This window comes from Onychostruthus taczanowskii, unplaced genomic scaffold (genome assembly GCF_017590055.1).
Source record: "Onychostruthus taczanowskii isolate IOZ18803 unplaced genomic scaffold, ASM1759005v1 scaffold364, whole genome shotgun sequence".
Taxonomy (NCBI): domain Eukaryota; kingdom Metazoa; phylum Chordata; class Aves; order Passeriformes; family Passeridae; genus Onychostruthus; species Onychostruthus taczanowskii.
Genome location: NW_024501060.1, coordinates 1 through 64,059, shown reverse-complemented (window position 1 = coordinate 64,059; position 64,059 = coordinate 1). Strand labels below are relative to the sequence as shown.

The 64,059-nt window shown below is 44.4% G+C and overlaps 3 protein-coding genes across 3 annotated transcripts; 1 reads left to right on the top strand and 2 right to left on the bottom strand.

The window, feature by feature from the left end:
* Window positions 1-17,061: 17,061 nt before the first annotated feature.
* On the bottom strand, window positions 17,062-22,502 carry LOC121339655 (heat shock factor protein 5-like). Its single transcript, XM_041411634.1, has 4 exons — window positions 21,992-22,502; window positions 19,844-20,010; window positions 18,714-18,834; window positions 17,062-17,636 (listed from the first exon to the last, which is right to left on the bottom strand). Exons 1-4 carry the CDS (start codon window positions 22,500-22,502, stop codon window positions 17,566-17,568), a joined length of 870 nt encoding a protein of 289 aa, XP_041267568.1. The 3' UTR covers window positions 17,062-17,565.
* LOC121339657 (E3 ubiquitin-protein ligase BRE1A-like) lies at window positions 22,501-34,857 on the top strand. The gene is given in 10 exon segments (XM_041411636.1): window positions 22,501-22,682; window positions 26,928-27,046; window positions 27,871-28,055; window positions 28,198-28,272; window positions 28,581-28,716; window positions 29,561-29,847; window positions 31,148-31,297; window positions 32,221-32,301; window positions 32,303-32,445; window positions 34,619-34,857. Coding segments are annotated over 10 exon segments (1,560 nt in total). The 3' UTR covers window positions 34,821-34,857.
* A 4,158-nt stretch (window positions 34,858-39,015) lies between these two features.
* LOC121339656 (glutamate receptor ionotropic, NMDA 3A-like) lies at window positions 39,016-58,459 on the bottom strand (the record flags this gene model as incomplete). The annotated part of the gene is made up of 6 exons (XM_041411635.1): window positions 39,016-39,447; window positions 42,419-42,492; window positions 43,228-43,392; window positions 54,182-54,333; window positions 56,645-56,760; window positions 58,314-58,459. Coding segments are annotated over 6 exons (990 nt in total), but the record flags the coding sequence as incomplete, so codon positions are not given.
* Between the last annotated feature and the right edge of the window lie 5,600 nt (window positions 58,460-64,059).

The window sequence follows — 64,059 nt, the reverse complement described above, 5'->3', positions numbered from 1 at the left end:
AGTGGCAAAGCCTCATTCAGCTGCAGTAATTCCAAAATTTCAAGTGAGTCCACAGTACTACAGCATGGATGAGCAGAAATGCCTCCTGGTGACTGATCAGGGTTCCAGCTGCGTAAACAGTGGCTCTGTGTGAAAGCACAAAAGGCAAAGATCCCAGACTGGGATAAGAACAAGTTACTGGGAACTGCAACAATACTGAGAACAGAAGGGATAAGACAAAGAAACGATTTACAGGGAAAACTGTGACAACACTGACCCGGCTCTTCGGGACCACGTATTTTCTCCCACCTGGAAAGGACTCCCTTCTCCTTGGGAGAGAGAGAGAGTTCCTTTCTCTGTCTCTGACAATGGGCTGAGGTGGGATTGAAGGTAATGATGGGGATATGGCCAGACTCTCACGTTCTTTGGTCCCACCTCACATCATTGCCAGGTGCAAGCAAAGGGACAGGTGTCTTCCCAATGTGGATCTTGGGGAATGCAAGTCACCAGGTCTCTGCCCAACATGGGTCCTGTGATGGGGGATGAAGTTGGAGCAGAGGACAAAGCTCTTTGTGCACTGGGGGCACTCACAGGGCTTCCTTTATTGGTGAGTTTGTTGGTGTTGGGTCAAGGATGACTGCAAGGAGAAGCTCTTCCCACACTCCAGACATATGTAGGGCCTCTCCTAGTGTGGATGCACCAGTGGGAAGGTGAGGTTGGAGCTGAGGTAAAAGCCCTTCCTGCAGTCAGGGCAGCAGAAGTACCTCTCCTCCTTGTGAATCTGCTGGTGCAGGAGGAGATTTGAGCTTGTCTGAAACCTCTTCCCACAAGCAGGACACTCCTAGGGCCCCTCCCCAGTGTGGATCCACTGGTGGCAAATCAAATAGGAGCTCATGCTGAAGCTCTTCCTGCATTCCTGGCACTCCAAGGGCTGTTCGCCACTGTGGATATGCCAGTGCCTAAAGAGGACAGAGCTGTTATTGAAGCTCTTCCCACATTCCAAGCATGTGTAGGGCTGTTTCCCACTGTGGATCATCTGGTGACAGATCAGATTGGAGCTCTGGATGAAGCTCTCCCTACATTCCCCACACTCATAGGGCTGGTCCCCAATGTGGATCTTCTGGTGGCAGGTCAGGCTGGAGCTCCAGCTGAAGCTCTTGTCACATTCTAAGCACTTGTAAAGCTTCTCTCCATCAGGAAGCTGCTCATACCAGCACCAGCTCCAAACTCCAGCTGGATCTCTGCCTGCCATCCTGGCACAGGGTGGGTCTTTCCTTCTTGGAGCTCCCTGGGCTGGGTTTGGAGCCCCTTGTGCGAGATCTCTGGCGTTCTTCCTCTCCATTGGATTCCTGCACTATGGAGCTGCTCAAAACAGCCTCTTCCACAAGGTTCTGCCACAATGATTTGTCCTCCTGGTCTCCATCCTCAGCTCCTTGTCTGAGGGAGGAAGAACAAGGAAAGGATGAGATTTGCCTCCATGCCAGAGCAAGGGGAAGGAGACCTCCCCAGTCCATCCCTGGAAGCACAATGTTGGCAGTGGGGCTGTCCTGCAGCCAGGGGGGATGCTGGGCTGGGAGATGTAGGGGGAAAGGGGCAGTGACTTCTCCTTACCTGTCTGGGTGTCCTGGGGCATCTTCCTTTTTCTTTCCAACTGCTTGTTCATTCAGGCAAGGTTTGGGAAAGGGAAATCCTCTTTCGGGGGGAAGGCAGATGAGAATATATTGGGTTGGGAGTTCCTTCTGCCCAAATCTATCTATAGAAGCTATCAGGTATTTTGTGTCCATAAAAACTTCCGAAACACCAAGATTCAGAAAAAACTCCCACCCAGAAGTTCCCCCACTCTGGTCTTTCCTCTTTGGAGTTTGTGGGGTCCCCCCTGTCTGGGCTGCTGGAAGTCCCAGGAATCTCAGAGGTTCTCCTTCCCTGGGCTCCCCAGTTTGGTGTCGGAGCGGCTCCAGGATCTTGCCTGTTGGGGGTCCCCATTTCAGGGCTCTGGGGTACCCATGGGTCCCCCTTGTCCATGCTCCCAGTATCTCCAGGCTGCCAGAGTTCCCCCCCTCTCTGGGGCCATGTTTCAGGGTCCCCGGGGTCCCTCCTATCCGGACACCTCTCCGCAGGCTGCCAAGTGTCCCCTAGCTCGGGTATCACCACTCTCCCCTCTCCCAACCCCAGCCCCACCGGTAACAGCAATCCCCACATGGCTCCAGGCGGACAATGCAGCACCTGACCCAGGCACACCAATCCCCACCACAGGGGGACCCTGGATCCCAGCACCCACTGCCACGGCTCTGCCGGCAGCCAGCACGGGGACCCGGCCAAAATTTTGCTGTCTCAGATCCTCCGAGTGCTCCCCAGGCCACCTGGAACTCGGCTCCAGTGGGTCCTCTGCGAAGGCAGTGACTTCAGCCTTGGGCAGCCACAGCTCACCCAGGACCGCCTGCTTCACTTCTACCAGAATATTATCTTCCAAATTTACTGTGTGGAAGAAAAGAGAACTAAAGTAATATTATCAAACAAACATAACAACACTTCATTTTTTTTAATAAGAAAATGAGGTAATGCCATGAACTGGAAATAATAATTCTGTTTTATTCCACACTTTATAGAATTCCCCATTGCCAGAACCACAGTTCAGCAATGAGGGCACTGTCCTCAAGGCATATGGCTATCAGTCCTCATGGTGGGCATGCAGACTGGGGAGAAGGAGGAGAACATAACTTGTGATGAACTTTATGACAATGAACACCAGAATGACCTGCCCAGGTGTTGTGGTGGTGGTGGCAAATTGAGAACCACCTAATGAGGAAAGCCAGAGTTAGTCAAAGCATTTTCAGCTAAAAGCAGTTTACATAAAAGAATGATAAGTAAAAAACAAAGATCACAGTCCTTCTATGGTTGTGTTCGAGGGTGCCAGGATGAGGGATGAGATGAGAATCTTGGCTCCATGTTTCAGAAGGCTGATGTTATATTATGATATATATTATATTAAAATGATATACTAAAACTATACTAAAAGAATAGAGAGAAAAGGATCCTTCAGAAGGGTAGAAAGAAAAGGAATGGAATGAATAACAAAATCTTGTGACTGCTCACAGCCTTGATGCAAGTGGCTATGATTGGTCATCAAGTGAAAACAATCCACATGGACCAATCTGAGATGCACCTGTTGCATTCCACAGCAGCAGATAGTTATTGTTTACATTTCTTTCTTGACGCTCCTCAGGAGACAATCCTGGCAAAAGGATTTTTCAGAAAATATCATGGCTACAGTCCTTCTGCTTACTTTTTTTTTTTTTTTTTCTCCTAATGTTCCTTGGGGAAATTTCTGGGAATATTTCAGGATAATGAATCCAGGATAGTTCCTGTGATTGGGTGACTCTGATGAAATCTTTGGCAAGAAGAATGTATACGTCCTTCTGGTAGATGGAATAAAAAGAAATACTAAAACCCAGCTCGTAAGGCCAGGGTGTTCCTTTCTGGCAGTTCTGTGAAGCAGAGTTTTAACCAGCTCATCCCAAGCAGGGTTTTCACTCAGTGGATCACAGGTCCCTGCAGAGGTGTCCGTGAGAGCAGCTCCTTGGAGTCCCATGTGCTGGGTGGGCATCCATCCAGTCAGTCAATGGAGAATGTGGGATGACTCACAGGAGCAGATGAAGGTGCCTGTTTTGGGATGAAATTAAACATTCCTGCAGCTTCCTTGCCTGTTGTTGGGGTTGTGGGTGGCTCTACAGTCTGTCCAGGGAGACTCCCCAGCTGCAAGGAGCTGCCCTAAATTCCTTTGTGGAGAGGGGTTAGTCGGAAGCTTTGCTGAGCAGAGGCTGTCCAGCAAATGCAGTGTGACTGCAGCAGGCAGCAGAAGCAAGGCAAAAGAAGAAGAGGCAACCTGGGCACGAGTTGATTGAACAGCAGCACTTTTTAGCACTTACTGCCTGAATCCCTTAATTCAGGGATTCAGCCTCTGTCAGAGACAAGAAAGTCCCTCATCAGCCCTGTCTTGGTACTGGGAGGCTTCTCACAGCCCTTGTGGGACCTTGCCAGAAGTGAAGGCTGGACCTTCACAGACTAGGAAGAACCTTTGCCCAGTGAAATTTAAAACTGTGTTCAAATAAAGAAGGAAGCCTATAGGAATCACCTCTACCAAGCCCCCTGAGACTTTTGTTAAAGCTGTATTCATGTTTATAGCTAAATGGCATGGGGCTAATAGCTCCTCACACTTTACCATTCTGTTAGAGACTTCATGTTAATCTAAGTGCTTTTTATTGCCCGCACTGGTACAGAAATAAAGCAATTCAAATGCACCACAAAGACATGATTTCCTTCTTTTCCTCATGTGATAGTCGAGGATCTGAGACACAAAGGGTGACAAGGCAGAAGAATTGTGATGGGAAAAAATGTGAGAAGACTTCTGTCACTTCTCTTCTGTCCATTTGCACAAGGAAAACACTGTAGTTTTTTAGGTTTCCTGCAAATATTCTTCTATTCTTTTTAAGTATAGAAGACTAAGCATATTTAAGGGTCTTTTTTAGAAATGCAAAGATAATAGATTTTAAATTAATTAATGCAGTGTGCCATTAATCAAGTCTTCTTGAAAAGCTTTAATTTAGCTGGAAATGTTTGTTGGATTTTGTTGTAGTTTTTATATGAAGCAATTTCTTTCTAATGCCTTTAATAGTTGAGAATATTTGAGAATAGTTGAGAATAGCTGAGAATAAAAAAGAATTAGATCTTGAGCAATCTTTAACTCTGGAGGTTTGAGACACCAAGGGACCATTGTGTCACTTTTGCGACATTGTGACACCAAAGGACCATTGTGACGCTGTGGGGCATGGTGACACTGTGGGGCCATTATGACACGAAAGGACCATTGTGACACTGTGGGGCTTTTTTTAAAGCACAAGTACCCTGTTTCACCGAATCAATACACATAACAGCTGTTTGTGTTCCTGTGTTTTGATGGAGGTTTTATGTCCCATATTTAATGACTGTCATTGATGAGAACTGCAGACACAGCAAGAAAATTGCTGTCCAGAAATAAAAGATAAAGGGGAAATAATACGTTTCTTGGACATGCTGTGTATCTTCAGAATTCAATACCAAATAGAACAAGGAAAAAAAGAAGAGGACAAAAGAAGAAAAGGATTATCATTTGTGTTATATATTTTCACTACTTTATTTAGCTTATAGCTAGGCCTCAGAAAAACACAGACTAAAACACTTCATTTTCCCATCCTGGAAGTTTTTTTCTTTCCTCTGGAAACAGAGAATATATTGGATAGCTGTGTGTAGGAATGCGCCCCCTAATGACAGAGTGGCAAATATAACTAGAATCATTAACAATAACAGTCCAACTCTAACTACTGAAAACATATAACCTGGGAGATTCCACTTTGTAAAAAATGAGTTGATCCAGTCCTTCCCTTGTTCTATTTGTAGCTTTCTTACTCCTTCCTTTAGCATGCCTGTGCTGCGATGGATGCTCTCACTATGGTCAGAGAGATTCATGCAGCACATGCCTTCGAATTCTTCTCAATCGTGCCCACTCGCTAACAACAAAAAATCAATGGCTGCTGAATTGCAGGGTTGCATGTCTGACGCTGTTGACACCAGCGAGCAGCTCCCTGAGAGTGATCGACGTGGCATTGGTTTGTTTGCTGAGCCGACACCCAATTCCATCTACTTGTTTCAGTGCTTGGGCTGCAGCTACCCGTGGCAGCAGTGCAGACATTACAATCTAAGCTGGTTTTGTCCAATAAGTAATTTTGTCATTACACTCCGTTTTGAATTGGTCTCATAAATAAAACCCAGAAACCAATTTATGTGCCATGGTCAGATTGGGTGCTAATACAATCAAACGCCTCAAGATATATGGGCCTCCACTGATGTATGCTGGAATGGAAGGCCAAGCCCTATCTCCGCAGACAAAAAACATTCCTGGTAGTAATTGGATTGGGAATGTTCTGGCCCAGACGGGAGTATGGGCAGTATCATTGCACCATGGGGTTTGATTTTTATATAATTTATTGTTTGGAGAAATATCTTTAAGTGTACTCCTATGGTAAAATTTAATGCAATAACCCATTTTTACTGACCCCAATAGTTCCAGTTCCTGGTCTCAGTTGGTGCATATGGTAGTTTTCTGGTCCAGTGGTCCCAGTCGTGCATGGGGTAAATTTCCAGTTTTTAGAACTATGACCCCGGATCTGCAGAGTATGGATTATGTCCTTTGGTATTGACCACACATCTGTAGGTAAGGGATGGTCCGTCCACCTTTTTCCCAAGCTTGGGCTGGCCACTGACAGACACGTGGTCTTCTGTTTAGTGAGGTTAGCAAGGGTGACCCATACATTTTGCCTTAGTTGTGAGACTAGCCAGGTGTTACTTGGAGGAAGGAAAAAAAGCCAGAAACTGTGAACAAGGATGTAGAGAGAAGTGTAGAGAATATTGTTCAGGCATGGCTTGCTGAGAAAGGGCATAGTCAAACTAAGCTGGAAGAGATATAGGCAAGAGGTAGCCTGAAGGTCAGGGTGTCCTTGAGAATGAGGAACATGCTAAGGGATGTGATAAATAGAGGGTTAAAGATAGACTGAAAGCCTGCTAGAAACCGCAAAAATGCAGAAGCATACAGTTGTGTAATACCAATGATGCTAAAACGATGTAACCAATAGATTTATTAATACAAAAATAACAAACACGATGAAGGCAAACGCAGTACAGAGGGGAGCACCAAAAAGGCCAAGGACAAGGCTAAACACAACTTCTATAAAGTAGGATAGAGGTGGAGTTTGAGGGTGGGGGTCCAATAGGAAAGAGGATTAGGAATATGCAAAATATTGCAGCACTTTTAAACCAATAATTTCACAGAGAACAGAAAACTTTCTGGAGGAGATGAACATGTACACACGGGGGATGCTGGGAGTGAGCCACTCTCATCACTGTAACTGAGGTGGGTTTTCCCCCGCCCTTCTGCTTCAGTCTTGACATCTTTATTTTACCCCAACATTTCCTGTTTTTATTTTTCTAAAAATGAGCTTTAATAAATTTTTATAAGCGTCTTTAACACATATTTAAACACTTTGTTATATTAATAGCAAACATCCTTTATATAACTATCAATTCTTGAACGCGAAAATGTAACTAACTATCAATACAGGTTTTAATGTACTAGTTTACCATTTCCCTGAGAGCAAGATTAGCGTACTGTTCATAACTTGGTGGAGCAGTCCCCCCCAGGGCTGTGACTGAGGTTGGATGTTCTTAGCTGGTATCCACTTGGGTCCCGCACCTGTGGATACACAAGCAAATCCCTTTCCCCAGGTGAAAAGGGGGAAGGGCCCTGAAACTTGTCCAGTTTCAGGGCCTTTTGCAAACACTGGTGGTTTTTCTTTGACTTTAGCTTGGGTGGTATTACTAAAATGCCAAAAAATGGGTGGGACTTTTTCCATGACGGAGTTATTTAAAACATTAAAAACATAAAGGGCTTTGCACAACTGTTCTGTTGTAGGTGGTATCTCTACTCCCCCTTTTTCTTTTTTAAAATGTTTTTTAATATTCTAATATGGACTTTGTTTCTAATGTTTCTAATGTTTTAATGTGGACTGTTTCTGTGATGGATTGGACTCTTTCTATGGTGGACTCTTCCTGTGGAGGAGTGAGGGATGCCAGTGGTATGTTTGATGTCCCATAAATTGAGGAATTCTTGTAATTTTTATGATCTATAGGCAGGTCCATTATTGATTTTTATTTCTTGGGGGATGCCCAACGATACGAATGCTTGTGAAAAATGTTTTATTGCATGACTGGCCTTCTCTCCACTACAAACAGAAACAAAAATGGCACCTGAAAATGTATCTAGGTAGTCAGCTGGAGGAGGAGAAGGAGGCGTTGATATAGCAGTCTTTGCTGGAATGGCAACCTTTGACGAAAGGTGGTGAGCTGCAAAGTGTTAGAAGAGGGATGAGTGTGATGTGCAGGACTGTGTGGGACGGAACGGTGGAGATCCAGACTGGTAGGGCTACCAGTTACCCCTCTGGACCCCGAGTGGAGGTGGTAGAGATGGACACAGGGCAGTGGATCCATCAGCCAAACTGCTATTTTCTCCGAGCCATCTCTAGGTGCAGGCATTCGCCATATTGGCCCCATATCTATCTCTGGGAAAGTTTTTTGGGTGACAGGGACAGGGTGAGGGGGTGGCTCTCCCAGGCATGCCTGAATCCAAAGTGAAAAGTCACATTAAATTTCATAGGATTGGTAGGAGTTTTTTCCCTGAATGATCTCTTTTGGAAGCCGAATTTTGCAATTTTTCTTTAACTGAGTCCCAAAAATATTTGTTCTTTACCTTGCGCGCATTCAGGTCCAAATGATTTTTAAATGCCCATTTCACAATCACTTTTAATTCTTGTTTTTGAAATTTGATGTCCTGGGAGGCCAGTTCAAACTTTAAAAACTCATACACGTCCATCTCCACTACTGACAGTTGAGAACCCATCTTAGACAACTGAAAAACTGGGGTTTTTTAAGGTTTCTGGCAAAAATCCTCAGAGAGTTCGGGGCACTGTGGGGACCCTGTAAGACTGAACTTTAAAGAAAATTGAGTGGGTGATGGGGCAACCGTCTTCCTTCGCAAGTCCTTACCTGGTTCCTGCAGGCTTCTCATGGGGCTCCTCCCCTTTGCACTGGGCTGCTCTCCTGTCAGCAGCCAGGCTGCTGAAGCACAAATTCTTCACCACTCCATGCCAGGCCTGGCTTCCTCAAAACTCACTGTAGTGAGGAGTAAAAACCTAATGGGCATACCAGGATTTCTGCCAATTATCCTGACAGGTCCTCTGAATATCAGAGGTCGGTCCCTGTTCGGGTACGAAGTGCAACTACTCGTGGTCCAGCTGGGATGGACAGACTTTAGTTCACCCAGGAGATTGGTGAGAGATTGGTGGAAGTCAAGAACGAGGGATGGGCACAGATTGGTGACCCAAAAATAAAGAGGATTTATTAATATGGAAATAACAAACAGAGCAAAGACGAACACAGTACAAAGAGGTGCACCAAAAGGGCCCAAGGGCAAGGCTAAAGATGACTTACATAAGGTGGGATAAAGGTGGAATTTGAGAGTGAGCATTCAAAAGGAACAAGGGATAATAACAAACCAAAACAAACCTTGCTCCTCAGAGCCAGTCTTGAAGGCACAGTACATAACATGCAGCACCAACAGAACACACGACTGGGGATACAAGCATCAGAACCTCACCCTAGGACAGGGACCCTGCTATGACCTGTGCCCAGGCTGGCCTCTGTCCCCGTGCTGTCCCTGCACTCTGCCCCAGTGCTGGTGCAGCCATGGGGCTTCGCCGCACACCAAACACCTCCTGGCACCATGAGCTGAAGAAAAGCTGCACCAAGCCAGGCTGTGCCCTCCTGCTGCTGAGAGCGCTGCCCCAGGCTGGAGTGGCCTGGGCTGGACAGAGCCCAGGGCAGCCTGCACCTGGACCTCCGTTCTGGCCATCCAGAGCCATAGGGTGCTACTTCAAAAGATATTTTTCAGTCAACAGTAGCAGACATAGGCCCCAAGGCACCAACCTGCCCCCTTTCTGTATCATCAGCAATAGAAATTAGTTTTAAATTCTTAGAATTTCCAGTTCCCAAATGTCAAAAATTATGTATTTTCGCATGCAAACTATGATGATTTTTGCTGATGTTTGTAACATTTCACAGGGCCAAAGATGATTAAGATTTCTGAAGTTTTACAAAATAGAGCTGCAAATGTCACAGGAAGCACAGCAAGGATGAAGGCTTAATCACCCTGAAAAAACCCTCTCTTACTGAAGTGTCCATAGAATCCCAGCTTGATCCAGAGTGCACCGATAGCACCTTAACCTGTCCATGAGCCATCCTGGAATGCAGAGGCCCAGTAGGCTTCACAGGTGTTTACTACTGAGTCTTTGACCTTTTATTCCAAATAATAATTATAAATTCTTAGAACTATGTATTTATAAAACAAAAGTATAAAGGAGAGATGTTGTACACTCAGTGTGTGTGTGTGTGTGTGTGTGTGTGTGTCACACCTTGAACATACTATATTACAATAACTCACTTCCCAAACATCCATTCTTTTTTATGACCATTATCCATTAGGAAATGCCATGTAAAACTGATTTCTTTGTTCAGAAGTATCTCATCTACTGACAACAATTAGAATTGCTTACAGGGCCTCAGTTGCAAATTCAAAACATTCAAAAGTCAAACTAACTGGTTACATTAGAAAACACACTTTGCTTTCTCAAGAGGCTGATTGTGAGCTATTTGATGAGCTACTCATGAAAATATCCTGGGGTTGTTTGCATCAAACACTGGAACTTTGTTAGCAGTAAAAGAAGGAAAGTGCACCATGTGTGGGAAAGATATTCCTTCACAAAATATGTGCTTGGTGGCTACTTAGGTCAAAAGAATTTATTTTTAATTCCGTGGGCTGAAGAGCTGCCCACCATCTGCTTTTCAGAAAAAGATAGTTCAGTCTTTGGCCCCTTGCAGAGCCTTAAATGAGCAAAGCTGAAGGGATTTGCCCCAAAAAGCAAGGAGTGTTTGGGGATCATGGCCATAGCTGTCCGCAGAACTGAGCATGGGCCAAGGGAAGGTCCTGCTGCCCAGAGCCAGCCCGAGGTGTCCCTGAGGATGTGTCACATCCTCTGCCTCCTCTGGCAGTGCTGCCACAGAGTAGCAGGAGGGATTCCAGGGATTTGTCAGCACCGGCAGGCAGAGCATGAGCTCCTCCTGATATTTCCATCCAGGGTTGGCACTTTCAGGCCAGCAGTGACAAATTCTGCAGCTCTGGCTGCACAGTTGTTGTTGGCAGTGCTGTGACAGCCTCTGCCACCAAGCAAAAGCATCTGCAGGGGCAGGATGGTGTAGAGATGCCTCTCAGAGAACGGAGAGAACACCTTCAAGCAGCATCTGGCAGAGTTAATGAAGGGGTGGTAAATCCCTTTGAAGGGGACAGGTTATAAAAACCTCTCTTTGTGAAAATAAGAAAATAGTAGGGAAGAGGGATTGGGAAAGGGGAAGGGAAAGGTAGAAAAAAGAGAAAAGGGAAAGAGAGAGGGAGAGGGAGAGTATAGAGTCCTTGGAAATTCTGATTTTATCTAAAGGACATTTTCTGACAACATAGATGTTTGCTACAATAAATAGTGCTTTCCCACATGCTTTGGCTTTCTAGCTCTTGATATTAACTGAACTCAGTGAGTTTTAAAAGAGATAGGAAAAAAATCAGTTAAAAGTTTTCTTTCAAGACCAAATGTCTGCCAGAGACTGAGTGCTATGGTTAATGGCTTTTGAACATTCACAGGCTGAAGCATTAAAGTAATTAAACAGGGCTCTCAGGATCCAGCACAAGTTGTACTGATGAGGAGATTAAATAGAGATTCCCATTGTACTGTGTTTTTTATAGTCTTGAAAACAGAGGCTTAGTGACAGTATTTCATACACACACAGTAACATAAAGAATGACAGCTCATGCCTTTTTGTCCTGGTATTTGTTGCAGCAGCCACCTTTCTTCCAAGTAAAGATGTGTTCTAAGGCTTTTCCCCCGTTTTCTGTTGAAAACTGTTTCATATCAAAAAATGGATTAGTCCCATATGCAGTCTTTTCTTCTTTCAAGGAACGAGCTCAAATTTCTAGGCTAATAGAAAAGGCTACAAGATTTTAGAAGTATGTCAGTTACAGTGTTAATGAACATGACTTGAATTCAGTTTTGACTTCTAAAGAATTAAAAATCCAGCTGAGAATGACACAGCCTCACCTTTCCTTAGTGATATGTGAAAGGCCAGAACAAGAAAAGAGAATCTGATTTACTCTGCTGGTGCTTGCTGAAATCAACATGTACTGAGAAATTATTGTTGTTATTGAAAGAACAGTTTAAATTACAGGAGGGTCTCTTGCCTTGGTGAGCCCTTAGCCCTCTGTGATACATCTCACCTCAATGAAGAATTCAGGTGGTTTGTTGTTTTCTTTTTCTTCCTCCAAAACAGCAAGAGATGAAAATTCTTGGTAAAAACAGGACTTCTGCTTTCAGTCAAAACCAAAGAGAAGCTCTGCAGGGCTTCTTCCTAGATACAAATAAAATACTCTGGTGATCTTATCACACCCTGTTCTCAAACTTTTGGCACTAGATTCTGCTCTGGAACACCATAACTTCCTTGGAATCTGAAAGAGGGAACAAGTCAAACCTCAAGAGCTGGTCCTACCTTTAAAACCAGTGTTAGTGTTCCTCCCACTGAAACTTCTTTTCCTGTGCTCTGCAATCCTCACTGTTTATTACAATAAAATGCTTCTTTTTTGATTAGGTTTACATCAGTTCCATGTGCTTTTAGGGGCCTTTTTATCTCTATATGTTTAATACCACTATCTGCTTATTGCAACATTCCAGGAATCCCTTTTGAATCTTCCCTCCACATTCCTGCAGGTGTGGCCCCTGTGACAGCAGTCTGTTCATCCTTCAGGGGAGGTTGTACCCACAGGGACAGTGCTGCTCCTGCCAGCACACCACAGTTCGTCCTCATGCCAAAAAGTCCAGGCAGAAATTACTTCTTAAAGTAACGTTTTCCTTTTACTCTGAAACCAAAGATTTAGATGTAACGGTATAATAGAAACAAATAGTTTTCCCTGTTGTTTGTCAGAACAGGAGGAAAATCCTATCACATCCACATAGCAAGGCACTGATTTCACTTCCACTGTGGAAATGTCTTGCAGGAGAAAGTAAATTCTGTGCTGGAACAGTGAAGTCCTGCCAGTCTAAATCAGTGTGATGATGCCTGCAGGGTTTTGTAGCAGGTTTGCACCTAAGTTGGTGTTAAAGAAGTTTCAACACAAACCTAAGGTTTGGACAGCAGAGTTTAGGCTGACAGCTAAGGGAACATCAACTAAATGGTTACTTTCCAACCCAGAAGGCTGATGAGAAATGTGGGTATTTCTGCTCTCCTTCCATGTTTAAAGGATAGCAACATATTTGATGAGATTTTGGAATTGCAGCTAAAATCATGACCAGATTAAGTCATGTAAGTGGTTGTTGTACATTTATAATTGTGGAGGTCAATATCAGTGTAGCTGCTCCTGGTGATACAAAAAGCACTTTCAAGACACTTCTTAAGAGAAATGTCTTTTTCACTCTTAACTGCAAAGCCCCTCCAGGATGTACAGCAAACAGGTTATCTAGATTGTCTTTTCACAATAACAGAAAACTTCCCCTTTAATCAGCCTGAAGTGCACAATTATCATCTGTGTTAAGGAATTTCATTTAGTCTCTGCTGTAAATAAGTGATTTCTATGCAACAGGGTTGATAAAGGACAGACCCAAATTAACAAGAGGGGTATTTGTTAGAGCTGCCATTATTTATCACACACTTTAAACACCTATACCAAAGCTAATATGGCTCCATGTTAAATATTTCTGATGGGTTACACATCCTTGTGTGAAGATGGAATTAGGATTTAAAGCCAGTATTTTTGCATATACAAACATTGTGCAAGAACATTGCATATTCAAAATGGAAACCAAGTATCACCTGTGTAAATGCTGCAATAACATGAATACACTTCTCCCATCAGGTTCACAGGCAGCTTAACCAATTCTGTGCTTGCAAATAATCTGCATCATTTGGGGCCCTCAACCAGGAAAGTCACACTGAAATACTGGGACCATGAAAATTTTGCCAGATACAAACCAATCTCCAGGTGACACAAGTGACTGCAGCAACCTCCAATAACATAGCAGGACCCAGGTTTGCTGCATTCTTTTTGTCATTGTGGGTTTCTAATTCAGACTCACAGAGGGGCTTAAGTTGGAACGGACTTTAAAAGACCCTCAAGATCCAATCCCTCTGCCATGGGCAAGGACACCTTCCACTAGACCAGGAGGCTCAGAGCTTCCCCAAGCTTTGGCAAATACACAAGGACACCTTTTTCTCTGTTTTGCAAGGTTGGATTTCCATACCCATGTTCACAGATGGCTCCGGTCTCAGGCAGAGCATTGCTGGTTCGTCACTCTTATCTCCACAGCCCAGCAGAGGTCCTGTTTTGGATGGCTCTCACTGCTCCCAAGGCCCCAAGGAGCAGCCACTGCCTCTCCTCCTTCTGCTTTCCCCTCCAGGATCAGAGATTTCCTGCTGCTTCCTCCATGTCTGAGACAACTGGAGGAGTTGAGGGTCTGAGGATGTGGCTTCTGGCAGAGAGTTGATAACACTCTCCTGAGTATTTTATTCTCCTGCCACTAAGCTGTCAGGCTGCTTACACAAATTCCTCCTGCTTGGAAAGGGCTGGTGTGAGCAGCAGGAATTGTTGCTGGCTGGAACGTTTCCAAGAGCTGGACAAAAGAAGCATTTTGTGGAAGGCCACCAGCTGCCCTTCATCAGCAGCACAAGGTGTGAGGTCCCCTTTGAAGGCCACCCCTGCACAAGGACAGCCTGGCCTTCTGCAGTACCCAGAGCACCTTCCAGCTTTCGGGCTGGCCTCGTCCCTCACCCTGGAGAAGCAGGTTGCTGTTGGAACTCTCATATCCACAGTTTCTGGCTGGATTGCCGTGTCTTACACAGACAGCCCTGGAGACAACAGTACAGACAGGCTCCATCTGCAAGAAAAGGGGACTTTGTTCCAGCTTTTCCCTTGGACCAGCGTGGAGCAAGCACACCTGGTCCTCATTCAGGTCTGTGTGGGCTGGTAGTCAGCTTCTGCTGGGAATTTAAAGCTTTTAGCCTACTTTCCACAGCAAATAATGGAACAAACCCAGCTGCACCAACGCCCAAATTTCACTGCAAAATCACAATTTTCATCTTCCTCTATTCAAGCCTTGAAGAACACAAACTTTACTCCAGTGAGCTGGAGGCACAGCGTCCTCCAAGATCATTCTTGGGTAGGACAATATTCCAGGGAAGACTGGCAAACCCAGAGTTTACTGGTGCTTAGGAAGCTTTGCAAAACCTTCCCACCTGCGGTGCTCTTGCACCCTCCTGAGCTCCTGGAGCCCTCACTCACCTCAGGCACAGTTTGGACAGAAGGGGATGGTTACATTTGTGAGCTGGGCACAGGAGGAGGGAAGACCTTGCAAACACTGTCATGAGGGCAGGGCTGTTTCCATTGATGGTGCCAAATGGTAGTGCACAATCTTTGATTTCATGTGAGGTGCTGAAGGGCAAACATTCTCAGTGATGAGGAGAGAGTGTCTCCATTCACACAGCTAGGCAAGTGAAGGGGAAAGTGCAATCTGTATTTCACAGGAGGTGTTCAGTTTTTAACAAAGTACTTTTGCAGAAAATGTGCCTAGACAGTGGTGATTGAGAGGATTTGATCAGACTCACAGAACATCCCCATGTCTGCTTTGCCAGATTTTCTCTCTTTTTCATTGTGAATGATTTCTCCTGCCAGGGTGCCTCCTGCTTGGAGTTCTGCTCTCAGTGGAGTCCCGGAGTTTTCTCAGCAGGCCTTTGCAGCGAGTTCTGAGCCAATGTGTGGCTCTGCTGCCATCCCAAATCTGCGCTTCCCGTGCCCAGCCTGAGTGCAGGTGTGGCATGTGCTGGGCATGGCCGGAGATTTCCATGGCCCAAATCCTGCAGCATTTCCATCTGCTCACGGCTTTGGGCAGCACAAATCACAAAACACCCATCGCGGCTGACAAATGGCATTTCTTGCAGATTGCTACAGCCGCACTGCTGATTGACAAATACATGAGAATCAATTTCAGCTGAAAAATGTCATTTATTACAAATTGCTACACCTGTGCTGACAATATAGAACTATACAAACCTCAATTTAGGTTAAAAACAGGAATGTATTAGGTTATTGCAACCAGTCTGTGTAAAAATATACAAATACCAACTTCAGTTAACAAAACTTAATTTATTGCCAACCTCTACTATACGCAGCTCACTATACACAAAGATCAATTAGGCATTTAACAACTTAATTTATTACATATTACTGCAAGGGTACAGCCCATATAGAAATACAAAAACATGCATTCCCTCTCTAAATAGCCCTACACTAAGAATTCAGTAGATAGACTTATACAACAATACCCTCCATACATCTTTAAATAGAGTTAAATAGATACGTATATGCACATATATAAATATATATAGAAGTATAACCATCTACATATATATATCAGTAGATATATAAACCAAACCTATCTATAACTATACAAATATCACTGTGTCAAGCAAAATATCCATCCAACTGCATAAATCCAAACACAGAGCTATACATCTGGACACATGTAAATAATCCCTGTCTATGTGCAAGTCCGTGCATCTGTAAACAAAATTCTAAGCAGAGGGATCCCAGCTGCTCCATCTTCAAAGCCTCTCCCTCGGTCTCCTCCTCCCAGGCAGAGCAGCTATCCTGGACAGGGACAGCAGATGGGACATCTGGGAAAAAGCAAGGGTACAGCCCATATAGAAATACAAAAACATGCATTCCCTCTCTAAATAGCCCTACACTAAGAATTCAGTAGATAGACTTATACAACAATACCCTCCATACATCTTTAAATAGAGTTAAATAGATACGTATATGCACATATATGAATACATATGGAAGTACAACCATCTACAGATGTAAATACAGATTAAACACCACATACTACATCCAATATACATATATATATCAGTAGATATATAAACCAAACCTATCTATAACTATACAAATATCACTGTGTCAAGCAAAATATCCGTCCAACTGCATAAATCCAAACACAGAGCTATACATCTGGACACATGTAAATAATCCCTGTCTATGTGCAAGTCCGTGCATCTGTAAACAAAATTCTAAGCAGAGGGATCCCAGCTGCTCCATCTTCAAAGCCTCTCCCTCGGTCTCCTCCTCCCAGGCAGAGCAGCTATCCTGGACAGGGACAGCATGTGGGAAGCAAAGGGAACAATGAGTCAGTATATGGGGACGTTTCTCTTGCCAGCAGCTGCACTTCCATCGGGGAAGAGGAAATGTCAGAGCCCCCCCAGGAGGGTTAGAAAGAGAAAGCAGCCGAGCGGGCCAGGCTGTGCTGAGCGCAGCCGCAGCGGGACCGTCCCGCAGCCCCGGCACGGCAGCTCCCACCGCTCCAGGGACACCCGGGGCTGGAACTGCTGCTCCGCCCGGCCTGGCCGCCAGCTCGGACCCAGCAAAGGGAGAGGGGACACAGGGGACACAGGGGAAAAAGCAAGAGGTGAAAATGGCAGCCAAGGGGCAAAGAGGTAAAAATGCAGCCTAGGCCTACACAGCTCAATGTATACATCTAAACTTCCACATACCTCTAACTAAACAGCTATGCAGACTTACACATATATAAAAATAAAAATAAAAGTATAAATGTAAATGTAAATATAAATATAAATATAAATATGTTGCTCTATACATATATAAATATAAATCTCAAAATCTATATAAACGTAACTACATATATACAATTCCATCACATCTATAATGATATATCTGGATTTAACTATAGAAACACACCTGTATAAATCTATAAATGTAACTATATTGATATATAAATAGAACTATAGAAATCTATGAATCTATGTATAAATGGAGGGATTCCACCTGCCCGATGGTCACAGGCTCTCCCTCTGATCCTTCTTCTCACGCAGGGCAGCCCTCCTGGCAAGGTAGATCAGGTGGATATCTGGAAAGCAAAGGGAACACTGAGTCAATATTGGCCTCTGTGTATTCTTCCTTTTGGAAGTAAGCGTCCTTCTATCAGGGACTGTAAAAGATGGCCTGAAAGGCAGACTCTCACTTGGCGATTTGATGCCTGCTCTTCAAAGAGCCAGGATCCTTCCAAGTGTTCAAAACTTCTGAAGTTTTGAAGTATCCCAATAAACTCAAAGGCCTCGCAGTGCAAAGGGCACCCCCGACAGTCCCAGCTGCCACAAAGAAGTGCAGCCTTGTTCTTTCTCTGTGCTGACAGAGAGACCTCAGTCCTCAGGGAAATGGCTGAAGCTGAGGGGTGCTGGCAGCTGAGCTATGAACCAGCACCGTTCCCTGCCATCTACAGCCGGCCCTCTGCAGGGAGCAACAGCTCCTCCACAACAACCACCAGCTCTGGGATGAACAGCTGGGAGGGACAGAGCTCCCTGCCAGGCCTGCAGGCTGCACCAGCTTTGCTCAAGAATGCAGATGCAAAGTGCTCTATCTCTCCTGTAATTCTCACTAATTTGGGGTAATTTCAGTTTTTCCTTGAGCTACTGGATTTGTGACTAATGACTTATTTGGCCTCAGAACTTCTGCTGCTTTTATTTTTAATGTATCTCACTACACCTACCAGCAGACTGGTACAACATTGATTTAATGCTTGGAGACAAAAGGCTCAGACTTCTACACTGACTTTTTGCTGGGGTTTTTTCCTCTCTCGCTTCAAGAGTCACTCAGTGTTGCCTCCAGAGCACTGTCATCCTGCAGCAAATTTATCCATGGACATCAGCACAAAACTGGGACACCCAGCTTGGTGACACAACTCCCACAAGGTCAGCTTTATTCCCTGTTCTCTTGCCACAGCAGAGGACTCAGTGTCAGAGCCTCTGGAGAAGGGTGGAGAGCAGGGCTTGGGGAGGTTGTGCCAGTGCAGGATTTGAACTAAAAGCACCAGGAAGCACCAGCCCTGCAGACAGGAGCTCAACTCTGCTCATCTCTCTTGGTGCCAGAGGCAGGATCAGAGCAGCCATCTCACACCTCTCTAAACCAAAGGGGGCTCTGTCCTTACCAAGCTCCTTGGGCTCCTGGGAATTGTTCCTGCAGCTCTCTGTGCCAGGCAAAGCTCCCTCCGCTGCAGCTCTGTCCACAGGCTTGCCTCCTGAAGACTCAGGGGCAACATCAGTATTCCCCTTGAAATAGAAACAGAAAGGGAAAAACCCTTCTCACCAGTTACACAAAACACCTGGTCCAACAACTCCATGGCTCACCCTCTTAATCCCTTGTTCATAACAAGAACTCTGGGTCCCAAAGCCCTTCAAGAGTCACCAAGATTTGACTTCTCAAACACAGACCAAAAGTTGTCAAAGTTGACGGTGTTGAACGTGGGGGTGACACTGAACACATGGAATGGCTGCTAAGGAAGGAGTCCTGCCAGCTCCTGGCACAGGGATGTGCTCCTTCCTCCACAGCCCTGAGCACAGCAGTCTCATCCACGCTGCAGCTTGGCAGGGACTGCATGGGAACACATATCTCTTCCCACAGAGCAGCCCAAGAGCAAGGTGACTGAGCTCTGCAACATGGACAGCAAGACTGGCCAGTTTGCCCAGCTGAGCATTTCCCAGATGGAGACTGGGCTGCAGGCACCAGGTTACTGAGAGGACAAGAAAGCTGCAGCTCCAGCCCAGCCCCACACAAGGCTCTGGGAGCGCCCACACACACGGCAGGGCTCACACAGCAGCAGCAGCTGCAGCCCAGCCCTTGCTTTGCCTTGGCCTTCCCACCCAAAAGAGACACAGCCCACATCTGCTGCTGGAACAGGCACCTCTCGCATGCCCCTCCCTGCACGGGACACTTGGCCTTCAGTGGCAATTCTCCAAATACTCTTCTCTTCCTTCCCATCAAACACAGCCTCTTAGAACCCACAAAGCTTCCACTTCCTCACCACAACTGCCCCTGCACGAGGGATTCTTCCCAGGAAAACAAGCACCCAAACCTGGCCAACACAGGTTCATACCTTTTCATCCTTACTTAGGGGGGAGACTTTTTCATTCCCTCCTCTTTAGGAAATCTTGCTTCATGAAGCAAATCTTTCCCTGTCCATTCACTGAGCTGAACTCAAGAAGCCTTTGCTTCTCAGCCATGCAACAACATTCACAAGCTCTCAGTCCAGCCCCTTTCTTCTCTGTCCAATGCATTTACCTGAGCAGAGGCAGAAAACATCTCCTCCAGTGTCTCAAGCACCATGTCCAGATCCGGCGGTGGCAATTCCTCTTCCCCAGGAGTATTCCACAGCCAGCTGGGGGCTGTCCATGCTGCAAAACCAGCACTGCCAGTTGGAGCACTGGGGGCTGAAGTGCTCGGGGTGGCTGCAAGAATCCAAACACATTGGTCAGGCTCCACAATGTGTCTTTGGGACACAGAGCTCTAGTGCTGCCTTGGATCAAACATCACAGGAAGTACAGAGCAAATTCAGTTCCAGAAATGTATTCAGACTTCCCAGGGGATTTGAAAAGTGAGTTCTTCCTCTTAAATATTTATCCTAATTGACATGTACATAGATTAAAGCATGGATTGTAAAAGGGATATAGACACACACACACATTTTATAATCACAGCCTTTTGCATCTTCCCAGCAGCTTTGGGATTTGGCTGCCTGAGTTTCTCATCACAAGAGACCACAGAAAGTGGATTCACCCAGGAACAGCCCAGATCTTCAGACACACATGCTGAAATCAAACTGAGTTTTTTCTAAAACCAGCCTTGTGGGTGAGGCTGTATTCTGCAGCTCCAACTCTTCTGGGGCACACAGAGCTCATTTCAATGGCACGGCTGGATTTGCAGGGCAGACAGTCTTAAACACCTGCAGTATCCTATCACTGTCCTGGTTTGGCTTCATTCAAAGAAAGAGGGGAGTGCACATAACACTGACCACTTGTCAGGAAATACTTTTCTCTTCTCCCTTGTACCCCTACAGAGAGGCTGTCTGGAAAATGCCCAGAACACCTTCCAAATCTGCAGCAAGGACAGGAAAATCTTTCTGCTTTCAAGAAAGATTTCAAGTTCCCTCTTCCTAGGTGACTTGACACTTTCTACCTGATTCTCCCTTCAGATCTACCCATGATCAAGCACTGCAGGAAAACTCTTTAAAGGGCCATTAACCAGGACCTGCTTGGAAAGCAAGGGTAAAAACTCTTTCCCTACCTGATAGGCTGCAGGCTGGCAAATGCTGCTCTGAAGATGTGCAGCTGCTTCTTTCTGGAGAGGTCGTGGAAGGGCTGTGATGGTCTACAGGAACCAGAGGAACGATGAGCTCAGGGTGGCATTTAAGGTCTATGGGAACCAGTATTAGGTTATTGCAACCAGTCTGTGTAAAAATATACAAATACCAACTTCAGTTAACAAAACTTAATTTATTGCCAACCTCTACTATACGCAGCTCACTATACACAAAGATCAATTAGGCATTTAACAACTTAATTTATTACATATTACTGCAAGGGTACAGCCCATATAGAAATACAAAAACATGCATTCCCTCTCTAAATAGCCCTACACTAAGAATTCAGTAGATAGACTTATACAACAATACCCTCCATACATCTTTAAATAGAGTTAAATAGATACGTATATGCACATATATAAATACATATGGAAGTACAACCATCTACAGATGTAAATACAGATTAAACACCACATACTACATCCAATATACATATATATATCAGTAGATATATAAACCAAACCTATCTATAACTATACAAATATCACTGTGTCAAGCAAAATATCCGTCCAACTGCATAAATCCAAACACAGAGCTATACATCTGGACACATGTAAATAATCCCTGTCTATGTGCAAGTCCGTGCATCTGTAAACAAAATTCTAAGCAGAGGGATCCCAGCTGCTCCATCTTCAAAGCCTCTCCCTTGGTCTCCTCCTCCCAGGCAGAGCAGCTATCCTGGACAGGGACAGCATGTGGGAAGCAAAGGGAACAATGAGTCAGTATATGGGGACGTTTCTCTTGCCAGCAGCTGCACTTCCATCGGGGAAGAGGAAATGTCAGAGCCTCCCCAGGAGGGTTAGAAAGAGAAAGCAGCCGAGCGGGCCAGGCTGTGCTGAGCGCAGCCGCGGCGGGACCGTCCCGCAGCCCCGGCAGCCCGGCAGAGCCGGCACAGCTGCCGGGCCCTGCCGGCACAGCTGCCTTGCCCAAGGACAGCCCCTGTGCCAGCCGGGGCAGCTGCGCTGAGCAGCCCCAGCACGGGCAGGGCCCGCTCCTGCCCCGCCGGGCAGTGCCCACGGCCACAGCCCACGCCACCCTCCGCGCCCGCAGCTTCCACCCCGTCTCACCGGCTCTGGGCGGCTGCCCGGCGGGGAAGGAGGGCACCGCCCGCTCCGTGCGGAGCTGCTGGAAGCGGCTGGGCTGGCGGCTGCGCACCTCCAGCCCCGCTGCCAGCCGCTGCCTGTTGGCCCTGGTCAGGCGCTTGATACGGAGGAGGAGATCGGGGCGGTCGCGGCGAAAGTTGGGATTCCTGAAGTGGAGCCAGGCCCTGGCATCGCCCGGCTCAGCTGAGCCAACCCAGCCGGGCACTTTGTGGAAGCCGTACAGGTTGAGCTGCCGCACGAAGCTACCGAAGTGCGTGGCCTGGAAGGAGTCCGGATTCGGCCCCACCCCCTCACCGCCCCCGTGGGCGTGGCCCGGGCTGAGCAGCTCCCGCTCGAACAGGGAGCGGTCGATGAGCAGCCCCTGGGCCCGGCTATCCCAGCGCACGGAGCGGACGCGGGGGCTGTTCACCAAGCGCCACAGCTTGGCGGGGAAGGCGCTGGTGCTGAGCCCGGCGGGCAGCGGTAGCTCCGCCATGGCTCCGATCGCCGCCTGTGGCCACAACGCCCGCAGCGCAACGGCCGCGGCTGCGCCGGCGGCGCGCGGCCTGAGGGGGGCGCTGCGCTCGCGCAGCAGAGCGCGGCAGAGCCGGGGCTGCGGGCACAGCGCGGGCGGGGCGGCTCCCGGGGCTGGCCCGGCTCCGCACGGCAGGGCGAGGTGAAGACCCCCTCTTTCTTTGGCTGCAATCATCCTTCTGCCTTTGCTTTGCAGCACAACCCCTAACCAGCAAGGCAAGCGCAGGAACTTTCAGAAAGTCGAAACTGACGAATCCCATCAGAAAGTCTTGCTCTTTGTTCAGTGAAAGCAAAATCACTCTTTGTTCTGCATAGCCCATAGTCAGGAAAAAGGTCTTAGTCTAAATAGCTTCCTTATTTTGTTTGGGGTTGCAAAAAGCTCCTCACTTCCAAGCAGACAGGTCAAATGGGAGAAGGGGAAATGATGAAGAGACTTGAAGACATTCTTTTGGACACCCTCCAGCCCCTCAGTGTCCTTCCTGAATTGTGGGGCCCAGAACTGGACACAGCACTCGAGGCGTGGTCTCCCCAGTGCTGGACGCAGGGCGCCAATCACTGCCCTGGCCCTGCAGCCACACCATGCCTGGCACAGAACGTGTTGTCCATATTCACCATCTCCGACACACCCTCCGACGGGTTCCGTCTGGCCGGGACACGGCTCCATCAGGGGGCGGCAGGGAGGCGGCTGCTCTGCTGGGGCCGCGTGTGGGCAGGGGCGGCTTTGCCCGTGCCGCCATCTTTGGTGTGAGTGCCGGCACCAGCATCGGGTGAGGGCAAGGCAGCGCTCCCCTGACGGGTGGGGGCAAAAGGGCGGCTGGACAGGGTGATGGTGGGTCTGTGGGGCAGCCTGGGGCCAGGGAGAGCCGGGAGATGGCCATGTGGAGGATGCAGGGATCACTGGGGGCTGGAGGCAGCGCACACCTGCAGAAGGAGGGACAGGCCCGTGGCGTGTACAGCTGGTGCTGTGGGAAGATGGCAGGGACAGGAGCAGGACTCCTGCGGGATGTGGGAGAGTGGAGGAGGTGTGGGAGCGGCTGGTGCGTGTGGGAAACTGAATCACAGAATCGGTCGGGTTGAGATCACCCTGTGCAGCCCCCCTGCCAAGGCAGAGTCACCTGGAGCAGGTGACAGATGAACACATCCACGTGGGTTTGGGATGTCTGCAGAGGAGGAAACTCCACACTTTCCTGGTGTCAGGAAAATCCACAAACACTAGGGTTTATGTTCAAAAAGGAGACAAAGGAGTCCATCACCTTTATTCGAATAAAGGGAGAGAGTCCACCGGGGCACACGCCCACAGGGTTTTCTCTCTCAGGGTTTTGGAGGGTGCAGCCTCCTTTCATCCTAAACTCCTGGCCGTATGTTGCCCTCTGCCTTTCCCCTTTGGCTGAGATACAGCCTTCCCGAACCGCCTACCCCATATCCCCCCTTGAAACTCCTGTTCTACCCCAAAGTTCCGAAGTTCAGTCTTGTTTCTCAGGAGCCAAACTGTCTGAGCTCTGCAGCAAACCTGCTGCCCAAAGTCAGAGACACTAACGTCATTTCAAAGACGATAACACCCATTCAGTTATGTCTTTGTAAAGACATTAGCGCACATCCTTCCTCTCAGTTCCTCCTCTTCTTATTTCTCAATTTGTCTTTACAAAGCCTAGTTATTATGAACCCTTTTTCGCAACATGGAGCATTTGAAACACCCCCTGCCGACATTTCCATGTCTGATCACTGCACCAGGTGTGGCAAGTAAATACAGAGAAAAAAGAAGAAAATAACAGTTCATATTAACCCATTAATCAGTAGAAGTCTTTGTCCATGGCTACTGATAGCTGAGGTCTTCAATCATTTTCTTCCAGCTGAGAAGTCCAAATCTCCAGGGCTTTCGAGACCTTGTTTCAAGTGTGATAGGTCCATCCGTGTTCAGCTCTCCTGGCTGCTCTCTCTGCAGTCCTGATTGGGTGTTATGAACAGCAAAGTTCAAAGGCAGTGTCTGTGCTAACTGGGCTTCCTGTCGAAGAGATTTCACAAGACACAGTATCCTGGCCACATACTGGTTTAAATATACATCTCCTCTCTGCTACCTTGGAAATGAACAAGGTAAGAATCCCAAACAATTCAACAGGGAATAACTAAGTATTCCCTCCGCTTTGGCTCTTATTCTTGCCGAGGCTAATGACAAAAGCTGTACCCATGGCATCTTAGTTTCTGTCACCAGCTTCAAAGGGTGTTTATTGCTCCATTCATCCTTTCTATTTGAGCTGAATTCTCAAGGTGCCTGGGGGTATGAAGGTCCCACGAAATCTTAAAGCAGCCATAATCCCTTGAAGGATCCCCCTGTAAAACAAGCTCCCCCATCCAAGTCCACTGCCTTCACAATCTCATATTCAGAAACCATTTGTTAACTGATTGTTATGAATAATTTATGTAGTTATTGGCTTTTGCTGTTATTGGCTTTAGTAAATTATTTTGATGTAGTGCAGGTTGTAATTGCTCTTAAACTGCTTTTGATACAGTATAATTTTTCAGCCTTTTATGGTTAATACCCTAATCCCAGATTAGGGTGTAGATTGTATATCTTCGTGTGATATATATTATAGTTCAGGATTTCACAAAATATTAAAATAGAGGCTATGCAATGTGTATTATAACATTAACTTTTGCAGAAGTAATTGTAGCTGTGAAATAATAACTAATGCCTGTATTTTTGTAACTAACTGACAAGTAGTGAAATAGCTAATGTTGATTGGAAGTACTTGTGAAAATGGCTAGAATTCTGTATGACAACTTTGAAAAGAGCCAGGCAAGTAACACTGAAAGAGAGGAGGAATCTACCAGTGACCCTTTGGCTGTCAATAACTCTAACCACAGACCAGGGGGCCTCGTGAGGAAATAAAATACAAGACTCTGAAAATCACATATGCATTGTGGCATGTACTCTAAGAAGATGAGGTCAGGGATTGAACAAAGATAAAGAATTCCTGGAACATGTAAACGCAAAGGAATGTTTGAATACATGTAATTGTCATAAATATGCATGTGACTAATGCAATGAAAAAGTATATAAGAATAGTTGTTACAGTTAACCGTGTGCAACTGGCTATGCACCCAGTGCTGTTACTTTTGCTTTATCCCTTATTATACCTTTAAAATTTTGAAGAGTGAGCCTTGTTTCTCACACTGATCAAATAGTTGCTGAAGCTGTTAGAAACTCCTCTGGCCTCCCTGCCAGCCAGCATACCTCTTCCAGAGGATAGCCAAGCCCTCTTGTCCAGGACATCACAGTAAAATACACCCAACACCCCAGGTAAGGACATAGGGCCCAAGATCATTTCCCTGCCTTGCAATCTCCTTTGTTGTCTGGCTGTTAACTTTAGCTGGGCACCCCTTATTAGCTTGTTTTGCTAAAACAAGGCAGTTCAACATCTTGATGAACGTCTCTGCCAGTCCTTGGAAGTCCCAGTGACTCACATGGAGCCCTCCCAACACCTGCAGGGTCAAAGCTCCTAGCATCTGCAGTTTACTGTCCTTTGTTAACCAGTTCTCTCTTTCCTGTACGCCACTACCTTTAATTATCTCCAATTCCTCTGGTGGAAAAGACAGCCGCAGCACCTTTAGGCAAATTCACCACCTCCAACAAGTGAGTAACTGAGGACTCCAGAGGGAACGTTTTTCCCTGCAGGTTAACAAACCTCACTCCTCCCAGCTTTCCAAACACTGTAAAACCCATGTGCATACCTGAAATCTGTAAATATTCTACTACCAAGCTAACTTGAGTTTAGAATTTCAGGTACAGTCAGTGCTGCTGCTAAGAGACGGAAAATGGTTCAGTGAAAGTTGTCTTTTTTAATTTGAGGTGTAATTTAATGTTTCTGTTAAAAGATACCTCACAGGATCCCCATATGTGCTGTTTCAGTAACTCACTTAGAAATAATCTCTACGCTATTTTGCATACAACAAAGGGCAATGCCAAGCTGAGATGCTTGTGAAATGCTGAGATTTGGCAAAGGAATGCACCAGCTTCATCTTCAAATGGCAATAGCCTTGTTGCTTTCAGTAGAACTGCTCAATTAAAGCAGATAAGAACTGGAAGGTTCAGTTTCTAACCCCTGGTTTGACTGTAAGTGCTAGTAAGGGCTTAAATGGAGCAAGTTGGGTTTTACTGATATTGTCTGCACTTCATTTACTTCTAGTTTCTTCAGTTTGGCCCAGCAAAGGATTTTTTATAATATCATGACTACAAATTTCAGCTGTGGACAATGCTTGGCAGAGAATTTTTTTTGTGATTGTAAAGAGCAGTGATATGCTACCTTCTAGAACACACTTACTTTTTTTCATCTCTTCATGTGCCCAGGGGAAGGACTGGAGCCAGCATTCTCCTTCCTGGCCACTCTAGCCAGCAGCTCCTGCAGGAGCGTGTGGAGTCCTCCCACCGTGCTGTTGCCCAGATTGTGACAATGTATGACAAGCTACAGGAGAAGGTGGATGTGGTGTCTCACAAGCTGAACAGTGGAGGTATGACCAAGGTGGCAGGTATTCAGGAACGCTTATCTGCCCTCACCTTAGACCTGATCCTGCACTGTAAACATTAAGGTCTAGTCCTTCTCATGTGCATTTATTTTCCAAAATGAATTTGTTTGGCTTTCCAAACTCTTGTTATCAAAACCTCTTCTAAAGGACCACGTGCCAGAAGTGCATCGTATCTACCTCTGTATTTGAATGCTGAGGGCTCTGCCCAGCATGTTGGGCTAAGAAGCAGCTTGTTTCTGCTAGTACTGTGTTTGTGTGCCTGAGAAGTCAGAGAACAGTTGAACCTTCTTAGCCAGCTGTCCTCAGCCACCACATAAAAGGTTTCACGCTTACAAGTAAAGAAGTGAAATCAGCATTATGAACTGATGGTGGACTCCTTCTCCTTTGTGGTTTAGAAGATGGTGTAGGAATAACAAGCTGCTCAGTTTCCACTGAGTTCTGAGCAAAATTGTACCCATCTTGTGGTGTGCTTAGTGTAGCTGTCAGTTTTGAACATAGCAGAGTTCTGCAGAGAAAGCCAAATGACCAGTTTATAAAAATTAATGTAGCAGATTCACTTTAGACTCAGATAACTGCTGAAGAAACATCATTAGCTTAAGATTGGGTTTTTAATCTTTTGAAATAAACCTTTGGGTGAAACTGTTGGGTGAAATATCAGCTCCATGCCACAAAGCTGGGTGACTCTGGACAAGCCATTTTGTCTGTATATGAGTTTTCTACGTAAGAAACACCTGGTGGAATTAGACTCTGTCTCACTTGGTCAAGTTACTTGACTGCTCAGTCTGTGACTGCTCTTACTGCATGAACAGATAGGTTGTTAGCACTCTCAGGAGACACATTAACAGTAGGATTTACAAGCAGTTTATCCCAACAGTTTGAGGAGATGAATGCAGAGCTGGAAGAGAATAAAGAGCTTGCTGGAAATCGCCTTAATGAATTGGAGGAACTACGTCAGGATCTTGAGGAAGTAACAACACAGAATGAAAAGCTCAAGGTGAGACACCTGCAGCTGTGTGAGGATGAAGGTGTTCTGTGGGATGGGCTGCCCTCAGCTTTGCACTGCTGTGTCTGCAGAAAACCTCATTGGCAGTGTCTGTTTTGAGCCTGCTCTTTAGCCGTGTTATGCTTTGCTCCAGGTACAATTCAGCGAGTCTGTCACTCCACTTGCAGCTCAGGGCGTTGGTGACACCGTGTGGCCACCGTTGGAAATTGTAATGGTTTCCTGTCCGTGTCCCGTTCTGATCTTTGAATCCATTTTAACCATGTCTGGTTAAAACTGTTTTCACCTCTTTACAAGTAGTGATCCCTCCTCCACCTTCCCCACGCCCTGTGCAAGGGGAAACGAGAGAACAGAAACAATCAGGGAACTTGTGTGGGGAGAGATGCTCTTGAAAGAGTCAATGAATTTCTTTCTTTCCCACTGTGGCACTAATTCGGGCTCTTGTGGTACCTGATACTGATGAGGTGAGAGACACTCCAGGTTCAAAGCACCAAGTTCTGTTTCCTTTTTGTTCCGCAGAGGGATGAGGTCAGCCTTCACAAGAAGCTGCGTACTGAGGTGATTCAGCTGGAGGACACCCTGGCACAAGTTCGCAAAGAATATGAGATGTTGAGGATAGAGTTTGAAGAGACACTTGCTGCCAATGAGCAAGCAGGTATGGTGTTGTTCTGCTGTGCCTACAAACACACACCACCTACCCACCAATGCCCATTCGGGGCTACAGTGCGCTAGAACACTTGAGTTGATTCCTTGTTACTGTTAAATACTTGTTCTGGCAGGTCACTTCATCTAAAAAAACAAAGCTCTTCATCTGTTTTACTGGGAGACCAGTTCCATGTTATCTGACTTCTTCTTAGATGCTGCATAGTAGATACAGTTTGCTAACAATTTGGTTTATAGCAGGATATTTTGCATTACTTTCCAAGTGTGTAAGGACAATCTAGATATCAAAGCAGTAATTCTTAAATTTCATCAGAAGAAATAAATTACTTCTGAAGTAGCATTTAAATCAGATTTCTTTTGTAACATGACATGTTTCCCTTAGGATGCTGGGCATAAAAAGAATGTTGAGTGGAAACTTAAGGACTGTGAATTTGCAAGGACTTATGATTGCATATAAAACTGGCATGACTTTTTATCTGCAAGTGTTTTGTGCGCTAGAACACTTGAGTTGATTCCTTGTTACTGTTAAATACTTGTTCTGGCAGGTCACTTCATCTAAAAAAACAAAGCTCTTCATCTGTTTTACTGGGAGACTAGTTCCATGTTATCTGACTTTTTCCTAGATGCTGCATAATAGATACAGTTTGCTACCAATTTGGTTTATGACAGGGTATTTTGTATTACTAAAAATTACTTGTGGGGGAAGGATTAATTTCCAAGTTTGTAAGGACGATTTGGCTCCCAAAGCAGAGGTGGATAGTTTGTAGTTATTAGGATACGTATTTCATCTCCAGCCCACTTCTTGCATTTCAACCCATATGCCTGAACATGTTTTATTTCCGGCCTACACTCAGTTGCTGTTTTATGTTACCAGAATAAAATGAACCACGAGCTACTCCATGTCCATGTGGGGGATGAGAGAATATTGCCAGGCTGTGGTGCTGGCTGTGTAACAGTGTGGCTTTGCTGCTGTGTTCTCTCTGTGGTCTGTCTCCCTTTCTCCAGGAAGGCCCAGGAGAGTCAGAAGGAGATGAAACTGTTGCTGGATATGTACCGCTCTGCCCCCAAAGAGCAGAGAGACAAAGTGCAGCTGATGGCAGCTGAGAAGAAGGCAAAAGCTGAGGTATTCCTAATTTCTCTTCCTCCTTTCTTTTTAATGTGTTACTTGACCTTCTTTTCAGATACTCTGCAGTAGAACTGTGTTGTTTGTCTCCTGAGAACTGAGGATTGTTTGTCTTCTCAGCTTTGTTGCTTAGAGATTGGAGTGGCCTGGAGATAAACAGGGACTAGTTGCTAGTGCAGGCACACACACACAACAATCTGTAGATTCATAAGCACAGACCCATTTGCAGATCCCTTAAGTTCCAGCATGTTCCTCTCTTTAGGACCCCTGTGGTTCCAAGCCCCTCTTGCCTTCTTCACAAGCAGGTCTCACCTATAGGCAGCACTTCCTCTGAGCAGCACACATACTTGGGGTAAAGAGTTAGATTACACGGTATACTTAGGAAAATGTGTAATGAAAAGATACAAGAAAATAGGACAGAACAGGCTGTGATGATCATGGGCAAGGCCAAGCCAGACAAATGTGTACTGACTGCCCATATTTCCCAAGGAACTGGCTCCTTTTATACCCTTCTCTGTCTAACCCCAGTTTGTTCATCCTTGGGTCTCCATTTCCCTGCACATTGCTTCTGGATTTGAGCAGCTCTTAATTGCCACAGCCGTCCCAGTTCAGGAGCCATTCCTGCTTTACAGTGTCATCAGTTACAAAATCCAAGCTGATCTTCCTGGAGGTGGTTCCTGTAGTTTCCTGGAAGTTTATCAGCTATTGTGACTGGAGAGGTTTGCTTCCTCTCTTTGTCTCTGTGTTTGTTTTGTCAGGTTTGTATCTCCGTATATTTTGGTTTGGGTTTTCTCCTTCTCCCACACTCAGATAACGTTGATGGAGTAAACATTTTCACACTCTTATGTGCTCTCATCAGCTAGTGTGACTAACCAAGTTTCATTCTTATCAATGCCTCCCTTACCATTTATCTGCCAAGTTTTTGTCTCTGTATGTTTTATTTTACCTCCTCCTTTTCCTATCTCCTTCTTGTATGGAAGAAGGTCCTTTACCAGATGGCCTTAAAAGAGCAGATGCTCTCTGAGCACATATCTATACATGTGCAATTGCAGGAGACTGATGTTCCTACTCTGATAAAAGATGCTGTGAAATTTTCAAAGGTGTGGAAGTCAAGATCTTGGGCTTACTGCCCATCTCAATGGTACATCTGCCTGTAATACTCTGTCAAAACAACCTGGATTTTTTGGCCATGCTTTGAAGGCAGTTCAGAGTGTTTCACAGAATTTTGGAGAAAACAGACTCTTAACAATGCTCAGGGCATATCCTTGTGTTTAGTGTCATTTCTGGTTGGTTTTTGTAGCTTGAAGAACTGAGGCAGAGGGTGAAAGAATTGGAAGACAAGGAAAAAAAGGAAAGTAAGAAGATGGCTGATGAGGATGCCCTCCGCAAGATCCGAGCAGTGGAGGAACAGATTGAATATTTACAGAAGAAGCTTGCCATGGCTAAGCAGGTGAGAAATTCCTGATGAGTTCTCTTTTGGCTGGGGTAACTGAAGGAGCTGCCCTCAGGTTACATCCAGGAGGAGAGAAGGAATTTATATCTGTATGGGCCAGAGATGGGAGTTTGGTGCTTGTTTACCAAAGGGGAAGAAAACTGAGCAAGCAAAAGAACCACCAACAAAATAACCTCTCCACCCTCAGCTTTGGGATATCACAGGCAGGCCATGGTAGGAAATGTTTAATAACAATTAAACCTTAAATAAACAGTTAAACATGTGGCCTTGGTGAAGCATACAGAGGAGAATTTGCTTTATCAACCATTAGGGGAAGAGATTATAATTTCTTTTTAAAAGTTATTAACTCCTCAGCTCATCTAGTGAATATTTTTCATGCAAGTGGTACATACCTTCTGCTAAAAAAGGCTCAATCCAGTGAGAGAGCAGGACCACCTCAGCAGGGTAGAGGCAAGTCAATGAATTGACATGTACTTTCTTAGAATTTGGATTCTTCTTATTGTAGAACAGAACTGCTCTACCTTGTCAATGCTGAAGTGGCCAAAGTGAGTTTAAGGAGCTTGGCAGCCTGTTAGTTGGAAGCTGCCAAGCTGCCCACATGTAGAATTTTTGGCGTGTTGTATCTGACAGCTGTTCAGCTGCTGGGAATTGGGTGTTGGTTTCTGCCCAGCTCTGGCAATGACTGCGTCAAACCTGATTCTGCCAGAATCATCTTTTCTCTGCACCTTCAAATTCAGAGTATTTCTGCTGTGGTGCAGACTTGTAGGAATACATTTTTCTGCTTGTTTGGATAATGGTGTTCCCTCACACCAAGAATCTTCCTCCATCTTCACTAGGTTTGGTGTCTCTGAATAAAATGTTCAGGCTCACTATCGGGGGTCCAGAGCACAGTTTGGCCAGAGCCTGTGGTTCTTTTGCAGGAGGAAGAGGCCCTGCTGTCGGAAATGGATGTCACAGGCCAAGCCTTTGAAGACATGCAAGAGCAGAACAGATGCATGCTGCATCCGCCTGATGCAGCAGCTGCGGGAGAAGGATGATGCCAACTTCAAGCTGATGTCAGAACGTATCAAGTCCAACCAGATGCATAAGCTGCTGAAAGAGGAAAAGGAGGAGCTAGCAGACCAAGTTTTGACACTGAAAACACGGTAATAGGGGAAAAGGAAAGAGGACAAGAGAGCTGCTGGGGAAGGTGGAGGTGTGGGTTATCTCTTTAGGCAGCTGCACACAAGTGGGGTAGAGAGTTTGCTCTCTCCCCCACTGAAGGAGAGGAGAAAGAACCAGAAGGGACATAGTGAGAAAACAAGTGAGCTGAATAAAGGCAGTTTAACAGCTAAAGCAAATATGTCCATACAAGTGAAACAAGAAATTAATTAATTGGTTACTTCCTGGGGCAGGCAGGAGTTTGGTCATCTCCAGGAAGGCAGGGCTTCATCAGGCCTTATTGTTATTTGATAAACGCTTCAGCTCTGAACATCTTCCCACTGCCTCCTTTCCACCAGCTGTTATTGCTGAGCACAGCATTGTAGGGTGTGGAACACCCCTTGGGCCAGCTGGATCAGCTGTCGTGGCTGTGTGGCATCCCAGCTTCCTGGGCACCCTCAGCCCACCTGCTGGTGGGCAGCATGAGACACAGAAGGTCTTGGTGCTGTGTAAGTACTGCTCAGCAGCAGCTAAAACAGTGCTGTGTTACTGACAGTCTTTTGCTCCAAAATGCAAACACAGTAGCATGTGAGCTGCTCTGAAGAGAATTAGCTGTCCTCACCAGAATCAGTCCAGGATGGAGTGTTCCTCTCACCAGCCTAGGAATGCATCAGGCTTCAAGGGGGCCTGCCATTGTAGGAAACTGAGGCTGCTGTATGAGCATTACAATGTCCTACAGGTTCACTGCTATGGAGAGCAGATGGGTGAGGAAAAGTGGGAAGTCCTTTTCCTGTTGGAACAGTGCTTCTGCCTGTATATTCTACCTATAGCTGTATATACTGGTAACAAGCAGGAGGAGTTGGAAACCGTGGTTCAGTCTGAACTACGTCAGACATGGGCACAGGCTGGGAGAGGAAGTCACTGAGAGCACCATTACGGCATTTAGTTATAAAGTTAGAAGAGAGCTAGAGAAGAGAGAAAGAAGATTGTTAGAAATAGGTATCTTGCAGTTCTGTCTAGTTCAGCTACAGAACTGCCTCTGAACACTTTTAATAGAGAAAATGTGGAAGCTGGAAGGCTGAAAATACGTTAAGAAGGGATTTGGATCATCATTAGTGTTTTTCTAAGTGATGTGCTTTGCAGTGTACCAAGGTTTGGCTCCAGCTCTGAAGACCCACAGAGCATGCATTAATTCCTTCTGTTCCCTCTGTCTCCCTTTCCAAGGTGGATGCCTATATCCTGTGCACAATCCTTCAAGATCTGTATCCTTTGGTGTCCTTCTTGTACACTGAGCTTGCAGAGGGTTTCAATTGAACTGCTTTTGGTGTCCAGTTTCACTTTGATTTTGGCTTCATCAGGTCTTTGCTCTTTCAGATTTTGTCCCCTGATAACTGACAATACTTGTGTCATCACATGATCATGTTGTCTCTTGGATTATAGGGGATGAAACTATGGGTGTGTCATGGATTGACCCTGGCACAGTGCCAGTGCCCCCATGAAAGGTATATTTCCATAATGGTTACTGTGAGATGTGACGCAGAAACAGAACAAAGCAGGCTCCAACTGGGGAATGGAGAGCAAAAAAAAAAACAAACCACACTTTATTAATCTACATAGACACAAAAGGGAAAAAAAGAAAGAAAACACACACAACAGAGCACTGGACATGGAGGGAAGAAGTCATGAGGGCAGATGTTCTCCGGGCGGTGCCACGAGTGACATGAAAACACAAGAGGTTTCAATTGTGTTTCTGGGGAAAGCCTATGGTGCAAGGGGGGACTCCTCTCTCCCTGATGGACTTGAGGGTTGATTATCTGAGGGGTGATGATGGACTGAAAGTTGATTATCTGAGAGATGGTGATGGGGTGGAAATCTACGATGTCATTTCATGCTGTAGAGGAAATGGGGGGAGGAGGAGGAATGTATTTGGAGGGTTTTCATTCTTAGTTCCATGTCTGTACCTTTTTAGATATTGTAATTAATAAAGTTTGTTTCCCTTATTCCTAAGTTGGAGCCTGCTTTGCTCTGTTCCTGATCACATCTCACAGGATCCACTAGAAAAAGTGTATTTTCATGGAAGCACTGGCATTGTGCCAGGGTCAAACCATGACACCTTCTGAGAAATGGAAGTACCTTCATGTTGAGACATCTCTGAGCACAGCTGGGCTGCAGGGCCCCTCACAGCTCTCTGTGTGTGTTGCAGGCCCGCCTGACGTGCCCCTGCTGCAACGTGCGCAAGAAGGACGCGGTGCTCACCAAGTGCTTCCACGTCTTCTGCTTCGAGTGCGTGAAGACGCGCTACGACACCCGGCAGCGCAAGTGCCCCAAGTGCAACGCGGCCTTTGGGGCCAACGACTTCCACAGGATCTACATCGGCTGAGGCTCTCAGAGCCCCTGCTGGTGCAGAGCCAGCCTCCCTCTCAGCTTCTGCTGCCTGAGCTGCAGTGTCTCCTGGGAGGTGCCTTCGGAGTCTCAGAAGAAACACACTTTGGATCTTGCTTCCTTTCTGTCCCTTTAGTCTTGCCCTCAGTTTTTGTGTGTTCTTTGTGCCTGAGAGGAGATTTCCCATCCCTCGCTTTCACACTGCCAAGGTGGGAACATGCAGCTGAAGTGCTGCCTTGGTGGGATGGAAGCTGAGCTGCAGCAGAGATTAGTGAGAGCTTTGTTTGAGGGCTCTGCTAATTAAATCCCATCAAGGAATGGCACTGCTCCTGGCAGGGAAGAGCTTCTCAGTTAACAGGCCCAGTAGAGGCCAAGGAACTGAATCTGTAGACTCAATGGTACCTGTTTGTCTTCCTGAGCACAGACAAGACCCCCTGAGGGCTGGTGCACTAGGAAACATCCTCCCTAGCCCTGAACAAACACAGCTAAATATCCAGAAGAGGAGAAAGGAGAGATCTTGGAGACCCTTAGAAAATAGCATTCCATTGATGAGCCCTGGTTGATGTGCTCACCTTCCCCTAGGCTGAGGCATTGCTGTCATTGTCCTTCTCAGAAAAGGACTTTTAGCGGTTCCTTTGCTACAGCTTTACCACAAAGAATCTTGTACTGCACAAATTCTTACTAAAGCTGTTGTTTGGTTTATTTTTCTGGTTCTCCTGCCTCTGGTACTGTCTGTTCTCCCATCCTTTGTCCAATTATTGGAAACATTTCTCACAAGCTTTAAACTTCTACAGTAGAGACACTTAATTTCTTCCTTCCTCTCCTTTCAAAATATGCTCAGCTATATCAACTTTTGTCCTTTTGGCTGTATCCCCAGTAGCTTATTCCTGACACAACAGGAGGGCCAGGATGTTGCATTATTTCTGCAACCATTTTGTCATGGCTGCTGGGAATATTGGCAGGGATGTTGTGTGGCTTGGAGTCTCAGTGCTCCCTGTGGCTGGAGACTGCATTTGAAGTCGGCTTAAAATCAGAATGGGAAGTTGTTGATTTGTGGCATTTTTTCCTAGGGTGTAGTGTTTTCCCTGTAAACTTACTTTGCATGGAAGGTGCACCTGTCAGAGGTTTGTCTTATGGCGTCACTTCCCTGAAGCATGGAATCTCCTGCCTTCCTCAATCCCCTCCCTGCAGGAAATACCATATGCAAAGTGAAAGTTCATCACAGGCTCTTAAACTATTCATTGTCTTCATTAAGACATTTGGAATATGTGCGTAAAGCCTTGTAAATGTTAAAGAATCCTTACAAGTGAGAAGGAACACGGCATCCTCCCTTTCCAAGGGCTGCCTGGGCTGCTGAGAGTTCCTGCCATGGTGTAGGAGCTTTTAGAAGGGATGAGAGTAGAGCCCACTCCCCTTTCCCTGGAAGTTGCTCCCAGGATTACAAGTTCTGGCAGCAAGTTGGCTAAAGAATGGTGTGGTAAGCTGCTGGTAGATTTTGGGGTACAAATGCTTCTTCATCACAACCAGGACTTGTCTGCACCTTCAAACAGTTTTGCTACAGCATCAAGAGTTCCTTTTACAACTGTGAACAGCAACCTGAACTGAACAGCCCCAGCAGAGCTGCAAAGCCCCTCTGTCCATCCCCAGTCTCTCTTGTATCACCTTTCTACTGAAATGAGCCTTGTGTGCAGTCTGCCCAGGTTGTTGTCCCTCTGCTCCTGGCGGGAAATGGATACTTCAAACAATCTGCATTAGTTTCACAGAGGAGTTTTGGAAACTCCTCCCTTAGCAAGAAAAATGTGTTGGTTTTGTTCTAAAGTAATAGCTTATTTCAAGCTCATTTCTGAAACTGAGTTTCTCTGTGCTTTTAATTAAACCACTAAGAAATGGAATGTATGGAAATAATTAAAATTTACCAGGACTAGTAAGTATTGGGGTAAAAAAGTGAAGAAGTGATGGTATTCTTTATGAAAACAGTCTGTAAATTTAGTGTCTCCAGTCTCCCATGTACCTTCTGTCACAGCAGATCCTCCCCTCTGCCACAGTCTGCAGGCACTGGTGTGCCTGTGCTGCTCCCTTTCCCACAGAAACCCACAGCAATCTCCTGCCCCCAGGGGATCAGGCTAGAGCAGTAGCTGAACAGAAAAATAACATGCCAAAATATGTTGGTGGTGCAGTAATTCAGAGCAATCCCTATTCTGCATTTGACATGGGAGAAGCTCCTCAGACAACCACCAGAAATAACACTTGCTTAACAGTAGTTACTAGGTGGTTGACATTTTTCCATTTATATTTTTACTTTTAAATGAAGTCAGATTTGTTGAAGGATTTGTTGTGCAAAACATTTTTGTTTAAGATATGATTAATATTTTCAGGTTTTTTAAAATATCTGGTTCTGGGCTCATGTGTGTAGAGATAAGGACATAAAAGCCTTGATAAAAGTACTTATAAAATTGGACTAAAATACTTCTTTCCTAGTGTTTTAATGAAAAGAGCAATATTCATCTGTTCTAAACAAGTGATGTTGGAGGTCATAAGATACCAGCTGCTACGCAAAGAAAAAGCTCTTTCTAGAGATCTGATTTTCTAAAGGGGGGAGGGAGGGGAAGGGAAGGCAACAAAAGTAACCTGAGTGGGTAAGGGTCCATCCAGTTTGTCAGGAACGTGGGGACATCCCAGATCTATTAGACCTACCAAGGTGCAGGCCTGTGGATCCCACTTTCCAGTTTTATGTCCTAATTTCTCTTCCACTTGTTACTGTATTGGAAGGAGCAGACACACAAAAGCAGAGAACAAGCCCTGAGCAGGGAACAATCAGCTCTTGAGGCTAATTAGTCTGGGTCTCACTGTGATCAGCTTTTAGCACTGATGCAAAGGTTTTAATATACAAGGGCTTTTCAAAGGTTAGAGATGCAAATAGGTAGAATGTCTTCCTCAATCTACCTGCAGCCTTTGAACTTCACCTAACAAGAACACCCCGGGCAACATTTCTGCAGGTGACTGGAGATACAGGGAGGGTAAAAATTACTTTGGTGACTCATCTGGGAGACCAGAGTTAAGAGTCAATGTTACAAACTTTCTTTTTCTCTGTAATAATGTGTTGAGAAATGGTTTTTAAAAATTGGTAGAAAACCTATTTAAAAAACACAGTCACTTGGGTTGATGCAGTGTTTATTGAGATGCTGAACAGCTTACCCTTCCTTCCCCTCATCACCCAGAAGGGAGAGAGCTCCATTCAGTACATTGCCTCAGAAACCACAATTCTCATTCTTCACCCACAGGGTGGTTTTGGTGACTCCTTTTGGTATTGATGGGACCTTGGTATCTGAATAAATCATGGTCCAGAGCCCCTTTAGTCACCTCATCTGTGAGAAAGGACCTTATTTTCATCGTAAGACAGACAATATTAAGGAAGTAGTTTCACACTGGCAAATATTTCACTTTTTGAGGTAAATACTGATTTACAGTAGTGCCCCCTCTCCCTTCTCATCCTTGTCCTGTGCCACTGTGAATCCATCCCTTCACCTGTCAGTGCAGTGTTTGCACAGCTTCTCCCTGGGAGGGAGTGGAAGCCCAGCCTAGGCTCACAGGCAGACAGAACTGGTGGTTTGGTTTTTGCCAAGTTATTTTAAGCTGGTTGAGTTCCTTCACCACAGCCTTAGAGGAGCCACACCTCCAGTTTATGCTGACAGAGCTGAGGGAATGGTGTGTGGTGGGTTTGCCACCAGGAATTTGTCTTGTGAGCCTGTGCCAGGAGGGAAGGGACTGCCAACAGAGAACAGCACCTGCCGTAAAGAGGCATCCGTGAGGAGCCTTCACATGAACAGAGACTAGACCCACACAGAACACAACAAAAATGTACCAACAAAGGGACATACTGCCAATGAACAGTTTAAACTTCTTTTTTTGTGTCTTTTTTCTTTTTTTTTTTTTTTTTTTTTTTTAATTAATGCACAGAAAGGGCTAAAAAAGTGAAACCTCACTGTACGGTCAAGTGGAGAAACAAGGAACTCCCATTGGGATGCTCCTTGTCTCTCCAGTCCCTTGGGAATGGCTGGTGTTTTCCAGGAGAATAAGAAACTTGCTGTGAAAGGAGGGGAATTCAGGAGGGTGGCAGTGGCTGTGGGCTCTGTGGCAATAAGCTCTTCAGGAGAGCAATTCTGCTCTCCTGAAGAGCTTATTGCCTGGTTTATTTTTGCACCCCTTTCTGGCATTACAAAAGTGTGTTACAAATTTTACAGAGGAAAGGGGGAAAGGAAGAAAAGGGGAAGGGCACAGATATTCTGGCCTAGGACTCTGCAGTTCTGTTTGTCCGTGCATACTCTTCCAGCTCTGATTTCCTATCCATGGCAAGTTGCAGCTCCTGCTTGATGATTTCGATCTGCTTGTCCAGCTCTGTCAGCTCTTGCAGCACTGAGGTCCTCGCAGTGTTGAGGGATTCTGCTTTCCCATTGGTGGTTAAGGAAGGCGGAGGCTCTCTCCTCCCCTGTGGCAGGGGGATGTCCTGGTGCTGATGGATTGTCACCTCATTTTGCCCCTCATCAGTGCAGATGTATTTCTTTCGGTGGCAGTTGCCCAGATTGGCTGTGTTCCACACTGCATGCTGGCTGTTCCCCACATGGGCCCTGAACAGAGAGAGGAGAGTTAACACCACATCAGAGCCTGCTCTTGTGTGTGTGCAGACCTCCCCTGTGAGCCATCCTACTGGAAAAAATATAAGGCTGCTGTTACATGTTACATAGAAATATTATTCTTTTATCCCTGGAATTATTTTTTCTTGCAAAGCACAAATCATGAATGTAAATGACCAAATTTTTGTGATTTAACCATAGCAGAGGCTAGAATAGAACCCTGGATGTAATCCTCCCCAAAACGTTTCTTCAGTTATGAAATTACTCAGCTGCATCTCAGGAAAATCTGAGTACTTCAAAGCCTCTGAAAGCTTTTGTGGTTGCAATGTGCAAGTTTAGTACAGTGTTAGTGCTTAGCATGTAACTACTCTGTCCTGACTTGGGCATTTGCTCTCACAGAGAAGGAAAGAGACTCCCTAGAGCTGCTGTGGAGAGCTGGAGGGGGAAGGTTTGTCCTTTAGTTTTGAAGTCTTGTTGGGAAGCTGCTTGTGCTCTGGGGACACACAACAATGATGTTTATCCAAGCCCTGCAGGTTCATTCCTGAGCTTCCTGACACGACACAGAGACTTTGGGGTTGTTGTGTTGGGGCACAAATTTCAGTCTGGGAACTTTTTTAAATGCTTCAAATTTTTTTCCTGCAGAAATAATTGCATAATATTTTGATTCCAGAGAATATTTTCCTATACTTTTTAGGGAATTCCTTTTGCTGCTCTCCCAAATCAGGCCAATTCCCAGGATTCCTTCCCAAACTGTGGTGTAGCCCATGGTCTCGTCTCCACTCTCCAGCTGGAACAGAAGGAAGCAGAGAGTTTGCTATTGTGGGAGAGGAGCTTCTCTTTCCTGCCTGCTTTCCCTTTGGGACAGGTTGGTGTGTGCTCATTTGATAAAGGCAGGTTTAAACTCTGAAGGAGTTGTGTTTCAAAGTGCTCCCTCCTCGAGCTCTTCTGTGGGTATCCTTGGACAAAAGGCCTCTTGGTGGGAGCTCCCAGTGGCAGGTTAAGGAAGGAGGTTGATATTTCAGGGCTGTGACTGCTGATAGCAGTTGGTTTAAGGGGTGGATACTTTTCTCACCTGCCTGCAGTAAAGGAACTTGGAAAGTGAAAATTTTGTTCAAGGAGGTGGTGATTGGGGGTGTTTTCCAAGAGATGGGCTGGCAGAGAGAAGAGGCTGGAGAGGCTGTATCTTTGGTCCTTCTAAGAGTTCCTCAGGGAATCCCAGCAAGAATGAAAGCACATGTGATAACGTAATTTGAGAGCTCTGTGTTGTGCTGATGCCTCAGGTTTTAGCTTTTATATTTTTCAGATTCTATTCTGCTTTAGTGTGTAAGCCTATGCTTCATATTAGAGGATAGTAAGCTCTCTTCACAGAATAGGTAAACAAAACAATTCCTGCTCTAGATGGGGACCAAGGACAGCTGATCCAGAACTCAGGCCCAAGAGCATAAACAACGGTGGACTGAAGAGAGAAAACCAAGAAGGATGGGACTTCATAGGCTAAAGCTGTAATTGGACAATTAGCTCCAATATGCTAGTGGACCAAAAGTTATAAAAGTGTGAGACTCTGTGACCTGTCATCCACTTTTGTGGCCATTTTGGGTTGTGCTGCCCAAGGTGGATCTATTTGAGACCTCTTAATAAATACCTACTTTATTCTTTAGCTCCATCTAGTCTCTGTTCTAGGTCAGCCTTTACAAGGCGTCAGTGCCTTGCCTCATGAGTGTTCATGACAAGCTGGACACCCCACTCATGGCTCTGTTGAGTTAAATTCATCCCAATTCTGTGCAAACAGCAGCCCCGAGGTGCTGAGAAGAGCAGGGACAGTGGGTGGGGGTACATGCACACACCTTGGGGATGACTGCTGTGTGGGCAGAAGGTTTTGGACTGCTGTACATCCTCACTCTCCCAAGCTGGAAGATTATTTGCATGGATCTTTTTCTAAGCTGTTGCCTGGGGGGCTTATGCACCATCTCCTCCTGTTCCACCCAGCAAGGAGGGTGCAGCAGGAGGAAACATTTTGCAGCATTTATGGCCTCTTCTCCTGTGCACAGATCAAAAGCCAGGAGTGGCTGTGTGCAAAGAGGTTCCGTGCATGGTATTCTTTGATAAGATGAACAGAGAAGATCAGTTGCAAGCATTTTTAGACACTTGCGTATATAAAGGCAGCCTAGGAGCTTAGAGATGCTTACTCATTTGTATTTGCTGCCTTTATCAGAGGAATATCAAAGAAACACAACATACATTGACATCTCTAGGTTTCAGTCAGGCCAAACATCCAGTAATGTTCTGAAAGACTTTTTGTATTCTATACTCTGTGCCTGAAGTTCTCTGTAGAACAGCAGTGCTGCTGTCTGTGTCCTTACAATGTGCACCAGTAGGGTTGAGTTGCTGAGCATGTGCACAGCTACATGCAATGCCTTGTGTTCCTGGAAGCTGTACATCCCATTGTCTCCTCTGCAGAAGACACAGGCTATGAAAACAAGGCCAAGTTGTTACCTACTTTTTTCTGTCTCAGGACTTGTTAGACATAGTATTTTTTCAAAGGACTGCATTTGCCTCTCCTCAGCTTTCTTATTTCTCATTCTACAAAAGAGGACAGCTGAAGGAGTTTCAGGCATGTGAGTGCCTGATCTCTCTTTCCATCTAAAGGCTCTGCCTCTCAGAGCCCTGGTTACCTGCCAGTGCTTTGGTAGGGGAGTCATTCATTCCCTAAACTTCATTCCCTAAACACAAGGGCAGTGGACTTCAGCTGCAAAGTCTCTCTTTGGAATGGGAGGTTTTTTATAAGCTGTATGCAAAATCATGAAAGAACAAGATTTCTAGATTTAATACTAGAAAAAATAATTAATCTCTGCCTCTTTTTTTTTTTTTTATTACCTTTGGGGCATAACTGTATATCCAAACAGAAGGCATTTAATTTCAAAGTAATTTTTATCGTCTGTGTTTTAAGGCATGGAGAACTTCCTACCTCTTTTCTACTCGTTTTTTCTTAGGCTGATGTTTTTCCTCAATAAATGAACTGTTCAGAGCACGATGTAATCTCTAGAGAAAAAAGAGAAGCATAAATTAGTAAAAGTAAGATTAAAAATGGCTCCAAAAATAGGTAAACAATTTGGGCTTTGTCTGATGGACTTGAGCATAAATGATTTTGCACATTGAAGGATACAAGCAATTGTCTGTGCTTTGTCATTACAACAGATTTATTTTCCTGTACTTTCCCAAAGAAGGGTAAGCTGAAAGGTTGATTAATAGTTTGGGAACAATCCTTGATGTTAAATTAGTTTTAAAAGATTTCTTCCACTGTGCTGCTTTAAAGCAATGGAAATTCTTCCCTTTTGTGCCTTTTGCTGCAAAGTAACTTCTTCCTTTAGAGCAAACACCCAGAGCAATTCTGTCCCATTAGTTTCTCTGGAATAATGAGGGAGGTTACCCAGCATTTCATGCATGCCTCACAGGTTTGGGAACCTGTAAGAGTGAAATAAGATGTTCTGGTTTGCCAGTTCAGGATAACAACATTGTTGCTTCCATATCCAAAAGAGCTGAGCTATGAGGCTACAAGCACAAATAGAAGGATCTCTCTGTAAGCTTTGCAACAGAATATTTAAATAATTTCCTCTGTGCTTCCCATTCCATCCTTAGGTCAGCCTCTTCAAGCTCCAGAAGCTACTGTCACCATTCCAATGCTGTCAGTGCTCTTACAACATTTCATACCTAGTTCTTGTCCAGGCTTTCTTAGTCATCCACACAACTTTCACAGGGTCCCTTCAGAACACATACCTGACTGGTATGGAGCCAGTACTTCATCTTGGATTTCTTCTTGATTCGTGGCAGGACCAGTCTGTACACGATGTGTTCCCCAATGGTGGTGAGAATGGACAAACCAAAGCCAACGCACAACATCACAAAGAGCCCTGAGAAATGCTTTATCCCCATCTGCAGTGTCTGTGAATAAAATCAAAAGAGAAAGTTAAGGCAGGAGGTTGTTAGTGTGCCGAAGCAGATGCTTTGTTTTCTCATGTGAAAATGTGGTCTGACTGAATACAGAGTGGTGAAATAATGCAGAATAGTATGGATAGAGTTCACAGCAAAGCCTTTCTGTGCTGCTTGGTGTTCAGTCAGAGCAAAGGATCTGTCATGGGAAGAGAATCAGCCAAACACCAGGGAATTTGAGCTATTCCCCTAATGAGGTGGAGTGTTAAACATGTACAAGAATACGGTCTCTGCAGTGTCTTTGCATTTGTAAAAGCAAGTACTGCTTGACAGAATGTAGTCAATGAACTGTAAAGCAAGTCCTTCATCAGCAGTGAGCTACTGTTGTATGAGTGTTTGTATTTTCAGGGAATTGATTGTGAACTTTCCCTTTTTGTGCTTTACCCTTGATGGAGGGTCATGAAGAAAATGTGAAATAAGTAGTACAAACATGGCACCCCTCCACTCCCTACATTAACAGGACTGAAACTGTCTTTGTTAGGAATTCTGACTGCAGCCATGGAAAACAGGAACACTCACACCTTTTTCTGCCAACCCACCATTTTCATGTAGGATAGGAAGCCTTTAATTAATTTGTCTTATTGGCATTAATCATGTTTGAACGCCAAGAAATGTGTAGAGCAGAAATCTGTACCACTGATACCTGCACTGCAATGTGTGGGTGAAGTATGCACGTAGTACCTTTATTCTCAGGCCTTCATAACTAAGTTTATAAATCACTAAAATCCCTTGTGAAAAATTACTGCCCACAGATTACTATGGAAATATTTCCAGGAATATTAAATCCAGTTATGTTTTTCTATTAAACAATGTTATTTGCCAAGTAAATGAAAAAAAAAAAGAGGAACAAAGTTTAGGAAGAGTTATGTGTCACCTGCTGTTGTGTGATGGTGCTACCCTGGACCTGTTGTGTTCCTTGTGTTCATTTGCTCCATGGGTGGGGGTGGAGATTGTGCTTTATTATGAGTATTTCCATAAATTGGAAAAAGAAATTGGAATTAGTGAAAAGGTACATCACAGACTATTTGTGAAATCTTGTTCTAAGGTAATTTTAAGCCACAGAGTTCGTAACTGATGAGTCCACTGAAGCTGAGGGCTTGGAAGTCCCTCTGTGTACTTTGGTTATGTGACTGTGAGCTGTATTTCTCTCTTCTGGTTTGCATATTTGATTTCTGGTTTGCATACTTCTGCTCTTTGGAATACAATGGTATGAGACAGCATATAACGGGGTTTTTTTATGAGAACAGAGCTTCAGCAATCTAGCAGAGTGAGAACTTCCCATGCTGGCACTGGCAATGGACTCTTGTTTTGGGGATCCTCTGCCAAAATCAACCTCCTTGTCCCAAAGGACACTGAGCAGAGCTTTAGAGACAAGAATTTTTGTACCAGTGAACAAATCCTTCAAGGGTGTTGGAGGGTCTAATGGAGGGGTAAAAGCAATTTCTAAAGAAACTGCAGTCTGGAAACCATAAGAAAGCTATAGCAAAGTGGCTCTGAGGTAGAAGTGTGTCAGAATTTTGGCACAAGGGTTTTTTTGTTATGGAAACTGCATCAATTCAACCTCAAGGCAAAACTTGCCTCTCCACATCACAATTTCTTACTGACCTGCTGTCTCATTGTTTGTCCTTTCAGTTAGGGACAAAGGAGGGTGACACAGAGATTACAGACGGTAATGCTTTACACTGCTCAAACACCAAAGTTTTTGACTGTAGGTCTACAGTTGGGCAGTGAAGCCCAACTTTTAGCCCAGGTAGACTAAAATAAGAATGAGGTCTTTTTCTCAGAGGCCTCAGAGATAAGGCCTCAGTATGGCCCATCTTTGAATTTGACACATCTGTAATTATCTGTAAGAAGCAAAAACCCGCTATTCCAAATAGCTGAACATGCTGGTTAAAGGTGCTTTTGCCAGTTCTCCAGGAAGCTCTAATGCAAATCACTCCCTTCCCAGAAAGGGTGTTCAAAGGCAAGTATGCAGCAATTGAGAGATGCAGAGCTAACAGTAAACATGAGAATAAGCAGAACAATAATTAAAAGGTTATGTGTTTGCTCAGTCATCTGATGAATACACTTATCTGCCAATGCTCCCAGGCTCCAGCTGTTGGATGTCACAGAGACTAACAGCCTATGGGTGATTCTTGCCATGGGAACTAGGTTTAATGTAATATCATAAAACCCTAGCCAATCAAAACAATAATAAAAAGCACTATTGCTCTGGTGGTTCTTGAATGCCTGCGGTCAGTGTTTGGTGCTACTCCAGCACTGCTGCAGAAAGTACACTTGGCCAGCTCCTTACATGAAAAATAACTCCCTCATCTTCAGCAAAACCTCTCTGATTTATGCTGATGAGGGTCTGGCTCCCTGTCCTGTCAGCTCTGCAGAATTGTTTTCTGCCTTCCCTGGAAGCAAGTGAAAGAAATTCCAGCACTGTCATCCCAGATGACTTTTTCACCTGTAATGGATGGCTTTTGAAATTGTCCCAAACAAAACATCTTTTCCTAGCAAAGGAAGTGCCAAAACAAAGCATCAATAATATTTCAACTAGCAATGAAGAAGGTAATACATTGGAAGAGCTGCATGATAAAGGCTATAGAGTTGAAAGAAATTTTGAAGACTAAATTAAGGGGGAAAACAAGGTAGGGGGGAAATAATTAACACTGTGGAGTGTATGGAGTGATTATACATAGCAGCATCAGCACATTCACAAACCACTGTAAAATGGCTATTTATCAGCTGTCTGTAATTATTGTAGAGACACACGTAAAATAGTAAAGGAAACCATTTAATGGAGGCACCTCTCATTTTCAGCCTCTAATAGAGGCTCCTCTCATTAGAGGAGCAAGTAATAATACTTATTTTGTTGCTCTTTTATCTATTTTTAGGTGCATACATAGACTATGCATGGAAAGAGCAGGAAAAAAAAGGTTTCTCTGCATTACTGCTTTCCTCTCTGCTCAAGGGATAGGGGCCAGGGGAGTGGGTGTGTGGGTGGCAACAGAAAACAAACGGATGGATTTCTCTATTGCAATATCTTATTTTTGTTTCCTTTTATTTTAGGGTGTTTTTTTTTTTTTTTTTTTAAGGAATAAAAGCCCACTGTGTGTTGTATTCTGTATTAAGCTAGGATAAAAATGCAGTCCTTGCACCAAGATTGTAATCATAAATCCAGGAGGTAGTTCCCTGCATTTTAGGAGAATGAACTCAGTTACGGCCATGTAATGGTTCTGGAGTAATAAGCAGTGTAGTCAATCCTGTGATAATTACTGCTAATGGGTGCTAAGCACGACAGTTGCAACAGTCTCCAAGTTGTTTCCCACTGGCAAATTGGGAAATTGGCATTTTCTAGACATCAACAAATACAAGAGAAGATATGTGCTTTTTTTAACAAAACATCCTTGAAGAGACTTTTCCAATTTATCAACCCATATGTATACTTGCTATCTGAATACTTCCTGTTGTTTCCACTCTAGTTATATGCCTTTTTTTCTTTTTTTAACCCTGAATGGAAGCAAAGGGATGCAGAGAAGCCAGTCTGACATTTGTGTTCACTTTGGAGCAGGCAGCAGAGGCAAAACCAGCACTTAATGATTTCAGCATTTGTTTTCCTGGGAAGAACTCCTGTTTTACTCCCTGCTACAGGAGACTCTAAATACTTTCCTTTCCCTGGCTGCACTGAATGAGTCATCAAATACTCCTGTGGTCCAACTTTCACTAATTAGAAGCTTGTAAAGATTCTTGTGGATAATCTGCAAGTTGGCAGCACACCACAGATATTGGTGCTACACACTGCTCAGCCCAAATACTAAATATGGGTATCATGTGTGTGTTAAGTATAATAATAAGCTGTGTTTTCTTGATTGCATTTTCCCTGTAAGGATTTTAAAAAGGCTTGCTGATGTTTGGAAGGTCACTTTTGCAGCACCTGTGCTGATAAGGAATTAGTAGGGATAAATGGATATGAAGGATAGAATTCTAAACTCAACTACACATCTCAGTAGTCTTGCAAAATCCTGCTTTTATTTAGTCAGCTAAGTGCTATTAAAATGTGTCCCCTCTACATATTGTGGCATTTTTTGTAGCTGCAGAGAGACTTATTTTTAGGCTTGATTTTCATTCTTACGGCTTTCTGTGCTCTCAAAGAAGTAGCAGCTTAAAAATAATACATATTTAATCTCTTCAGGGGGATTATCCTTAGCAAAGACTGATGACCATGGCTTTAGAGTTTGAAGTGACAAATTTCAAGATGCTGTAAATACTGTCTCATATTGGCAAGACACATTCCTTTCCCTGCTTGTTGTGAGGGCTTTTGCACAGAGCTTGAAAAGCACTGTTTAGTAATAAATGTTTTATCATCTACTATCAATTTTCCAAGCGCTGTCAGTACCTCTTCAGACAGTCACCTTGTTCTTTTGTTTGTTTTCAGATTCAATGGATGAATCTAAATCTTTTCCTCATTTGCAGGACACATCTTCTCCTGACTCTGTTGACAGAGTCAATACTCAGTCACTCCTTTCTGTAAGACTGTTGTGCAAAGTGTTTTTTCCACAGTGCATGTCCAGAACCCACTGTCTCTTCCCACACTGAGAAGACCCCTTTTCAATGCAACATCTGTCACTTTGTGAGACCCTTTTTGGAAGCATTCCCAGTTCCTCTTATGGACAGGAGCCACCTCTCCCCCCAGACAGCATATGTGCAGACTGAGAAAAGGGTCTTGGTACAGCAGAACCTTTTTTCCCTGTTCTTTGTGTTTGTTTTTCATGCTCTGGCAACAAGGTGCTGTGAAACGTGACTGATGGGCAGCTGCTATTTATGAGCACAGGGCAGTTTGTTTCCTTTTCGGAAGTGTCTGCATGGCCTTCACTTGACACCTGCAGTGCACTAGGGTCAAACATAAACCAGAACTTCAAGGTTGGAAAAGTCACTGTTGAGTTGTCAGGTGATGGGTGCAACAAAAAAGGAAACTATTGGTTGACCTTTAAGGGGACTAGGAAAAAGAGCAGAAAGGCACAATTTTCTGGACGACAACTGAGTGAAATCATGGCAAGATAAATGAGGCACAGTCTGATTGTGCCTCTTGAGTGATGCTGAGGCCAAAGATCATCAATTCAGGCAAAAGACCAGAGCAAGTTCCTTCAGAAACTTGAGAGCTAACACCCATCAATGGATCCCATCACTGATGGGAGATGAAAAGAGGATTTAAAAGACCTACAGATGTGGCACTTAGGGACAAAGTTTAGTGGTGGACTTGGCAGTGCTGCATTAATGACTGGACTCATTGATTGTAGAGGTCTTTGCCCACCTAAATTATTCCATGATTCTAAGATGAAAGGATTTTTATTTTTTTTTCCTGTGTGGCTGGTGTGGATCACATGGAAGGCTGTGGTCAAGGACCAATCCCCACTGCTACATGGACCTGTCCCTCAGGCACTGGGAGGAGGTTCACAGCACTTTGCCTTCCTCAGCATCACCACTGTCAGGACTGGTTTGGGCTGGAAGGGTCTGTGTGCTTTTATATATTGTTGTTTTAAATGTCAGGTTAAAACATGACTGTTTTAACCTGACATTTAAAATGCTTGTGTGAAGCATCAGCGAGTTCTTGATATTAATAGCAGGGATAATGGTATGCAGCAATATATATAATTTTTTATTTCGTGTGTTGTTTGTTATTTGACTGAACTGCCAGTCAACATGGAAATCTGTCTAAGTTCTAGAGTTCCAGCTGTTCTGTGACCATTATGAATATAAAAGGGAGAAATACAAACCTTTCAAGAGAAACTGAAGATACAGTTTCCACAGTAACATTTTTTAAAATATAGCTAAAAAGGTGTGAAAGACTGTGTACACTTAATTAGATTCTCTGAAAGCACGGACCAGGAAGGGCTCTTCTTTTTTGTACTATCTTGATAAACTGTACCCTGGTCATCACTGCCTATCCTGAGCAGCCAAACCCACTGACTACAGCGATTTTTCCTTTCAGGTGTACCCCTGCCTGCTGCCTCACTGGCTGAGTTCCAGAGCTGCTTTGCTGCCAGGAGCACAAAATTGCAAAACTTTTGGTTCCCAAAAATCACAGAATCATGGACTGGTTTGCGTTGAAAGGGATCTTTCAAGGCCACCTGGTCCAACTGCCCCACAATGATCAGGGTCATATTCAATTAGAACAGCTTGCTCGGAGCCTTGGATGCCTCCAGGGATGGTTGAACACTTTCAGTGACGGGGCATCCCCCACTCCTCTGGGAAACATTCTGCTCACTTTCTATTTTCCACCCTCTTTGTAAAAACCTTCTCTCTGCAGTCTATTCTGAGCTTGGGTAGAGCTAATGGGATGGAAAGGCAAGTCCCAAGAGCCTGGCTCCTTCTGAAGAGGTATCACTGAGGATAACAATAGGGTAGAGGAAGAGCTGAGTTTACTGTATGCAAAATAACAACAAATTACATTGATTATGCCCAGATATCATGTGCAAATATAACTCTGTCAATCCCTCATCCCTCCTGCACCATGTTTCACCCTCAGTAGGGAGCTCAGCAATATGGCCACAAAGGCACTCCTTTGAAACTTAAACATGACAATTTTAAACTAAGAGTATTCAAGCAATATTACTAGAGGCTAGCACTCACCAAGAACAACCACTGCCACCCACAATTACCTGCAGTGGAGAAGGTAAAGTGCAATTCACTGCAGTATTCTTTCCAAGCCTGATCTAGGTGCATGCCCCATAAATGATCCAGTCGGTGCTGGTCAGGGTCAGATGCCTTGGGTAAGTGGTTTTGCTGGAGAAGTTGATACAAAACAGCAGAGTCAAGCATTTCTGACCTCTGCAATGTCAGAAAATAAACCATCTTTATTGGTTTCCCAGCTAAAAGAGTCACTGAAACCTTCCAGCACCAGGCTGAATAATTTCCTTCCAGGACAACTTTGTTTTGAAATGTGATTTAGAATAAGCAAAGTGCTCATCCACTGTCAGATAGAGAGAGATGGGAAGAGCTAGCAATGAGTTCTGCCACAGGAAACATAATTTCCCAGTGTAAGATTAGTAAAAAATGGTGAGTAGGAAGATGGATCTCAAAACAAATCTATAGAAAAATAAACTTCAGTGGGCAGGAGTAGCAGGTGGATAAGAACCAGGCACAGCTAAAGAGGTAATGATCAAAATGGATGATGGATATCCCATCAATTTAAAGGCTATACTGATTAGTATTTCGCCTACATATATTCCCATTTTGGCATCATTACTCTTGGTCAACAGGTGCAGCATGTCACAGACCAAATTTATCAAAACAACATAGAGGAATAAAAAACCTTACTCTTGCTGTCAAAAGGCAACTGCTGGGTCTCACTTTGGTAAATAATCCATGTGAATGACTACCCACTGAGAAGCTGAGACTCTTTGAAAAAATGAATCATCTGCTTCTGTGTTGAACATTGTCCACTCTTCAGTGAATCTAGAATACTACTGTGACTGAGTGCAGGGAGTGAAGTTACAGAGATTTTCAGGCTGTACAGGAGTAAATTAACAAACCAACATAAATGTGAGTCCAAGACTAATTCCCATGCTTCTTGCTGTAACAGTGGGGAAGAACCTGTACTTTGGTGAGTGTTTGCTGCTTGGCTGTTAAGTTTAGTAAATTTCTCCCAACTAAAACATCACACATTCTAAAATTTGTAAGTTCTTGGCCAAAAGGAATGGATTAAGAAGAGGGGATGCATGTGGGATATGCATTAAAAGTGAGACAACTCAGGAAAATGAAGATATGGACTTAGCAGAGCTTACTACACAAATGGCACAGACTTGCAAGTGGTATTCTGCTTCTGCTCACTTTCTGATTGAGTAAGGACCTTTCAGTGACTTTTTAGATTCACAGAATCCTAGAATAGTGTGATTTTGAAGAGACCTTACAGACCATCTAGTTTCAATCCTTGGGCAGGGATACCAACCACCAGACCATGCTCCTCCAAGTCCTGTCCCACCTGACCTTGGACACTTTCAGGGGTGGGGTAGTCACCGCTTTTCTAGGCAACTTCTGTCAGGGCCTCACCACCTAAATGTTTGAATTCATCCTTTTATCTCCTCTCAACCTACCTCTTCCAGTCTAAAGCCATTCCCCTTTTCTTGTTGCTCCATCCCTTGTCCAAGTCCCTCTTCAGCTCCCTTGGATCCCAGTTAGGCACTGGAAGGGGCTCTAAGGTATCCCTGGAGCCTTCCCTTCTCCAGGTGAACACCTCCAGCTCTCCCAGCCTGGGTGCAGAGCAGAGACCCTCTGATCACCTTTGTGGTCTCCTCTGGATTTCCTCCAACAGTGCCACATCCTTCTTATGCTGAGGATCCTGGAGCTGGATGCAGCTCTGCAGGTGGGGTCTCACCAGAGTGAGCAGAGGTGCACAATCACCTCCCTCACACTTTTAGTGATGCAGCCCAGGACATCTTTGGCTTTCTGGGCTGCCAGAGCCCATTGCCAGGGCATCTTGAGCTTTTAATCCACCAAGGCCCCAAGTCCTTCTCCCCAGGGCTGCTCTCTGCCTGTATCGGGGCGTGGCATTCCCCCAACCCAGCTGCAGGCACTTGGCCTAGTTGCACTCCATGAACTGAGTCCTTCAGTTCAGACACCTGAAGCAACTTGTTGGACTTTAGTTTCTGAACAAAAAACTCAGTTGTGCCTGTTGAATTAGTGCAACTGAAGACTGAATAAGGACTATAGTCAGACAACCAGCCTGGGAGCAGCTACACCTACCCTTCTTTCTGGGCTTCACATGGAGGTTATACTCAAAAGACTTAATTACATTAAAGCACAACATGCTTTACCTTATGTAAACATGGTCAGAGCTCCAGCTGTGACCCCATGCTTAAGGCCTCCCTTAAAATCCTGTGGTTAAAACCTATTCAATAGTGGAAGAAAAACCCCAAAGGAATTCCATGGAACTATTCACAGGGCAAAATCTGACTTTTCTTTTGACTGGAGCAGATTTTTGCCCCACCTTCTTTCCCCTTCTTGGTAGGCCTTGAGGAATCTTGTGTTGATCATGTTACCTCTCTTGGTAACATTTTGAACAAGGACCCCCATATATGTACATCTATTTACAATTTTTATAGGTAGGTATTACTCAGATTCTAATACTTCTGCAGCCCAGTGGGTCATCTCATGCCCCTCCCAGAGGATCTAAGCACCTCACTCCACAGACTTAAAGAAGCAACCATATGTTCCAAGAGTAAACCAGTACTAATTAAAATTGTACTTTTGACTGGAATTTATTATATGATTAAGAATAGAGAGCATACAGCCCCAGATGAATGCTGTGGGGTAAGACGCGATCAGAGGAAGCTCCTTTTGTTACATCACTAGGAATTATTAGGAAGGTAAGTTTTCTCTGCTGTAAGAATTTTGAGTTTTATGCAACTTTGAGGTAATTTATAACATTACCACCTTGTAATTTCCTGAGATTTAATTCAAAAGACTAGTTAAAATGTACAGTAACAAGAAGTCATTGAAGGAACTGCTATTTTAAAAAGACGATTTCCTTTTTAGATGATAATACAATCTTCAGATAAGCTAAATCAAAAAGAGAAGTGAATACACACTTCTGTTTAAGTTCGCTTTCTTGTGTTGAATTAATCACATAAGAAAAGAAAGAAAAAATGAGTAAGTTGCATAAAAATAAATTGAATTTTCTTCTATGAATGTCTGATGTTAAAATATAATTTATTTCCTATTGACAAAACTGTAATGAAAAAGTAAAGAATGTAGTAAGACATGCAGAAATAGCCCAACAAATTATGTATTAAAAATGCCAAATAAAGATTTGCTTTGTCATATCCCTAAAAAATGTTAACTTTCTAGTGATTTAGTCATCAGCCAGAGGTTTGCAGTTGACCATTGAAAAGTGGGAGTCAGCCCAGGAAACGGATCTTCTCTTTGATGGGGGAATGCTTCCACTTCCTCAGGGAACACCGAGTGTGTGTTTGGCCCTTGGCTGAGCACTCTGAGAAGGAGACAGCAGAGTTCTAACTGACTTGTACCTGTGAGAATACATAACCTATCCCTCCTGGAAGACCTTCAGCTAAAAGAGTATGCTATAAGCTTCACACATTGCTGGTGCTTTTGATTCTTCCATACTTTATCTTATTTTTTCACTTGACAGTCTGGGGAACTTGAGGAAAAACTGCTATTCTGATAAGAGTTATCTTTTTCTCATAAATTATGGCATAACTCCTCTGATGTGGTACTTGGATGTACATCCATGAAGATTTATTTCCCTTTCTCATAGATCTACAAGGAAGTGAGACCTGCTTCCCCTCTCTTCTTGGCATGGTGTCTTAGCAGACCATTTCTTGCCTGAAATCCTATCTTTGGTACAGGTAGCTGCCACCCATGTTTGGAAGCGGTGAGCGTGTATTTAAAATTCGGGATGTCCTGAGCTCTCCCTCTCTTTGTGGATGGTGATACACACACAGTTGAGTGGAATCAGAATCAGAGAGGTTTGCTGTGAAATATACCAGATCAGGACTTTTACTGCCCTCTTTATGCCCTGCTTGTGTCCAGAGGAGCTCCCTGGTGCCTCAATCAGCAGCACAGTCCCACTGACGTGTTCCTCCTGCTCTGCCTGGGTCAGCAGCTCTTGCCTTTGAAGCCTCCTCCTTCTCTTCATCTGCCACCCATCCCTGCCATGTGGGCATGTAATTAGGAATGAGGGAAAATAATTGTCAGCTTGTACAAAGCCTCACTTAGGTGACCCGAGTTCATCGCTTACCTCCGTGACGGCGAAGCTTCGTTTTCCACAGGGAACAACCTTGTACCACTTGTCATGCAGAACATCCATGAAGCCATGGGATTTGTACTGGCTGATCAGGTCAGAGATGTTTGAGGTGAGCGGAGAGTTGGGGGGAAGACCAATGCCATATCCTAGAAGGGAGAACAGTACAATCATCTCTCTCTTTCTCGTTTGGTTTTTGCTGAAGTGTGTTCATTTCAGCATGGAAGAGCAAGCTGACACTCTATTTCAGCCAGCCAGCTCAAACCTGGCTTACTGTGGTCTGAGAATGCTGAGTCAAGACCTTTTTTGGTGCAAAATAAAGTCACCCAATATAAACAGAATAAGCAAATTCAAAACTATTACAGCCACACAAGAAATATGTAGCACTGGAGGTTCAAAAACTTAAAATGGAGACAATGGATTAATAAATATTTTCTCTAGACACACAGACCTTTTCATGCCTTTGTCATGGATTCTTTCAGCAATGCAAAAGGGCCTTAATGTCACATAAATCATTCTGTGGTCCCCTTGCATTGCTAGAGCAGTGGATGTGACTGTGGTGTCAGATGTCACATTTTCTTCCTAAAGCATTTTCTGATGAGGAGCTGTATGCACGTAAATATATACAGGAGCAATCTTCATTGTTATCACACAGCAATTTAAAGCCCAGGGGCTATGCTTTCAGTTCATGTACTTCTGCTCTGGCACTGACAGCGACTTTCAGATACTAATAAATGCAGTTTTTAGCCACTGTGTTGTCTTTCACCATGCTAAAGTGCGGGTAAAGGACTTAGTGTAAGTGGAGATGAATTCAGTAACTCTGAATGCAGTGCTTATATTTGCAGCATCTGGGGTTTGACTTTAGAAATTTTAAACAAATGCAACTGATCCCTCAAAGACATGCAGTTGCATGCCAATTGCCTGCAGAGATTAATTTTTAGTCCACTGTGTATTTTTGTTTTTCAGTTCAGAATTCAGAATTTCAGACTGTCTCCTTAAAAAAACCCACAACACAGGAAGAAGGAAAAAACCCTCACAAACAGACAAGAGCTGAATTTTCCAGGACAGTGGCTCACTTTTTAATGAGTGATGAGGTGATAACTGTTCCTACAATGCTTCTCCTTTGCTGCTAAATTTTTTACATTGTGCCTGTAATTCCACCTGAATAAATTTGCTCACATCAAAGGATTTGTTTCAGAGTTAGCACAGCTAGGACTCATAAATATCACATTTTCAGCATATCTTTTTTGTAATTGGGTGATATGAAGGAAGTCCAGTCATCCAAAATTGTGTAGTTCAGTGTCTGCTTGTTTTTTTCTTTTTCTATATTGAAATGTAATCTACTTGATTTGAAATTGTGGAAGCTTCTGGTTTTATTTCAGCAGAGCTGACCTTTCTGAAAGGAATTAATCAGGTTTCTGAAGAAGGTTGTTTTACTGTGTAATGGGAGCAGCTGGAGTGATTACCCTTGGAGGGGAGGAAAGTGGAAGCACCAGTGCTTTCCACTTCCATCTATCACAAAAGTGGTTTCTAAAGTCTGCTGCCCATGTGCTCATCAATGCTGGAAGCAACTTCACACCAGCCTTGCTTCCTGGCTGCCTTCTGACCTGTCCTTTCTAATTTCTCAAGGCTGCAGGCCAAGCACCAAGCTCCCTTCTCAATTCCCTTCTCAAGTAGGAATCTTGAGCTGACCTTTAAGATGAGAACAGTATTTGCCTGTTTCAGATGAGCGTGAAACTGCAGAACTGCATTTTGAACACATTTGAACTGGGTTTTGAACACACCTCAATAAAGAGGGCTGGCAGAAAAGAAACCTCATTTCAGTGGCCTCTTTATTTCATGGTGAGCAGGGAAATGGACTCAGCCTTCTGCTTGTCTGCAGACACAATGTCTGAGCACTTGGAATAATTTCTATATACAGCATGGCAACAGATCATAGAATCAGAGCGTAGTTTGGGTTGGAAGGGACCTTAAAGAACATTTCATTGCAATGCCTGCCATGGGGAAATCTTCCACTAGACCAAGTTGCTCAAAGCGCCACCCAGGCCTGGAAACAGGTGTAAAAATGTTATGAGATCTCAAAAAAAAAAAAAAAGAAAAAAAAAAAACCCTAACCAAAACAAAAAAAAGCCAAAAAAACCCCCAAAAAACCAAAACAAAAACCACACATACAAAAAAAACCACACATACAAAAAAAAACCCAAAAACAAAACAAAAACAAAACAAAACAAAACAAAACAAAAACCAAAAAAACAACAACAACAACAACAAAAAAAAACCAACCCAGAAAACCAGAAGAAAAGGCTGGAGCTTTTGTTCTGCTCAATCACTGAGGATTTTGTCGTAATCCTCAAGGGGTCCTCAGTTTCACCTTCATATTTTCACTGAGAATACCACAGCACAACAATGCAAATTCAGCACATGAGGAACAGAGCAGTGTGTCATAAAAATGGTTATTACCTTCAATGGCAAAGGGTTTTCCCACAGTTAGGAGCTTGCAGTCAGCATCTATTGACACTTCATAATCTAAGAGTGCTTTATCCATGATGAAGGCATCAAGTTTCTCTGGATCGTGCCTGTATTCAACACCAAAGTCAGAAACACAATCACTTCACTGTCTAAGTGACACTGAACATTTGTCTATGCAGTTTTCTGGAAAATTACTGCATAGACAGTAATTTGAAAAACATGAAAACAGGGACCAGGGACTGCTATTTGGACATCTGCACTGAAAATGAAAACTGATTTGTATTTTAAAGGATGGAATTGTGCATGAAATGCAAACTTTGTGCATTAAAAGCAGTCAGTGTGTTTAGGACTTATTTTACTCTCACAAAATACTATTGTTCTGAAAGACAAAAACCACTACAAAATTTTGGACTTTGACTCAATTGAAAGTGGCACAAGGCTTTAATGGAGAAGATCAAAAATTGCTAAAGTACTGTTACTGTCTTGGTTTCTTTGTGATGTTAAACTTGGGGGATATTAGAGCGAAAAACTAGAAGGATAACTTATTCAAAGGCATTTCTCCTCCTTTCTCCTTGAATATGAGGTAAAGTATTTCCTTCACCCAAGGAAGGAAATCTATCTTTTTCTTGTGTTGTCTTCATGAACACAATGACTGAATTTTACTAAAATACTCATTTCTGAACAGCATGCTTGGATAAAAAATAATGATACAAAAGAACAGCTGCAGTGCCTGTTCTCATCTGATATCCCAGGACTGCACCCTCCATTCCTGTCCCTTTAAAAGTCTGAGTGTTCTCCTGATGTGATTACTTCACTGATTTCAATCCATTTACTCCAGTTTGACCCAAAGAACTGCCATGTGTCTTAATTATCAACAGGATGGATCTGGGGAGAAATATATAAACAAGAAACAACAAGAAAAAGCTTGTGGTGAAAAGTTCTCAGGCCATCTGCCAGGCAACTTTTAAGATAAAATGAATGAATAATTCAGACTTATTACCACCTCCCAGGTTTCCTGGAAGAGTTGTGTGGCCCCCAGACTGTTAAGCACAAATATTTCTGAGGCACACTCATGCCATGATTCTGTAAAGCAACAAGACTTTTATTACTTTTTACCAGTCTAGTTCTTCTTTTATTCATTTTAATGATAAATTACTGTTAATTTCGGACAACCTCCTTTCCTCCCACCACACTGAGGAACCTTATTGGCAGCTTTTTATTGGGCTGGATGTTTTTTTCTGAATGTTTCTCGCTGCCTGATGAAGGGCTCCCAAGCTCAGGAACTTTCCAGGAGTTTGTACATTGCCCTCGCCTGATGGCACCCCCAGGCCCAGGTGGGCATTCCCACCTGGCCTAAATGTGTACTAATCCATTGAACTCCTGTGTTTTGTGGGACCCTCAGCACTGGGAAGGAGAGGATCAGCGGGACATGGCATCCATGGAGTGGTGATATTTTCTATATCTGTCTCTCTGTCACTATCTTTCTCTCTCTCTTTCTCTCTCTCTCTCTCTTTCTCTCACATTTACTGTTAAATAAAATCCATACTATTGACTTTGGCCTCATTTTCACCTTAAACCGAGCATCTCCCTTAACAATTCTAATAACCAGATCATAACAACTGGCTGGGGGGCAGGCGTGGTGCTGTTTGCAGGGGCTCACTTCAGGTAGGCCACCCCGTCGGTGGTGGCAGGGACGTTGTAGCGCCGCATGTACTCGTGCATCTCCGGGAAGCTCTGCCTCACATAGTCCTCGGCGCTGCTCTCCTGCACCGTGCCAAACCAGAACCCTTGGGACGGGTGGTGGAGCTGAGGGGAGGACAGGAGAGGGTTAGCAGAGCCATTTGCCTCCCATCACATCTGGTGTCTCAGCTCTAGTCTGGTGCCGACAGTTCCTCAGAAATCTTCAGAGTTCGTGGACCTGCCTCTCTGGGTGTTTTCCTGCAGGCAGCTTCCCACCCCCCAGGAAAAGCCTGGAAAGACTTACCAAGTGACTAAATAGCCTCTCTGTGTACTCTCAGGGTTTTCTTCAAATGCTGAAAATAATCCCCATTAACACCCTGAACACCCAAATGTAGGTGTCTATTGGGATTATTTGTCTCCAGAACAGACAATGTTTCAGGAACTGTTATGAGAAGTCTCTGGGCTGGCTACAATCCACCTTCTGCACTCTGGGTATTCAGCAAAGGACACAAGCCTAGATTTGTTTTGTCAGAATGTTTTAGTTTGTTTTTAGGGATGAAATTTAACCTTTTGCAGAACGGTAGCACCCCCAGTTCATTTCTAGAAGTCCAGACACCATATCACAATCTTGGCTGCCATTCCTCACAGACAAACTGAGGACTGAAAGGTCACCAAAAAGTCTCCCCTGGCAGTGAGAAGGAGGGAGAATTCCCCTCTGCATGGCCCAGGCTACAGCCATGGATATACACACACAGAGTCTTTTTGCGGTTCTGTGCCCTGCTGTTCTCTGAACTGATTCCACAGTCTGCAGCCCCAAGGAGGCCAGTCCAGGTTTCACACACCCCTCTTTCTGAAGTTTCTGTTTGCTTTTGGAGCATTTAGTGCCTCCTGCGGAAAGTCTCAAGCTGCCATGGAGGAGTCAGGCAGCATCTTCCACTATGCCAAGCACTTCCTTGAGGTGGCCAAGTGCTGCCATCCGCACTAATTAAAAACCCTTCAGCAATCACCAGCCTCTAACAGGCCAAGCTTTCAGAGCACAGGAAGCCAAACAGAGCTAAGGCTGAAGCAGTCATGTTTTATTTGCTTCCCAGGAAGCTCATGGACATCACAGCAGCTTGCAAAGATGATCTCACCACAGCTATGCACTGCTTGGCAAAAACCAAGCAAAGAAGCATTCTGCCAGTCCATCTGGCCTCTGCATTATCATCTAAGCAGAACAGAGTGCAGGGTAGCACAAAGCCATACAAAGACCTTTCCCAGTCTTCTCTTCAACGACCCCATGGATAAAAGAGTGTCTGCAGTTTTTTTAGGAATGACAGAGGTAGGATGTAAACTGACTGTCACCCAGTTTAGTCTGAAAAGGAACAGGAAAAGGTCTTTTGGATGCTGTATTTCTGGTAATTTTTACCTGAAATTGAAAAGTAACGTGGGCAGGTGTTTACCACCTTGTGGTCTGCTGATCTGGTCCCTGTGTTGCAACCCAGGAATGGGACCTGCTGCTAATTTTTTTTTTTTTTTTAATGTGTTCTGGTGTAGATGGCTGTGGGACAAGCAATGCAGGGTGTGCCTCCATCTGGAGCTGGCCACAGTGCTCTGCCAGAAGGACTGTGGGCACAGAGGGAAATGTTCTTGCATGGGAGTGTGGGAGCAGCATTCAGGTGCCAGAAGACATAAATAGCAGGAGCTGGGCTGTGACAATACATCATGGAGACTTCCAGCATAATGCTGCCAGCCCCAGTCTTGAGACACTGAAGATGACCTGCTTAAAGAAGGAACCTGGAGTGAGGTTCATGCACTCTCTGTCCCAAGAAGATCATCTCCACAGTCAGGATTATTTTTTTTTTTAGGTTTTATTTCTTGGCAGTTTCAGTGAAGAGACTGAAAACTCCATTAAGATCCAACACTGAACCGCACTGGCATTTTCCAAGTCAACTTAGGTGCTTGTTGTGAAGTTAGTGGCTCACCTAGTGATGCCAACTGCAGTGCAACACCTGATATGCAGATAAAGTCTTCACTGGAATACATCTCTCACTCAGACTGTCACCAATATATGCATTTGGCTAAACTTTTAAGCCTGAATGAGAAAGGCTGGTATAAAAACAGTAAACCGCACCTCTATGCAATTTTCTGTCCTAAATCCTTTACTGAGGACTGCCCACGCTTTGCTTTGTATTGGGCATGCTGTCAAGTTTCACCCCAAATGATGACAACACCGGAATGTTCATTAGATCAGAAGTCCATCTGGCTTAATATTTGGTCTCTAGCAACACCATATGCCTGGTGGGAAGTCTTGGGAAGTCTATACAAGGGAGTTGTTCAGCCATCCCTTGTATCCAGGGCTCCACCTGCTTCTGGTAATCTCTGCTTTTTCTTAAGCATCATTTTGTGTCTGTAAATTTGTATTTGATCAACTCCTTCTCAAAGGATAAATGTTGACATTTGTTTTAACCCTCTGTCTTTCAAGGACTTCTGTTTTCTTCCTATTTCTGCTTACCCACAGGAGGAAAAGTTTTGCTTGCAGCTCTGTGGATTGACAATGCAAAATGCTGCCAGAAGCACTTCAGTTATGATTTGCTAACAGTGCTAAAGGTTACTTGCTTCAACAGACGATAAAAACTTCAGGATGGAAACAGGAGTCATCACTTGTCATTGCTGCTTTCTTACCTTCTGTAGTCTTCTCCTGGGAAGATTATGTGACAAGAAGGAAACCACAAATATTTGTGTCCTGACAGGATAGGTAAATACCATAGTCTCGCTCTGAATATTGCCTTATTAGTTGTCTCTTTTTTCTAATCTTTTCTGTTTCTCATGCTCTCTCTCTTTCATCTTTCTTATGTTTTGAAAGTCCTATACTGAGAGAGTCTTCCTGTTTTCTCTACACCAATAATGGAATAATGCCTAGGGGGCTTCAGAGAAATCATGAAGTCTGAAAAATCAGCATTTGAAGAATCAAGAGTGAATTGTATGTATTTATTTTTTATAAAACTCGTAATTCAGGGGAGGCAGTTACTTACATTTATACCAGTAATTGAAAATATAAAGACCAGCTTACTGGAAGAAATAACTGTTGAAATTAGAGTAATTTCTGCTATAGATTCTCTGTTTCTGTGTATATATTGTGTTTCTTGATTCAACACTCAGTGTCAGAGGTGAATAACCACCACAAAGCAGATAAAAGGCACTAGGAAATGCTGAGACTTTTGTATCCAGAGTGCCTGGAGGTTTGCTGGTGACTCAAGTACAATTAAAAATAAATGAATGCAATAGCTGCAGATCCATCACCGGATAAGAGTTTTCATGACACTTGGCTTAGGTAGCCTTACAAAGTCCCTCCACATTTGGATATCTGTTCCTGTAAGGAAGAGCAAGGCTTGTTCAGACTTGGGTGAGGCTCTGAGGTAACAGTGAAGTGGGGTTTATGCACTCTTTGTCCCAAGAAAATCATCACCACAATTGTCCTGGCTTGAAAATTCATTAAACAAGATGTGAGGATTGTCATGGGTACAGACATTGCAAAACAGCAGTATGTCAAATAAGGATATTTAAATTTCTTTAACTATCAGATCATTGAATCACAGAATCATTCAGGCTTAAAAGACCCTAAAGATTAGACCCCACCACTAACCCAACACTGCTGACCCCATAATTGAAATATGTCCCCAAGAACCACATCTACAGGCCTTTTAAACTCCTCTACGGAACATGACTTCACCTTTTCCCTGGGCAACCTGTTCCAATGCCTGACAGCCCTTATGGTGAAGAAATTTTCCCTGGATCTCTCTTCTGAAGACCCATTAGCACTTATCAAGCAAGCAGCCCTTTGAGTGTTATCTGGCAGGGTCACCACAACCAACTGCAGTTGGCTGTGAGCCTCAGCAGGGAAACACCAACAGCCTGGGCAGTCCAACAGTAAAAGTAAGAACATATCAATGAAGTGGCTATGTTAAAAGCTATTAACTGCTAACGTATTTTAATATTTTATTTGTTAGAAGCTAAAAGGGGTTAAAAAATTATTTAGTGCTGCTGGTTAGTGGCTCTCCAAAAAAGGTGTGACAGCTCCAGCAGCCAACAGTATAGTTTTTGCATCTCAAATAATGGAAATAATGGATTTCATATCAGTGAACTGTTTTATACTTGAAGCAATGGTGTGCACCATGAGGGGCCATTCTTTAGGTGCACCCCAAGTTTTAGAACCTGCCCCACACTCTACTGTGAGGAAGCTGTTACACATGAAGTTGTGATGATGCACATGGTGATATCCCATTGGGACCTGGTTTAATGTTTGGGGCAGACTCAAGACGTGGGTGAGACACAGAGCCAGAGGGGCCTGAGCATTTGTCTTGAGCACTGAGTGCTTGGATTTTACAGGTTCAGGGCTGTGGAATGCCAAGACCAGAGGATCTTGCTGCGCAGGGCAGGGACGGATGGCTCAGGAGGATGTCCCATCTTCTGTGAAGGCAGCAATCTTGAGAGGAAGGACTAGAACATGCTGCTGGGAAGTAGAGCATGAAGGTGCAGGAGAACGGCTAAAGAGCTGTGATTTCTGGAACTGGTGTCCCTGTGAACACTGCTGTCCCTGTGACCTCTCAGGACTGTATCTACCGTAGGACACACGGATTGTGCCCAGCATTTCCAAGAATGAGTCTCACTGCAGAAAACGTATCATGGGTAAGGAAAGAAACAAGAGGCACTGTGTAAGAAAACAAAGTGAGGTGAAATGGCTGTTGGGTCCCTTGAGACAGGGAGGCCATGTGATGTTTAAGAAAACACAAGAGATTTATAGTACATATAACTTCTCTGACAGTGCCAGGACAAGCTTTGGGACTTCTCAGAGTCTTCTGTGCCTTGCATAACATGCTGCTCCCAGATAAATGATGTTTGTGCTTCTTGCTGCTGAAAGCAAACACTGCAGCTACCAGCTCCCTCAGCTTGGCCCCCTGCTTCCAGATCTCCTTGGTTTCTGTCTGCTGTTGTTAAAACATCTGCTGAGTGGGAAGTGGAGAACTTTTTTTATTTGGGAAGATGTTGAGATGAATTTGGCATCAGCATACATCTATGGCTTGGGGTGCCAATTATGCATGAAAATACCAACATGATAAACATTAATGTGATGAAACCACAGCAGCAGAAACAGGAAAACACAATCCTGAGTGACAGGGGTTTTGCATAACTTGGCACATTCCATTTTATGTAATGCATTGCTATTGCACGCAATGCTGTCAGCTGGGGAGACCACCTAGATGCCAACTTGAAAGGAAACAGGCCCAGAAATCTCCAGTGCAGGTTGGGATTTAAAACTGAAAATGCAGCAGTTAACCTTGGCACATTCACGGCTGTGGGACTGTGGGGTTTTGAGGTCTTTCTAGCAGATTCTGGCTTTTGTATGACTTTTCAGTGCTGCAAAACCAAATTATTTACCTCAAGGACTTTTCCCCCCTTGATGCCCTGGTTTACTTTAATATAATTTTGAGGTTTGCATCCCATGCAGTTGCCATTTATTTTTGCAGTAAGACTCCAGGTATAGAAAGTTATGGTCTCAGGTCCAAAAAATAGGCAGTACAATATTGCCTGCTGATCCCATGGAGTCTGAGCTTGCTAGGACCTGTGAGGAGACAAGGAACATCTAAACAGGGCAGGTATTGGGAAGGGAAATTGTGGCTATTCTCTACAAGCAATGATGCAACTGAAATCTAGAAAACTGATTGATGGGGTGGAATGTCGTGGGG

Excerpts from the sequence above, each read along its gene's own strand:
- LOC121339655 (XM_041411634.1), bottom strand. The coding sequence starts at position 22,502 with ATGGCGGAGCTACCGCTGCCCGCCGGGCTCAGCACCAGCGCCTTCCCC. Across the intron at positions 18,835-19,843 it reads TGTTTTCTGCCTCTGCTCAG|GGGAATACTGATGTTGCCCC; the intron begins GTAAATGCATTG and ends TTCTATTTCAAG. Across the intron at positions 17,637-18,713 it reads CCAGGAGCCCAAGGAGCTTG|ATATCCACCTGATCTACCTT; the intron begins GTAAGGACAGAG and ends TTTGCTTTCCAG.